Genomic DNA, 72,089 nt, shown 5'->3' with positions numbered 1-72,089 from the left:
GGGACTCAAAAAGATATGGATAATAGTTGGAATTTTTTTGGAATTATGAGTTCTTCACACTTTACCTTTGATGACATTTGTGTACGGTCAAGTTAAGATTCTTCTAGTTACTCCTTTTCAGAGCCAATCTGTTCTCCTTTTTTAGGTTGATGAAGCTGTAGCCGTACTGCAAGCCCACCAAGCTAAAGAGGCTGCCCAGAAAGCCGTTAACAGTGCCACCGGTGTTCCAACTGTTTAAAGTGAGCTTTCCCTCATGGTCGTTTAAGCTTGTTTCCACAATCTTCTATAATAGTTGGAGCATATTTTGAAACATAGCAAAAATTAATTTTACCATTAAATCCAAGTGTATTGATAGTTTTTCAGAGAAATGGAAATGTAAGAATTAAATTTTACCTGTTACCCTATTAACTTGAATTTTCAAAATCAAAGCATGTTAAACATTAGTGAGTTTTGTTAAATGGGTTTGGCCCTTTGTATGCATTACTCTCAGGGCTTTGCTAGCTTATGCTTTTTCTTGGGTGGCAGTAATTACAATTGCCCTGAGGCCTCTACTATTGCCCTTTATTACTCCCAAGAAATAATATTATAATGTAGCTGTTCAGCCAGGGCCAGAAGATGGAAAAGCTTTTCTGAAAAGGACCAGATAGTAGACATTTTGGGCTTTGTGGCCCTTGTGTTTGTTGGCAGTTACTATGTTGCAGTGTGACAGCAGTCATAGACAGTGTGTAAACACATGAGTGTGGTTGACTGAATTTGGCACACAGCTTTAATTTGCTGCTGACAAGGACTACTATTGGTCTCATCTTCCTTGTTTTGTTGGCTTTGGTTTTATTGAAGAATATTTGATACATAATGGTAAAATTTAAAGCACACCATGTTTACTTGACACATGTCTATATTGTGATATGATTGCCACTGTAGCCATGGTTAGTACCTCCATCATTTTATGTAATGAGACTTTTTTTTTGTGGTTGGAATAATTAAGATCTAGTCTCAGCAAGTTTTATGATTATAATCTTTTCCCTCCCACATTTACAGATTGATCAGGGACCACGAAAAGAAACTCGTGCTTCACCGAAGAAAAATACGTAAACATCGAAAAACAATATTACAGAAAAAAAAAACATTGCAAAATATAAAATAAATAAAAAAAGGAAAGGAAACTTTGGACCTTATGTACCGAGCAAATGCCAGGTCTAGCAAAAGTAATGCTAGTCCTAGATTACTTATTGATTTAAAAACAGAAACAAAAAAACCTACAAAAAAAATCGTAAAATATAAAAACAAATTAATGTTTTATAGACCCTGGGAAAAAGAATTTTCAGCAAAGTACAAAAATTTAAAGCATTCCTTTCTTTAATTTTGTAATTCTTTACTGTGGAATAGCTCAGAATGTCACTTCTGTTTTAAGTAACAGAATTGATAACTGAGCAAGGAAACGTAATTTGGATTATAAAATTCTTGCTTTAATAAAAATTCCTTAAACAGTAAACAATGATGTTATGCTGTTTTATTTCTCTTGGCTTGTATAAGTAGGTGATAAGTTGGAACTAGCATAAGAACCTCTTGTGATAAAGTTATAGTTGAAATGATCTTAATATATATATATATATATATATATATATATATATATATATTTTTTTTTTTTTTTTTTTTTTTTTTTTTTTGAGATGGTGCCAGTTTGACTAAAGGCTGAGAGATAATTAGCTTAAGCCTTCATTTATATGGTGGAAGACAAGTAAACAGTTACTGTATAGAGGAGTGTGTTTTGGATATGGTTTTTATATTAAATGTCAACAAGAATTAATTTTAAGCCTTATTTTTAAAAAATTATTTTTAAAATACTGACTTGAAAGAGGAAGAGAGACAGAAATAGAAACATCAATGATGAAAATCATTGATCAGTGGCCTCCTGCACACCCCCTGCTGGGGATCAAACCCACAACCTGGGCATGTGTCGTTGACCAGAATTGAACCATGACTCCTGATTCATAGATCATTGATGTTCAACCACTGAGCCACACCAGAAAGGCTAGACAATGGGTTTTATAAGATCGGGGCCAAGGCCCAAGGCAGCTGTGTGAAACATTTCCCCTGGCAATTTAAATGTGCTTTTTGAGAATGGTTTTAATACCAGCTCCTGCCTTTGGGAGCAAATCCGAATAAAGACCATTCCTATATCAGCTCTTTCTGCGTGATGAAGCCTTATAGTGCTCTGTGTCTGTAATGCTTTTCATTTGGCTTCCTGTTTTGAAACAATAAAAAAACTCCACCTCTATCCCATGGTTTAAATCAGTGTACCCCCTCCCCCATAGGCCTTCTAATAACTATTGTATTTTGCCTACCATACACTTACTCTCTAAGGGGCAGTTTAGGTAGAGAAGTATATATCCTATTTTTTGAAATTTGAGAAGAAAATGGTTCAAGATTTGATGTTTGGAGCAGACGAGTTTAAAACATCTTAGAAGTTATATCTATAAACTTCCCACAGTTGTAGTTTAAAACTTTTTTTAAATATAGAGTTGCAGATAATGAGTTTGCAGACAGTAGCTTTATATGGTTTTATGTGCTGCAGATAAATCATCTCCACTGTTATGCAAATACCTTCATTTTCTAGTGAAGCAAACTCCTGCTTGGATTGGAACCAACAAACTAAAGTTTGATCTGGCAGGAGTTGATTTAGGAAAAAACTTGCACGCCATTACTCCATTCTCATTGTTTGATTCTGTATTTGCAAGTTCATCTCACCAATAGATCCTGGGAAAGTATGGCTGCTTCTATTAGAAGTTTTAAGACTTAAGTTGATAGGTGACATTTTTTTTTTTTTTGTGGGTACTAGGTGTAGACTGGCTAATTGAAATTGCTTTTTTAGCATTTCAAGTTTTTCTCCCATTTCTGCATTTATACAGACATGCTTGGGTAAGGTCAGCTAAAGGAATGTGTCTTGTTTACAATGTTTTGTTATTGACTGCTTAACAATGGGGATACATTCTGAGAAAATACACAGTTAGGCAATGTCTTCCTTATGTGAACATCATAGAATGCCTTTAACACAAACCTACATGGCAGTTTTCTAGAACTGGCAGCCTGGTGGGTTTGTTTATACCAGCATCCCAAAGACACAAGTAACTTGAGCTTAGACGAGGAGGGCTATGACATCACTAGGCAGTAGGAAGTTTTCAGCTCCATTATAATCTTTAGTACTAGAGGCCCAGTGCACGGATCTGTGCACCAGTGGGGTCCTTCCACCTGGCCTTGTGGGGATCAGGCAGAAACTGGCTCTCTGACATCCCCCAAGGGTCTCACAGTGGGAAAGGGCAGTTGGTCGCTTAGGCTTTTATATGTATGGGATCTGTTAATGACTAAAATGTCATTCAGTACATGACTGTACTTTATGTCCCATCAAACTGTGTGGCTGAGAAATGTATCAATAGCAATTGGTGTGAACATCATATTGTGCACTATACAAACCTAGGTGGTATAGCTCTCTATACGTATGACTACATGGTATAACCTGTTGCTCCTTGGCTACAACAAACAGGATTATACTGTAGGCTATTGTAACACAGTGGTATTTGGGTATCTAAACAGAAAAGGTACAGTAAAAATGGGGCATAAAAGAAAATGGAATACCTGTACAGGGCACTTAATCATAAAGGAGCTGGCAGGGCTGGAAGTTGCTCTGAGGGAGTCAGTGAGTGCTTAGTGAATAGAAGGCCTAGGACATTACAGTAGACTGACAACACTTGGGCTACATGAAATTTATAAACTTTTTTTTCAATAATTAAACTTACTGTAACTTTTACCTTTGTCTTAATTTTTTGAATCTTTATTTTTTAAATATATTTTATTGATTTTTCACAGATAGGAAGAGAGAGGGATAGAGAGTTAGAAACATCGATGGGAGAGAATCATTGGTCAGCTGCCTCTTGCACACCCCCTACTGGGGATGTGCCCGCAACCAAGGTACATGCCCTCAACCGGAATCGAACCCGTGACCTTTTAGTTCACAGGCCGACGCTCTATTCACTGAGCCAAACCGGTCCCGGCTAGTTTTTTGAATCTTTAATAACACTAAACTTAAAACGAACACATTGTGTATCTGCACAAAAATGTTTTCTTTATATCCTTATTCAATACACGTTTTTCTTATTAAAATTTTAAATAATTTTAGATTTTATTAATAATTAAGACATAGCCGAAACCGGTTTGGCTCAATGGATAGAGCGTCGGCTTGGAGTCCCGGGTTCGATTCTAGTCAAGGGCATGTACCTTGGTTGCGGGCATATCCCCAGTAGGGGGTGTGCAAGAGACAGCTGATCGATGACTCTCTCATTGAAGTTTCTAACTCACTCCCTTCCTCTCTGTACAAAATCAATAAAATATATTTTTAAAAAAATAAGACATAAATACGATTAACCCAGGCCCGTAGGGTCATCAGTATCACTGCCTTCTTCCTCCATATCTTGTTCCACTGAAAGGTCTTTAGGGGCAATAACACACAGGGAGCTGTCATCTATAACAACAGTGCCTCCTGAGTGCTTCCTGGAGGACCTGCCTTACGGCTATTCCTGAGGCTGTCACTCTTCAGAAATGTGTCCGTGGTGTTTGGCTGGGCTTGTTTTTCTATTGTAAGCATGTAGTGCATCATGCACATTCCTCTCTATTCATGAAAACCTATTAGGTATTGCGGTCCATGTTTTCAAACTTTAAAGACCTGCAAAAGCTGCTAATCCCTTTACTGAGTTTTCTTGGGGGTCCTTGTTCTGCAGTTTCCTTTTTCCTCTTCAGCTATGTGTTCCTATTCCAGCCCTGACAACTCCTTAGTCAGTTCCTCAGGAACCACCTCGAGGAGCAGTGTCATCCTCATCCATACCCAGTAAGAGTTGCTTGCCATTTCAACCAGACTTTTTTTCTTTGCAGAGAGAGAAAGAGAAACATCAATGATCAAGAGAGAATCATTGATGAGCTGCCTCCTGCATGCCCCATACTGGGAATCAAGCTCACAACCCAGGCATGTGCCCTCAACTAGAATCAAACCCAGGACCCTTCAGCCCACAGGCCAACACTATCCACTGAACCACCGGCCAGGGCTCAACCACAACCTTGTGGATTTTTGCAACCTCATCCTCAGCAACTCCTTTGAAGTCCTAGACCAGTGGTTGGCAAACAGCGGCTTGCGAGCCACATGTGGCTCTTTGGCCCCTTGAGTAGCCTTCCACAAAACGCCACATGCGGGCGGGCGTGCATGTACAGTGCAATTGAAACTTGGTGGCCCATGCGCAGAAGTCTGTTTTCAGCTCTCAAATTTCAATCGTCGTACTGTTGATATTTGGCTCTGTTGACTAATGAGTTTGCCGACCACTGTCCTAGACTGACCTTTTAAGTGTCTTCCAGACAGCAGTTAAATATACTTCCTGGTGACATCGCCCCAAGCCTAAGCAAGGTTCTCAATGCAGTCAGATGTAATCCTTTCAGCATTGCATTACCAACAAAAACAATTCCCAGGAGCTTTATCAACAATAAGCAAAACCCTGAAAGGTACATTACTTCCAACAGTACTTGATTTTGCTCGGGATAGCTATTCAGAAGGGCATCTTGGAAGAGGAGCTGGGTCATCCATGACTATTGCTTCTGTAGGACACTGGCTGTGTGTGTGTGTGTGTGTGTGTGTGTGTGTGTGTTTTGCTATGCCTGAAGGCCCTGGAGTTGCCACTGTGCCAGGTCACAAAGGAGTTATGTTTGTAGCCTGCAACACTGCCCCCAACCAAGATTGTTATCCTGTCCTTTAAAAGCCTTGAAACAAAAGTAAAAGTGACTGGACCAGAAGGTGGAAAATCAGTGGTGGTTACTCCTCCCCTCGTGATGAAAGTCCTTTCAGGCATCCATTTCCAGAACGGAGTTTTCATCTAGATAGGATATTGGCTCTGCCAAGTAATTGTCCACAGTCAGCTTCTCTAGAGTTCACTTTTTTTCTTTTTCTGCCTGCACATCAGCACTGGCAGATTCACCACTTTTGCATTATGTAATAACAATTCTCAAATTATTTAAATTCCCTGGAGCTAGCAGTGAATTCAGCATCATTGTCTGGTCTAGCTTCTGTGTCTGGTCTTCAGGCAGGTCATGGCAAGTTTCTCCATGTCTTGTGTAGACCCTTCTTTAATTTTTGTTAGAACCCTTGCCTTCAAGAAGAAGGTTCTTTTAAGTTTCTATCACTTGGTTCTTTTCTTCAAGATTGTTACTAAGGTGGAATGGGACATACTGGGCAGGAGAGTAATACACATGACTGATTTTCGTAGTCCTTAATCACTAATTTTCTTTTCAGGTCCTTCACCAGACATGCCCTCGTACTGGCAATGTTATTAGTAAATTTTGTACATTAAGGGGCCATGATGAAGAAAACATGAGACTGAATCATTTTGTGCTAGATTTCATAAAGAGACATGGTAAACAAGATGTATGAGGCTGCTATTGACATATTAGCATACTGTTTTACAGCAAACTTTTTAATAAATATACTATACTCTAAAAATAATGATATAGCATTGTAAATACATGGACCAGTCACAATATCAAGTATTAATGCACTGTATAATTGTATGTGCTATACTTTTATATGACTGGCATCATAATTGTTTACACCAGCATTACCACAAACACATTAGTAATGCCTTATGTTGTGATGTTGCCATGTCTATGATGTTACGAGGCGGTAGGAATTTTTCAGCTTCATTATAATCTTAGGGAACCACTGTTGTATATGGGGTCTGTCGTTATGCAGCCCATGACAGCAGTCAATTACAGGTGACATTTTAGAGCAGTGGTCTCCGACCAGTGGTCCATGAGGTCCGAAAGGTTGGCAACTGCTGTTTTAGAGAATACTTTGAAACTGTTTTTGTTCTTTTGATGTAAAATCATGGCCCCAGATTATGCATTTGCAAAGAGTACATGACTTTGAAGAAGACCTGGATATTTGTGTTTAATGAGTACATTCTCTCCGTTCATGAGTCCCCTCTTATCCACAGGGGATATATTACAATACCGCCAGTGGATTCCTAAAACCATGGATAACACTGAATTTTCATATTTTCACTTAAAGGAAGCACTTTACAGCTTCTTTTTGGCAGCATTACTACTATTGTGCTTTGGGACCATTATTAAGTAAAATAAGGGTTACTTGACACAAACACAGTGATACTATGACAGGCAATTTGATAACAGAGATGGCTATTAACCAGCAAGCGGGAAGAACTAGATAAAGGGTTGACTCTGCCTAAGCAGGACAGCGTGAGATTTCATCACACTGCTCAGAATGGCACACAATTTTAAAGATGAATTGCTTACTTCTCTTTGGGATTCTTCATTTAATACTTTCAGACCGGTTGGCTGCAGGTCACTGAAACCATGGAAAGGGATACTGCAGGTAAGGGAGACTACAGTAAAACAGTTCTCATGGAAACAGTAAAATCAAGTTGGATTTAAGCTGGAAGCAAATGAGTGGAACTGGTCAGTCTACTAGTCAGTACCATCAAGCATGATAGTCTGATGCACTGCTGTGCTAGGAAACCAAGCCATCATGAAGACACCCTGGAGTCTTCCAATGAGGACAGGTACACCTTTGGACAAGGTCAAAGCTACATTAATGGATTACTATCTCAATCCAGACTTCATACTGACAATCTAATTGGTTAGATTTAAGGGTTGTTAGCCGGCTTAGGGGAGCTGGCAGAGTCTAGACACAGACTTCCCAGGTATCAGTCCCAGTGCCATCACTTACTAGCTTTGGGTTTTCAGTTCATGGTAACCACTTGAACTTTCCGTAAGTTCACATACTGATGAGAGGCCTCCCTCGACCTCAATGTCTTAACGTTCAAGTACAGGGCTGCCTCCTAGACTGCTGTGAAGATGTCATGGAAAAAACAGAAGTTCTTGGAGCACTGGCCCATCCAGAGTTCTCCATACACAGTGGCTCTTATCACCGAGTGCAGAGCAGCCATGAACGAAGGTACAGCCTCCCTGGAGAGGACTGCCACCCTGACCATGGACTTGGGCCCAGAGAAGCACGAGAAGCACAGAAAATGACCAACTGGGAAGCATCGTTGATTTACTTCATACTTTCTGCCCAGGAGTCCCACCGGTTTAGAGAAGATGGCAGCTAGCTTTGTTTACTGCTCAGCACCCTTGTGACAACTGCCCAGGATGTGTCTGTTGTTGTTTTGTGGCACCGTGTCTTCTCTTTCCCCCGAATGTGGTTTCCCGTCTTGACTACTTGAAATGCTTCCAACACATTTTTAAAAACAGCACTTAAAAAAAGAAAAGAAAAGCAAACCAAAAGAGCCAACGTGCTAGGGACAGCGTTTTGCCCGTGTCCTCTCTGCAATGAAGCCGGCAGCCACCGCGGTCGATGCACAAGGACTGAGCAGACCTTGGCAAGTCCGCATCTGTCACTGGATACGCGAAAGGCCACACTATCGTTCTCTTAGACAAACATCCTGGGCAATTTGGCTTCTTTTACTCTGTCATGAATACAACCGGTTTGCCGAGTACCTTAGGGGACCTTGAAAGACTAGTTCTTGTTATTTTAACCTCCTCAATTGGCTTATCGTCCTGGTTTATAATTCTAACGTATTTGCCAAAGGCTTCCAGGTACCACTGAAACAAATACCTAGGATAAACAAAGAGCATTTTTTTTTCTTCCTGAGATTCATATCCCCTTGACATGATGGGAAAGCTTCAAGGAATGCCAAGGAGCACGTGAGTGTGTGTCTTTGTGCGTGTTTATGCGAAACTAGGACTGAATGTTCTGTGCAGCAACGCTACCTTAGCTCCTGCTGCCACTTCCCAGTTTGGCCGAGGCTGTTGGAACGAAGCCTTCTGCCCTTTAAACCTCTGATTTAAGGTAAAATGACACCTGGCTGGCTACTGCAGGGACCAGGCAAGTGAGTGGGAAGAGTAACAGTGCCCCCTACAGGTGTGTGCCGATGGAAGTGAATTTGACCATCTCAGGGACCTTCTGAGCAGCGGGATGGTGTCCCCCAGGGTCTGGCCTGATGATATATGCAAACTGGTGATTCATGGTGAATATTAGCCTGATGCTTATTGCCAGCATCTCGCAAAGGTCAGAGACCAGGCCCTCCGTGTCATCTCTGCAGTGGCCTGTGGGAGCTACAGCTGGATCTGTTCAGCTGGTTTTCTCATTTCTCTTTTCCTGCTCCCGGGACCCCTTTTTCTTCAGGAAATTTCTCCTCCAGTGGGTTTGACAAGCCATAGTATTTGATCCTGTTGTTAGAGGTGAGATTATGATCCAACCGGGTTAGTCTTAGTGCTGCATCCTTGTTGAGTAAGCTAGAAAGCCGGAGGTCATCCTGGACACCAGCCTCTCCCTTACCTGCCATATTCAGGCTGTCAGGGGCTCCCAGGGAATTCCTGGATTTCCTTCCTGTCCATCTCTCCTATCACCCTAATCTCTGCTGCTATCACCTGTCTCCTGAACAACTGTATACTAGGTGTACCGGTTAATAAGGTGGATTTTTTCAATAGATGGAGTTACACATATGTTGTTATATATGCAATTGGATATATATGCTATTTTATTGTATTGACAGCTCATATTGAAGCTTCAAAACTTCATATGTCAAATTTTCTGAAGGTCTTAATATCATAGATATTTGTACACTTAAAAATTGTCGATTTTGTGCAAAAAAAAGCATTTGCAAGACGTTTTATTTTATTTTTTAAGAAGTTTTAATTCATTACTTTATTTGGGAAAAAAAGTGCTGCTAAAAGTTACTGATTACTTCAGGAAGCTTATGATGAACATGTTCCATCTCAAGACTTGTGAACGCTGGTTTAACTGCTTTTAAAGTGATGATTTCGACATGAAAGACAAAGAATGTCAACCAAAAAAAGTTTGAAGACCAACAATTACAAGCATTATTGGGTGAAGATATGTGTCAAATTCAAAAACAACCTGCAGAAAGATTAAACATTGCTCAGCAAACAATTTCTGATTGTTTACAAGCCATGGGAGAGATTTGAAAGGAAGGAAAATGGGTGCCACATCAATTGACAAATGGAAAACTAAAAAATCATCAGTAAAATGTTGCTTCAACGGCACAAAAGAAAGTCTTTTTTACATCAGATTGTGACGCGATGAAAAGTGGATTTATTTTGATAATCCCAAACACACAAAATCATGGGTTGATCCAGGTCAACCATCAACATTGACTGCAAGGCCAAATCGCTTCAGACAGAAGACAATGCTCTCCTTTGGTGGGACCAGGAAGGTGTGGTGTATTATGAGCTTCTAAGACCAGGTGAAACCATTAATACTGACCACTACCAACAACAAATAATCAATTTGAACCACACTTTGATTGTAAAACCACCAGAATGGGCCAGAACACAGCAAAGTAATTTTACTTTATGATGACGCACCATCACACACTTCAAAACCAGTTAAAGACACGTTAAAAGATCTTGCTTGGGAAGTATTAACCCATCCGCTGTATTCACCAGACCACATCCTCATCAACATTTGTTATCACCAACTGAAAATGGCCAATGAAGGGTGCCAGATGAGCGATGCAGCTAGATCTTTTCTTGGTGGCAACCCCCGCTCCCAGCCCTCCAAAAGAAGATGTGACCAGATTTCTTTCACCTCAAGGAATTTTGTCCTTGAACTTGCACCAGTTCTGTAAATCTGACCTTTGAAGGAGTGTTCTCTCTTCTTGAACTAAGGCCTAAGATGTGCTCTGTATCTAATATCTAAGACAGGTAACTTGACAATAACATGAAAGAATTGAGGTATCTGGTTAAAAGATCAGAAAGCAATGTAAACACTGTGATTTTTTGTTGCAATAGTCTACAGGGGAACATTACACGCCAAATCACAATTTGTGGACTTTTCCATTCCATCACCTGAAAATCACAAACAACTATCCACAGACAAATGACAACTCTGTTATTATCTCAATGGGGATCCTTTCTGGTCTTTAGTAATGTATACCCCTCTCCTGATTTTTTTGAAAACGTCAAAGGCAACAAAAGCAAAACAAACCAGTGGGACTGTATCCAACTAAAAAGCTTCTGCACAGCAAAGGAAACCATCGACACAATAAAAAAGCAGCCTACCAAAACAGAGAAAGTATTTGCAAATTATATGTCTGATAAAGGGTTACCCTGAAAAATATATAAAGGACTCATGCAACCCGGTAGCAAAAAAACAAAAACAAAATAAAACAAAACAAAAACATAAACACACAAACAATCCAATGAACAAAATGCACAGAAGAGCTGAATACAAATCTCTTTAAAGTCACACAAATGGCCCACAGGTGCATAAAAAGGTGCTCAACTGTCATTAACAGTCATGGAAATGAAAATCAAAGCCACGGTCTCAATCAGATTCCTAGTGAGCAATCACAACTTAGATGTTGTGGAATCTAAAGAAACCAAACTAGATCAAAGAAAACCCAACCTCATGGATACAAAGAGCAGGCTGGTGGTTGCCGGAGGTAAGGAGGGTTGGGTGGGAGAAATGAGTGAAAGGGGTTAAAAAGTACTAACTTCCAGCTACAAAACAAATGCCATGGGGATGCCAAGTTACAGCGTTGTAATTATAGTTAATAATACTATATTGTTTATTTGAATGTTGCTAAGAGGTCTCATCATAAACAAAATATTTTTGTAACTATGTATGATAGATATTAACTGAACTTATTGTGGTGATCATTGTGCAATATTTACAAATATTGAATCATTATGTTGTATACCTAAAACTAATATGACAATGATATCACGATATAAATATATATTAACTTTTAAAAATAAGGTGTGTCACGCCCTAACCGGTTTGGCTCAGTGGATAGAGCGTCAGTCCCAGGTTCGATTCAGGTCAAGGGCATATATCTTGGTTGCGGACATATCCCCAGTAGGAGGTGTGCAGGAGGCAGCTAATCGATGTTTCTCTCTCCTTGATGTTTCTAACTCTCTATCCCTCTGTCTTCCTCTCTGTAAAATAAATAAATAAATAAATAAATAAATAATAAAAAATAAAAATAAAAAGGTCTGTCACTCAGCCTGAGATTTGGGGAGAAAAATGGGGTTGGTGGAGATTCTCAAATACTAGAGAAGCTGCCAGTTGCATCAGGATCTCCTGGGGAGCTTTTGACACCTGCCCAATTCTAGGCCTGACCCTTGGAGAACCTGATGCAACAGGTCTGGGGTAAGAAGTGAGAGAGAGGAGGTGGCAGGGCCTTCCTGAACTAAGGCCTAAGATGTGCTCTGTATCTAATATCTAAGACAGGTAACCTGACAATAACATGAAATAATTGAGGTATTTGGTTAAAAGATCAGAAAGCAATAACTTTAACCATTATTTTAACATCAAATACCGACTATTATGAAGACAAACCAAACTGAGCTGGGAGAGAAAAAGAGGTGGGAGTGAGAGAATAAAAGACTGTTAAAAAGCAAGGATTATTATTTCAGCTGAGGTGGTCAGGCAGTCCAAGAAGGTGACCTTTGCCGGGACCAGTTTGGCTCAGTGGATAGAGCGTCGGCCTGGGGACTGAAAGGTCCCGGGTTTGATTCCGGGCAAGGACATGTACCTTGGTTGCGGGTGCATCCCCAGTAGGGGTTGTGCAAGAGGCAGCTGATCGATGATTCTCTCTCATCGATATTTCTAACTCTCTATCCCTCTCTCTTCCTCTCTGTGAAAAATCAATAAAATATATTAAAAAAAAAAAAAAAAAAAAAAGGTGACATTTGTACAGAGACCTGAATGAAAAGAGGGTTGGATCCATCAGATATCTGGGGATGAGAGAACAGCAAAACACAAGATTCTGAGGCAGAAGGACCGCGTGGTCCAGGAAGAAGAGGACTAGGACGCACAGGGTAGAGTGAAGTGGGGTGAGGAGGCGTAGCCCATGGTGCCACCCAGCACATATGCGTGTGGACTGTGATCTCCCACTAGAGTTTGAGGCTCAAGTCTTTGAGTCTCCAGGCACTGCATCAGGTCATGGAATATGTTCAGAAGCATTTCTTAAGTAAAGGAAAATGAATCATTTGCTAAGTATAGCTCCTCCATCAGCAAATTAGAATATCAGTATTCCAGGCTTAATCTTCCACTTCCTAGTTCCATGCAAAGCCCAACGAGGAGATGTGATATGTGTGTGGAGCTCTCCTGAGGCTTTGTTTTATGAAAATATAGTCTGCAGCCCATGAGAAGGGACGTCAGATGGGGCCACCAAGGGATCAGAACAATGCAAGTCTCTTTCTTGGTGCTTACAAGTAAGTGGCTCTCACTAGAGTGCCGTTATTATGTACAACTGCTTATATGCCGCCAAGGCTTTCCAAAATTAGTGCTTTGCTAGTGTTTCCTGGGGTCTGATTGAACATTCAGCCAAGGAGCAGGCTGTCAAACGCTGCTCCTGGTGTTGCCATCCCCTGCTGTGCGTGCTCGGGGCACAGTGGGGATTCCTGCCAATGGTAGGTGGAGGCTTTGTTATCAGCGCATCGCCACTGTGATTTAGAGTGGCTCGTGGCTTCCTTTTGCAGTTTTTCTTGCATCTCAAGGACAGCCTTTCCCCCCCCCCTTTTTTCCATAGCAGTCTGGTTTGTTGTGGGTTTGTTTTGTAAGCTCTGCAGGCCGTGGTAGGGAAGGTTCCGGAAGCCCTTTTCTATTACTTGGGTGTTAAGTTGGTGTGTATTGGTCTGAGCGGGTAACTGTCACATTAGCCAGTTAAACCTCCCTTCTGCTCCCATGTAGTAAGCGCTCTCCACTTTCACTGTGGGACCCCCCTCCCCAGTTCCAGGGGGGCCTCGTGGGGCTGGGGGACTTGGGGTCTTGCCTCCCCTGCCTCCTGCCCTCCTTGTCCCTGGTGCCCAGCTCGCCAGGTTAGCCAAGAAGAGCACTGCCTTCCCCAGGTCACAGTGAGCCTGGGTTCAGGGGTGGGTCCTGACCCATCCCAGACCATCAGGGTCCTCCCTATGAGCTGACAAATCAATGCTCACTACGCGGGAGCACACTGCCCTCTCCCTCTAAGACGGTGGTTCTCAGAATGAATACTTCCTTTTTATAAGCAACTACTTTGTTATTATCCCTTTGATATACTAAAAGGGAATCCAGAGATAATGTGTCATTAAAAAACAATAGGCTCTCCTAACGCTTAACACCGAAGAGAAATAAAAAATAGCTTATAAAAAGAGTGTAACAAAAGTAATAAATGAATGATGCATCAATGTATAATAAATGCATGGGCCCACCTACACTTGAGGACATAACAACATAACCAGATGCTTACCCCAAACATGTAGAATCACCATGAGGTGGCAGTGGCAGACGGAGATGTGTGTGTAGGTGAGCTGTATGGTTCCTCCAAATCCGTTCGTGACCATTGGTGATGTGATATCTGAAATGGTGAACAGCCCTTGTTAAAATATGAAGTGGAAGAATAAAGTTTCCCTGCACTTTACACGTGGTAGGATTCATGAATAACTCAATGTACATTAAAATTAAGCAACACATGTGGAGATGTACTGAGGTTTTCTCTGGGGACATGGGCAGGGGGCAGGGGGTTGCCACCCTTGCACTGTCCATCTGCTTTGCTCCAGGTCTCCGGTATCTCCTGGAGGGGAGTTCGTACATTTGCCTGGCCCCCCAATTTCTATGTTGACCTCTAGATCACCTGGCTCTGGCAGCCAGTGGGGCTACTATTCATGTGACCACGGGACTGCAATAAATAGAGAACGTGTTCTTTTTTTTTTTTTTTTTTTTTTTTTAATATATTTTATTGATTTTGTACAGAGAAGAAGGGAGAGAGATAGAGAGCTAGAAACATCGATGAGAGAGAGAGAGAATCATCGATCAGCTGCCTCTTGCACACCCCCTAATGGGGACATGCCCGCAACCAAGGTACATGCCCTTGACCGGAATCGAACCTGGGACCCTTCAGTCCCCAAGCCGACGCTCTATCCACTGAGCCAAACCGGTCTCGGCGAGAACCTGTTCTTTTCCGGCTGCCGCACCCGTCAAGAGCAGCAGAGATACGACATACTGAGGAGCCCAGGCGTTCTGTCAAAGAGGCCTATTAGCTTACCTTCTTAGCTGCGAACCTATGGGAAGGCTAGTGAGACAGACATCTAAGGCCGCTGTAATCTTTTCTAGAGACTCAGAGGGTGCCATGCTCTCTGATGTCATGTCAGAGGCCCCAGAGCACCGTTTATGGCCCTCCCATCCCCAGTGATTTCATGGGCAGGAGCTTATCCAGGCACTCCAACCACAAGCCAAGGCTGTCCCAGTGCGGCTTGGGCTCCAGGCTTATAGTAGCTTGGTGGTTTATTTCCCAGGACTGCCCTCAGCTTGCACCACGTTAGCTATAGCTCCAGTCCATGCACAACTTGTCCCCAGGACTTCCTGAAAACCACACTCACTTCAGCTCTAGCTCCAGTGGCTTACCCCTGGGACTGCCTGCAGCTTGCACCACTCCAGCTTCAGCTCTAGGCCCTTGTGTGGCTTGCCCCCAGGACTACCAGAGGCCTGAGCCACACTCTAGCTACAACTCCAGCTGGCTTCCCTAGAGTGGATTTTCCCTGGGACTTCCCTTAGCTTGTGCTCACTTCAGCTCCAGCTCCAGGTCACAGTGAGTCTTACCCCTGTGACTTCCCCCTGCCTCACATGCTCTAGCTCCAGCTGGCCTGTCAGCAACACCTGGCACATGCAGCTTGCATAGCGGAAGCTCCTACCCAAGGCCACTTCAAGCCTGGTTGCTGTTTCACCTGATTTATAGAAACAAACACAGAGAGACAGCCAAAATGAGGAGATGGAGAAGTGTGTTCCAAATGAAATGACAGGACAAAACTTGAAAAAAGGAACTAAATGAAACAGACAAGCAATCTATCAGATAAGAAGTTTAAAACATTGGTTATAAGGATGCTCAATAACATGGGAGAAGAATAGGTGAGCTTAGTGAGAACTTCAACAAAGAGAAAATATCAAAAAGAACCCATCACAACTGAAGACTACAATAACTGAAATTGGAGGGAACACATTGCAGATTTGTTGATGCAGAAGAATGAGTCAGTAAGCTAAAAGACAAGGCAGTGAAAATCTCCCAATCAAAATAGCAAAAAAATAGAAAAGTAGCCCAAACCGGTTTGGCTCAGTGGTAGAGCATCAGTCTGCGGACTGAAAGGTCCCGGGTTCGATTCAGGTCAAGGGCATGTACCTTGGTTGTGGGCACATCCCCGGTAGGGGGTGTGCAAGAGGCAGCTGGTCGATGTTTCTTTCTCATCGATGTTTCTAGCTCTCTATCTCTCTCTCTTCCTCTCTGTAAAAAATCAATAAAATATATTTTTTTTAAAAATAGAAAAGTACTTTAAAAAATTAGGATAGTTTAAAAAGGCCTCTGGATAACATCAAGAGTACCAACAGTTGAATAATTAGGGGTCCCATAAGGAGAAAGGAATAGAAAGCCGATTTACAGAAATTACAGCTGAAAACCTGCCCAATCTGGTAAAGGAAATAAGGCATCCAAGTCCAGGAAGTACAGAGTCCCAAAGAAGAAGAACCCAAAGAGGCCCACACCAAGACACATCATAATTAATACGTAAAAAGTTAAACCAACAAGAATTTTTTAACTTCAAAGTTGGAAACCAACAGAAACAAATGAAGTTAGCTATATATCAAATAGTTAACAACCATATTAACAAAAAATAGAAAGGAATCCAAATAATTTTTAGCTACAGTACTTTCGCCCTCAGCCTGAAAATAAAAGGACAAAAAAAGAACTGCAAAGAAAACTTGAATTTGACTTAATTTGTAAGTTTATTGTTAATAGGGGTTTGGGTATATAGTTATTCTGAAACAAATTTATGTGTGTTGTAGAATTGAACAGATGAGTAAATATATTGATCTTGTTTGGTGCTAGGCTTCTCAGAGTGAGAGAAAGAAGCTGCAACTATAACTAAACAGCTGATGAGGGTCAGAGCCCGTTTGAATACGAAAACCTGGAGTCCTTTCTTGCGTGAGCTCTGATTAAAGCCAAGCGCTACACATGATCTCTGCACTCCCAGTCGCAGACCCCTGAGGTGGTTCTGCAGGGGATGGCCCTCCCCCTCCCCCTCTCTTTCCTCTCCCCGTTGGGTGGCTTCCTGGTGATCTGATTTGACGTGAGGAGAGAACTAGAATACCTATAGGAATAAGCTGTTAGTTCAATGACCCTGACCCAGATAAGCCTTCCTTGTGCCCCGACTCAGAGTAGCTCCCCTGACTCACAACCCAACCCAGCACAGGCTTTGTGCTCTGCGCTCCATGCTTGTCCTCCACAGGATGGCTCACACGTGGAGTCTGTTCCAGTTGTACTCCTTCTCGCTGAATATCTGGCTTCCCCATGACACTGAGCACAGGGACCTCTGGCTCATCGGCCACAGTGCCCACTGCCCAGGCCCAGGGCCAGACACACAGCAGATATCCACTAACCACTCTCCCCCCTCTCGGCTGAATACCAGTCCACCTTACCTGACAAGCTCACTTCCAGGACTGCCAGCTCAACCTTGTTCCTACAGCTCCCTAACTAGAGATGCAGAGAAGCTGGTTGTCCTCGAGTTCATGTTGATTTACTGAAATCAAAGTCCGATAGCTGAATAGTAGGACAGGCTCAGCAGGTGGGACAAACCCAGGCGTGTCATTATTTACTAGAGGCCCAGTGCACGAAATTCATGTACTGACAGGGTCCTAGTGGTGGCTGGCTGCTGGCCAGGATCTCCCTCCCTTCCCCTGGCCAGCTCTGCCTCCTGGTCAATCTGCACATTACGCTTTTATTCTATAGGATGGTATGTGCTGGCATGGCTAGAAATGCCCTTCCTTTATCCCCAGCCATGGAGCTGTGGCTCTCATTTCTGTTAAAGGAACAAAGTCTTTCTATAAACCATTACACAATAGGGTTACAAGTGGCAGAGAAAGCTCTGCTGTTTCAGAACGGCGAGGCGTGGCTGCAATTCACACAGCATCCTCACAGCTGAGAAAGAGGAAGAGGAGACAAAAAAGAACCAAAATCAAACAGAACAATCTTTCTAAAAGGCATTCCTCAAAAGCCCTGGGCACGCAGAAAAGGGGCGGCTGAGTCATTCTCAGTTGTACTGTGCAGTGATTTATCTTTTAAAATAGTCAAATACAAAGATACTACTTAGTGACAAACATATGTCCCTTAACTTACACTGACTTACTTTTATTGATAAAAGTAAAAAAAAAAAAAAAAAAAAAAAAAGATTTTTTTTAAAGAAATAAGGCCAATTTTGTGGTTGGGATAGAAAGTTCTAGTGCTGAATAAATTCACATCTAGAAATGTTCTCTATTCTATGAACTTATCAAATTGTATGCTTTACAAATGGGCGAGTTGTTGTACGTTGATTATGTCTCAATAAAACTGCTGAGGATAAAAAGAAGTATTAGCCATTACTATTACCCCATCCTTGTTAACACGCTGCCCCAGAATCAACACAATTCTTGTCCTATTTGTTTTCCTGGCCAGATAAATCTTTTGATTCTCTCCCACTTATGAAAACTTAGGATTCTATAACTGACTAGTCTTCTGACCTTAGCTTAGGCTATCTGAACCCCATTGTTTTTCAGCAGTCACATAGAGAAATTATAATATTAACCTGGATTTTTAGAGTGTTGTGAAGGCTGAATGCCTGACTGTTCGTCAAAGTGCTTTAAAACACTGTCTGGTGTTGGGCAAACGTAGGGGGATGATACATGATGTAGGAGTTCAAATATTCAATGTGTGTTCCAGGACTTAGTCTGCCAGCTGAACTGGACACCAAGTACCCCTTAAAGCAGCGCCTTTATAAATCTGACTCAGATTTATGGTTTTCGTATGAACACCATGGTTAGCTCATTTTTGCAATGTATCATCCCGGTCTGTGGAGGGAAGGGAGTTAGGAGTATTGAGTCTGAGGGGGATGCAGACCAGGGCCCTTGGAGAGGCCAGCTGGGGGTTGGCAAGGGCTGCTGTTAGCAGAAAGCCTGCCGCCTGTGGATGCTGCTTCCTTCCCGTGAGGGAAAGCCCAGTGCTGGGTGGCTGGCTGGGCCCGGCTTACCCTCTTGTGTGAAAATGATTTAGTCTCATCGCAGAGAGCCTGCAAGGGCGGGAATAGAACTTACTGTGGAGGTTGGAGGGAGTTCATAAACCCAGAGTGGAAAAGACTAGAAAGACACAGACTAAAATTGTATTCACATGTACAAAGGTACAAACCAAATCACTAACCATGGTTATTTGTAGACCTGGAGTTGGGGAAGCTTTTGGCTTTCTTTTCTTGGCTTATCTATATTTTCTACTTTTTCTACTTTGAATGGCTATCTCTCCTCCTCCTCCTCCTCCTCCTCCTCCTCCTCCTCCTCCTCCTCCTCCTCCTCCTCCTCCTCCTCCCCCTCCTCCCCCTCCTCCCCCTCCCCCCTCCCCCCCCTCCCCCCCCTCCCCCCCCTCCCCCTCCTCCCCCTCCTCCCCCTCCTCCTCCTCCTCCTCCTCCTCCTCCTCCTCCTCCTTCTTCTTCTTCTTCTTCTTCTTCTTCTTCTTCTTTTATTTATTTATTTTTTTGCAATAAGAAAACAAAAGCAAAACAACAACTAAAAACCAAAACCAGAGTGTTTCTGGCTTGGAATTGCTACCTTTGTTCCAAAAAGTAAGAAACATTCGTGCTACCTCTAACCGATAATGATAATCATCAGCTGCAAACAAACAGAGAAATGACATGCCTCAAGCCCCCGTGTGACCTGCCAGCTCAGACATCTGTCTGGGAGAGCTGTGCCACGGGGTGGTTTTGGGAAGCCGGCTGTGCCCCTTGACTAGGGTGACCAGACGTCCCGATTTTTAACAATTTGTCCCGCGTCCCACGGCGTTTTAAAAAAGTCCCGATTTTTGGAAAGATTCGGGACTTTTTTAAAACGCCGAGGGTCTCTGGATAAATTGTTAAAAATCGGGACTGTCCCGCCAAAAGAGGGACGTCTGGTCACCTTCTCCAAGAGGGGAAAGTACCGATTATGGACCAGGCAAGGCGGTGATGGCACTGAATCCGCACAGCCTCCCTGCAGGCAGGCGGGGTGATGTGATCCCTGCTTGACAGCTGGACGCTCAGAGGTGACGTCACCCAACCACGATGTAGAGAGGTGACATTTGACCTCAGCCTCTCTCCATAAGCCCAGGCTAGGGAAAACTCATGCTATCCTAGGGGTTTCCAAAATCAGGCATGATGGAGATGTGTGCACGTATAGAAACATGAATGTTGAAACTCCAAGTATTTCATCAATAGCTGAGCTTGGAGGAGGAGGATGTGAGTTACGGGCTGGCATGGTCCGGAGGGGCTTCATGAAGACCGAGCTGCCCGAATTAGGAAGGGAAGGCTGGCCAGGAGCGTGTCAGAAGGGAAGGGTTCACAAAAGGCGAGGCTTGGTGATTGGGCATCATTGGTCCACTCCCGAGGCCAGCACACAAACACTGACTGCTCTCTGTGACTCGGCTGTATTTCTGGAGCAGCCAGCATGTCCACGGGGCAGTTTCTGATACCCAGCATCCAAGTGGCCCCTATGGTTTGCGGCCATTTTTGGGTCACTGCCTGAAATTTTATTCTCTAGGGATGGGGTTTCCTGACTCCTACACAAGGCTCAGTTTGACAGCTGGGTGCTTCCAGGCAAAAAGCTGAATTGTAAGTGACTGTCTGTCCCAGGATTTGTTATTTTTAAAAAAAATATATTTTATTGATTTTGTACAGAGAGGAAGGGAGAGAGAGAGAGAGTTAGAAACATCGATGAGAGAGAGTCATCGATCAGCTGCCTCTTGCACACCCCCTACTGGGGATATGCCCGCAACCAAGGTACATGCCCTTGACCGGAATCGAACCCGGGACCCTTTGGTCCCCAAGCCGACGCTCTATCCATTGAGCCAAACCGGTCTCGGCCCAGGATTTGTTATTTGAGCGCACTTCCTGAACACCTGTCCTGATGGTAGAAGCGTATGCTGAAAAGAGCCTGTCCTAAAAGTTCTAGTCTCTCTCCTCAAGGAGAGAGACCCTATATGCACAGCAAGAAATACTCCTAGAATGGGGTGGGGGTGGGAGGGAGATAGAAAGAGAGAGAGAGGGAGAAGGAGAAGGGGGAGGAGGAAAGGTACTTGCTGACAGAGTATTCATGTCTTTTTTTAAAAATATATTTTATTGATTTTTTACAGAGAGGAGGAGAAGGGATAGAGAGCTAGAAACGTAGATGAGAGAGAAACATCTACCAGCTGCCTCTTGCACGCCCCCTCCTGGGGATGTGCCCACAACCAATGTACATGCCCTTGACCGGAATTGAACCTGGGACCTTTCAGTCCGCAGGCCGACGCTCTACCACTGAGCCAAACCGGCTTCGGCTGAGTACTCATGTCATTTCACCGTATGTCAGACCTCAATTCATCCCTCGAATGGCACACCTCAACAGTAAAAGTATGCTACCTCGGAACCCTCACTCAGCAAATATTAGAACATCTCCTCAGTACGAACACTTATATTCAACAACAAGTATATGGCAATTATCATTTCAAGAAGACAGATTAATTTTAAAGTATCGTTTAATAGCCTTTAATATTGTGGAAAACTGGAAATAAAACCAGTGAATGACTTCGAAAGTCATCACTGTGAGAGAGACTAGAAGGGCCTGTGAACCACAGAGGGAGAGTGGGGCTAGAGTCTAGCCTAGACTGCTTTCTTTGGTCAATAACCGGTTGGGGATGGTGTCATTAAGAAAGGGACTTCCTGTAAAGGAACACCTTAATCCCAGGAAAAGGAAAGAGTATGCAGTGTTTCCCAAACTTTTGACATATGTGTACCCCTTCTATAATTTTCGTAACGCTGAGGACCCCTCATACTCATGAGAACGTAGAATTAGGTGCAGCTAAGCACGGTGCAGTGCATATCCCCACCAAACTCTTCCCATACCTCTGGGGGTACGCGTACCACACTTTGGGAAACACCGTATTAAGGGAATCAGGGATAATCTCTATCAATTACCCAGAGCCTTTCCTGTTGGGGTAGTCTCAAAGAGAACAGGAAAAGAGCTGGGTCACGATCCAGGTGCTTACCCTTTGTTTGATGATCCAGGAGCTCGGCAGTCCAGTTTGCGGCTAAGAGGAGACAGCTGAGAAGCTACAGGTGCTGTGTTAACCCCCCAGAACACGCAGATAATGGGAGAAGATGCCAACACTGGCTCAAAAGCACCCAACCATCATGAGGACATGGAGACTGGCTGGCATCCTTTTGAGGCTAAACGAGTCAAAATGCACACCCTCCATCGGCTGGACCATTTGGAAGGACCAAGCCTGCTTCTCTTGGCCCCAGGAGCCAAGGTGGCCACCTGGAGAGTCACTGCAGTCCTCATGCAGGGGGACAGAGGGGGCCGCTTAAGCAGCAGTGACCTTGGCGATGGTCCATCAGAATCGATGAAGGGCCTTTCAGTCTTGGATTAGGGTTAAAGAGCACATATTTCCGGAACCTTGTTCCAGGTCTGAGAGTTCGTGTGACTGAGGACCATGCAGCCTGAAGGGGTGACTGTCAGAAACACGGACTTTTTGAAAGAAGAAAAAGCGTTCTCTTGTTTGAGGAGATCCAGGAAAGTGTTTTCCAGCCACTGGTCACCCTGCAGCAGGGCCTTCCAGGTTCCTCTTGGGCGGCCTCTGGCCGGGCCGCTGCGCCCCGCGCTCCCCTCAGTCCGGCTGTCACGCCCAACAGGGGAGCTGCGCCCTCGCACGGCTTCCTGGGGGGACATGGGCACAGGCCTGCTGACAGGTGTGCGAGCGGGCACACGGGAGCTGGCACCCGGAAACAGCCCATCCGGGCCTCAAGGGGCGGGGTCACGTGAACAGCCGTAAGCAATCATGTAACCAGGCGGTGGGACCACGTGGACAGCCGTAAGTGAGCACGTGATCAAGGGGGCGGGGCCACGTGGACAGCCATAAGTGAGCATGTGAACAGCTGTAAATGAGCTGGGAACAGCCATAAATGAGCACGTGGACAGCCGTAAGTGACCACGTGAACAGCCGTAAGCGAGCACGTGATCAAGGGGGCGGGGCCACACGAACAAACAGAAGTGAGCCCTGAACAAGGGGTAGGGCCACGCGATCACGCAAGAGTGGGCACGTGAGGACGGAGGAGGGGTCATGCAAAGACTGAAATGATGCGGCCAGGAGCCCCCAGAAGCTGAAAAGGCAGGCGAGACCCTCTTCAGACCTTTTGCGAGAGCAAAGGAGGCAGAGGGGCCAGGCAGTGGGTTCTGGGACCCCCGCCTCACCCAGCAGGTTTCCCGGACTCGGGCTCCAGCGCCCTCCCACAGTTCCCAGACCGGGTGAACGTCCCCAAGCCTCTGTATGCCCTTTATTGCCAGATCTCGCTCTGTAATCCGTACATGAATATAAATTGTTAAATCGACTTGTTTTCGGCCTGTGCTGCTCAGCTGGAAAGCAATTGTGTTGTGCCCTGAGCCCCCAGACCTATCCGCCAGTGGGTCCAGAGCGGCCTCACTAAGGGTGATGAGGGGGCTGTCACTGGTTCATGCCCTCTCTGCTCAGCCAAGACCTGGACCCACTGCAAAGAACCTCTGAGAAGTGTGGGGACTCCTGGAAGCTCCCACAAAGTCCACCGGGCCGGGCCCCGCTGTCCTGCCGCTTGGCGTCTGCCGTGTCCTCTGCAGAACCCAAGGAGTCAAACTGCAAATCTCGGCCGTGGGGTTTAGTCTGTGTCACCTAGGGTGAGATACTTTGTGTCCTAAAAAATAAAGATCACATATAGAACCACCATAGGATATGGCAATTCCACCTCTGGATATTTATTCCAAGGAGATAATACTAACTGCAAAAGATATATGCACCCCCATGCTCACGGCAGCACTGTGTACAGCAGCCAATACATGGAAGCGACCTTCATGTTCATCAGAGAATGAATGGCTAAGAAAATGTGCTCTCTACATACCTGCAATGGAACATTAGCCACAAAAACAAGGGAATCTTGCTGTTTTCAACAATATGGATGGATTTTGAGGGCATTATGCTAAGTGAAATAAGTCAGACTGAGAAAAGATGAATAGTCTATGATCTCACCTATGTGAAATCTTTAAAAAAAAAAAAGTACACATACACACACACATACACACACACACAAAAACAACCTCAAACAGAGCAGGAGGTGGCTCTTTCTCCCTCTTCTTTCCTCTCTCTCTCTCTCTCTCTCTCTCTCTCTCTCTCTCTCTCTCTCTCTCTCTCTCAAAAAAAAAAAAAAAAAAAAAAAAGAGGAGAATCAATTTAAAAAAATGAGAGACTGTTGAGAGAACTTGGGATGCTTAGTGCAGAGAACAAAGGGTTTTTGTGACCCCAGCTAACTGGCTGCCGACATCTATTTAAAACCAGGGCTTCTTGGGGATCAGGAGAGGCCCAAGCCTCTACCATTTAATGAGGCTCCTGGTGTATTAATAAAAATAAAAAAAGGAACATGTACACAATCCAATACCACGTGCTATAGAAAAAGAAGGAACTCTTACTCTTTGTGACAGCATGGGGGGACCCGGAGAGTATTATGTGAAATAAGCTCATCGAAGCAAGACAAATGCCATATGATCTCACTAATATGTGGAATTCTAATGGACAAAATACACTGATGAAAAAAATGGAACCAGAAACATGGGCACACGGAACAGACTGGAGGGAAGTGGGGATGTCTAGATCAATGAAGGGATTAGCTAAAGAGCATATATGCATGCCCCATGGACATGGAAAATAGTGTGACAAAGGCCAAAGGAGGGGGAGGTGTGTGAGTGGGGTGGAGTGGATGAGGGAAGTCTACAATAATATCAACATTAAACTTTTTAAATAATAATAATCCAAACAATAAACACTGGTTATGTAACCAAGCAAGGCCTGGCCTGTGAGGAAAGAGATAAGTAAAATGGAGTCACTCTAGTCAAGCTGCTAAATTAGCAAAAACATTGCAGCGTAAGGCACAAGGAAACCATCCTTACTTTAACAAGCCTGGGAACTTCAGCTTTTTAACTTTCCGGTCCTGCAGCAATGCCTGGCTATACAGCAAACCCCCAGATAACCCCCTGGCTACCCCTAAAGACCTGAGGAAAGAACGTGCCTGTGGCCAGGCAACCTGGCAGTTGCGTACTGCCATCTCAGACCAACCTGGAGGCTAAGCTCCCAGGACCCATTTTTCTCAAAAACGTACTTTTTATTATAAGAACCCTCAGTGTTTCTCTTTTCTCAGGAACACCCTGGGGATTGCCTAGATGTGCTTTCACTTTGCAAACCCTAAGACCCTTAAAAATCTTTATCATTAATTTCTAAAAAAGAAGTTATTGTGGTTTAAAAAACATATATATTTTATTGATTTTTTACAGAGAGGAAGAAAGAGGGATAGAGTGTTAGAATCATTGATAAGAGAGAGAAAAATCAATCAGCTGCCTCCTGTACACCCCCCACCGGGGATGTGCCCACAACCAAGGTACATGCTCTTAACCGGAATCGCACCTGGGACCAACCCCTCAGTCCGCAGGCCAACGCTCTATCCACTGAGCCAAACCAGTCAGGGCTGTTGTGGATTTTTTTTTTTTTAAATAAAAATATTTAGCAGTTAACAAACACTAGAGCATGGTAATAACAAACACAGTTGACTTTTGACCAGCGAGCTTGGGGTGAGGTGAGGGGTGCTAACCTACCTCACCTCACAGCTGAAAACCCAGGGATAAAGGGTCAGCCCTTTGAATACTTGGATTCCCAACCTCACATCCAAAATACAGGCGGCCCTTGAACAAGTGGGTTTGAACTGCATTGGTTCACTCATACACGGATTTTTTCTTTTTTTTTAAATCCTTGAGTTACATTTAACAAGTGTTAGCCTGAACACCGGACCCTAATATAATTGCGGCAGTCACAGAGCAATGACTCGAATTATGCATTTTTTGAGAACATTGTAATTCATAGTGCCCTGCAAGCAGTGTTGGTGGGTGATGGGAGAAAACTGCTTTCAAGGCCCCAACATCTGTAGTCTGAGCGTGGGTCTGAAGGTGATCTCTGTCTCTGTCCTTCAGGGTGGACCCAACTTGGGGGGTGGCGGGGCTGGGCATTCTGCAAGCCCCAGAGGAGCGTGGGCCCTGGAGGGTACACTTGGAGATTCTCTCCGGCTGGGCACCCCAGAACCCCTAACCTCCAGCAAGTAGCCAACGCTGAGATTTGGGGCGGATGGGAAGTAGTTAGTGTTGAGGTCATCTGTGCAGCTGGAGCAACGACTTCCACCTTCCGCCCCTTTCTGAAAGTCGGATAAAACCCTGGACCTGCTCCCCAGAGGAATTCTATCTCCTCACCCACTCATCCATGCACAGTTACGGCCCACCACCCCCACCCCAAGGAGCCTCCAGACTCCAGGGGGGAACCCCTGGCGGCAGAGAGGCTCTGGCACCCCCTCCGACGTTGGTCTCTCCACTCTGAGCTCCGTGCCAGGCCCTGCCCGGCCCCTGGGCGCCCAGCCTCCGGCGCTGGCTGCCCGCGGCAGCGGGGAGGGGGGGGGCACGGGGCCGGGCGGTGTGGCGGGCTCGGCCCTTGCCCACAGGCATGCTCCACCATCCACCCCACCCTCCCTCGGTCCTGGGACCTGAGCAGCGCAGTCAGGGAGGGCGGGGACCGGGAGGAGGCGCCGCGGCCCCTGCCCCACCTGCGGGCGTCGGGGACCCGGGGGGAGCGGGAGCCAGGCTCCGCCCCGACGGCCTGGCCACCGGGCTGTGCCCATCTCATCGCTCACGGCTCAGAGCCTAAGACGGCCGGCCCGGCTGCCCCGCCGCGGACCTAACCCAGACCGGAGCCCGGAGCCATGAAGATGCACTTCTGCATCCCGGTGTCCCAGCAGCGACCGGACGCGCTGGGCGGCCGCTACACGGTGCGCTGGGGGCGCGGGGTCCCCCGGGCGGGGGATGCGGGGACGGGCGGGGTTCACCTGCTCGGGGCTGACCCGGACCCTCTCTGTTGGCAGCTGTACTCCGTGTACCTGGACGGGCTGCTGTTCTGCAGGGTGCGCTACAGCCAGCTGCATCGATGGGACGAGCAGGTGAGCCTAGCCCGGGCGCAGGGCACCAGCCACCGGGCTCCTGGCACCGGGCTCCTGGCACCGGACGCAGGTGAGGAGCGGGTGCCGCGTGGGCTCTGGGCCCTGAAAGCGGCTCAGGCTCCTGACCTGCCCAGCAGCGGGGTGGACAGGACCAGCGGTGGGTAAGGTTTGGCTCAGAACTCACAATAAGTGCCCCTCACACCTTGCACTTATTGTTCCCTTTTCTTTCTTTCTTTCTTTCTTTCTTTCTTTCTTTCTTTCTTTCTTTCTTTCTTTCTTTCTTTCTTTCTTTCTTTCTTTCTTTCTTTCTTCCTTCCTTCCTTCCTTCCTTCCTTCTTTCTTTTCTTTTCTTTTCTTTTCTTTTTTCTTTTTTAAGTTGTGCTTTTTTTCCTTCTTCATTGATTAAGGTATTACATATGTGTCTTTATCCTTCCATGACCTCACCAGCCCCCACTCATGCCTTCACCACCTGGTGTCTGTGTCCATTGGTTAGGCATATGCACACATACAAGTCCTTTGGTTGATCTCTCCTCCTTACCTCCACCCTCCCCTGCCTTCCCTCTGAGGTTTGATGGTCTGATCCATGCTTCCCTGTCTCCGGATCTGTTTTTGTTTATCACTTTATGTTGTTCATTATATTCCACAAATGAGTGAGATCATGTGATATTTATCTATCTCAGACTGGATTATTTTGTTTAGCATACTGCTCTCCAGTTCTATCCATGTTGTTGCAAATGGTAAGAATTCCTTCTTTTTTACAGCAACATAGTATTCCATTGTGTAGATGTACCACAGGTTTTTAATCCACTCATCTGTTCCCTTTTCTTTAGAAACAACTCCATTTTAAAGAAACTATTTAGATCTTAGGTGGCTATTAGTATTTATTAATTATTATTATTATTATTATTAAAATATGTTTTCATTGATTTCAGAGAGGAAGGGAGAGGGAGAGAGAGAGAGAGAAACATCGATGATGGGAGAGAATCATTGATTGGCTGCCTCCTGCATGCCCCCCTCTGGGGATGGAGCTTGGGACCCAGGACCCTTCAGTCCACAGGCCAACGCTCTATCCACTGAGCCCTATCAGCTAGGGATGCATTTATTATTAATTTTAAACAATAACAATTAGGCAGTTACTGATGCCTCGAGCTTTGCATGGAATCGTGCTTATAATTTTTACGACAGTTCTGTGAGCTAGGATCATAGCTAGCCCACGTAGCAGGTGAGAACACTGGGGGACAACCCACATGCCCAAAGTCATACCGCTGGTCAGCATCAGAGGCAGGATTTTATCTTTGTCATTGCTTGGACCCATTATATATATATATATATATATATATATATATACACAATATATATATGCATATATATGTATATATATGCATATATATGTATATATATATATATACACTTTTTTTTTAAACCAAAGTTTACAAATTGTATCAGTAAAAAGGTTGAGTCAAATGCTTGAGTTCTAAACTGCCATGCTTTTCTCTATTGTGGAATAACTCAATAAAATCTGGAATGTTCAGGATAATGTACACAGTGACCACCACCGTAATTAAGACAGAGAGCAGGCCCCACATTCTCAAAGTTCTTGGTCTCCTCTGCCCTTCATCCCTTCCCTCCACCTCTGGCTCCAGGCAACCAGGCTCTGCTTTCTGTCTGATTTCACTCCAGCTGCTCAGCAAGCCCTTGTAAGGCTGATATTTGCATCCTCAGCATCAGCCCGTTTTACAGATAGTAAAGCTGACAGACCTGGCACATAGAGACACAGGACGCCCAGTCCATGTCAGATAAACAGCACACACTTTTTTTTTTTTAGAATAAGTATGTCCCGAGCAATATTTGGGACATGCTTCACGGGGCATTTTATCTGGCAACCCCAAGTCTGGCACTGAAAAGGTGATCTCCCGTAGCCACACCTCATCTAGATTTTATTCTTCCTATTCTATAGAAGATGTGAAATAGCTCAGGGTTTTTAATCTGATTTAATACAAAGCACTATAAAGAAGGAAACAATATAAAAGCCCCATCCGTGTGTGTGTGTGTGTGTGTGTGTGGTGTGTGTGTGTGTGTGTGTTTTCAGTTCGTTTCCTGGGAAGTTCTACCCGTGTTTCCCCGAAAATAAGACATCCTCCGAAAATAAGACCTAGTGCATGGAAAGATAATACATCCCCTGAAAATAAGACCTAGCGCAACTTTGGGAGAAAAAATTAATATAAGATACTGTCTTATTTTCGGGGAAACAGGGTACATCCTCATAGGATAGAATCTTTGTCTTAAGAATTAACTGACTTATTCATGCAATGAAGAACTGTTTACTGAGTTCCATTAGATACCAGAACTGTGTTGGCTTAAGGGAAGACTCTGACTTGAGCACATGAGATTTTTGGCTTTAAGAACTGGGTCTTACTCATTTTTGCTCAGTGGTTAGGGCATCGACCCATGGATGGAAGGGTCCCAGGTTCTATTCCAGTCAAGAGCATGTACCTCGGTTGCAGGCTCAATTCCTGGCCCCGATTGGGACACATGCAAGAGGCAACCAATCACTGTGCCTCTCTCACATCGATGTTTCTCTCCCTCTGTCTCTCCCCAACCCTTCCACTCTCCCTAAAAATCAATGGAAAACATATCCTTGGGTGAGGATTAACAAACTGGGTAACTATTTTGCAAACTGGGTAACTCTGAGGCCGAGAAGCACCTGGCTCAGGTGAGCCGGCCCCTGCTCCCGCCCAGCTGAGCGACGTGGAGGCTGATGCAATGAGCTGCACCTGGGGAGATGGTGGTGTTTCCAAGAGGTCGGTTGTGACCTGAGCCCTTCTAAGACATCACAGCCCTGTCCCCAAGTGAGGCTCCCTCAGGCCTGGCAGCTTACCCCTCTGCTGATGAATGCTGCCCATCTCTCTGTCATGTGACCTGCCTGACTTCTTCTGTATGTTAACGTAAAAACATTCAATCCTGCAAAGAATTTTTGTGAGTTCATTTGAGCCAAACTGTCCACAATTGCTGAGAAGTAGAACCTCAACATATTAAGATAATGGTCCAGAGAAAGGCGGTTTCTCATCTATTTTTAAACATTGCAATCCAAGGAGGGATGTAGGTAGGTACATGAAATCCATTGGTGATAGACTAGGAGGAGGAGGAGGAGGAGGAGGAGGAGGAGGAGGAGGAGGAGGAGGAGGGGGAGGAGAGTGGGTGGGGAAGGGGAACTCTAAGAATGGATAAAAAGTAAAATGGTAGGCACGTACTTAGGTGGGTGCTGGACAGCCAACAGTCAACATGATAACATTGAAGGAATTTGTGGTATCTGACCTGGCGCCCAGGCACATTAGGTTGTGCCCCAAGGGGTCCGGAAAAAGGGAAGTTACAAGTTACCCAGACATTTCAAGGGTGTGGTATCGTAGATGCAAAAAGACTGATAGGCTCAGTTGAGGTAAAGGTTGACCTTGTCAGTGAAGATACCGGCCTGAGAGGTGACTACCCACCATAACTGCTTTTAAAGTTTAATTTCAGACCATCCTTTGTGGGACTTTAGGTCTTTGAGTTTGCAAGACCGCCATGCAGGCCTCCCCTGAGCTTGTCAGGTCAGCATGTGGCCCCTTTTGTCTACATGTATCTTTATCCCATGAATCTGGGATTTTTATAATAAAGGGTCTCGGAGAAGTGGGATGAATGAGTTAACATTAGAAACAAAGATGTAGAAAGGCCACTGTTTGTGTCTGTAATTTCACTGGTCCCAGGTCAGTGCTCTCTGGTGGATATGTGGCTGTGAGTATATAGGGTGGGGAGGGAGGTGATATTTCACAGATGGCCAGTTAAGTCTTCCTGTCAAAAGGCAGAACTGCAGAATGGAGAAACTGGGGCAAGAGATGGTGCTGGGATTAACGTACATATTACCTGGCCCTAGTTGGTTTGGCTCGGAAGATAGAGCTTTGGCCTGCTGACTGAAGGGTCCCAGATTGAATTCCTGTCAAAGGCACATGCTCTGGTTTCAGGCTCAATCCCCTAGTAGGGGGTGTGCAGGAGGCAGCCAATCAATGATTCTCTCTCATTATTGATGTTTCATTCTCCCTCTCTCTTCCTCTCTGAAATACATTATATATATATATATATATATATATATATATATATATATATATATATATTTTTTTTTTTTTTTAAAGTACATATTATCTGAACATTGTCTTTTAAAAAATGTCCAAACAAAAACATGTCACAATACAAGAACAGAAGAAGTAGGTTTTCCTTTTGTTCTCTTGAAATAATTTTTTGAAAGAGTGGGCTAAACGATCATACCAGGTATCCTTTCTCAGGTTGCTGCTGGATTTTTATACCTAAACTGCGTGCTGTCTGATTTCAGCAGGAAAGGCTCTATGTCCATAGAGTTGAAGAACTTGTGCGTCGAGAGTGACTTTTGGCAGACTTCCCCACGGCTTGTTGTATGTTTATCTTCCCCTTCCAGCCGTATTAGAGAAGGGAGGGGAAGGATTTTTTGAAGAGTCAGCTCAGGCTGTAAAACCTGCTGGGAGAGTTTTTGCTCTGGGGTGGGTATTGGAACCTGAATTCTTGCTGACTTTCTCCCCAGATCTTGGCCTGAGGGTGGAGGATTCTGCAAGATGCTCTCTTGGAGATGCTTAACCCAGGCAGCCCTGCTGCCATCCCAAGCAATTCGGGAGCAGCTGCGCCATTTATGAACATGTGCCAAGGAAGGCAATTGCCTTTTAAAGATCACTTAATCGATTAATAAAAAGTAATAATTGCATGCAAAGGAGACAGGGTTCTGCTTCTATTTAATGGAATTAGCAGAGATTTGGGGGGTGGGGGGCAATAGGCGTTGGATGTGTATAAATCCCAAGAAGTTTGAGTTGCCCTGTGGGGCAGGTGCCTTTGGACAGTCTCTGGCATGGCAGGAAAATGTCCTTGAGTGGAAAAGAAACAGAACTTGATACTGCCAGATTTAGAAGAAAGTTTGTAAACTTAAATGGAAGTCAGACTGGTAATTTAATGAGAGGCACAGCTCAGGTGAGAGGCAAGGGGGAGGTGGGTACTGCCTACCCTCTAAGACAATGGTCGGCAAGCTCATTAGTCAGCAGAGCCAAATATCAACAGTACAATGATTGAAATTTCTTTTGAGAGCCAAACTTTTTTTTTTTTTAATTTAATATATTTTATTGATTTTTTTAATAGAGAGGAAGGGAGAGGGACAGAAAGCTAGAAACATCGATGAGAGAGAAACATTGACCAGCTGCCTCCTGCACACCCCCCCCGGGAATGTGCCCGCAACCAATGTACATGCCCTTGACCGGAATCGAACCTGGGACTCTTTAGTCCGCAGACTGACACTCTATCCACTGAACCAAACCGGTTTCTGCGAGAACCAAACTTTTTAAACTTAAACTTCTTCTAATGCCACTTCTTCAAAATAGACTCACCCAGGCTGTGGTGTCTGGTGGAAGAGCCACACTCAAAGGGCCAAAGAGCCACATGTGGCTCTTGAGCCACTGTTTGCTGACCACTGGCTTAAGACAATGGGGACTCAGTGATTCCAGACCTTCTGATTTTTCAAGAGAAGCCAGAATTCAGTTTGTTCAAAATAAACGTTAATTTTGTAGACCAGTTGTGGGTTTACAGAAGAATTACAAAGGTAGTACAGAATTTCTAGATACCATGCACCCGGTTTTCCCGCTTGTTTTCTGTTAGTATGGTGCATTTGCTATAGTTGATGAACCAGTGTTGCTATAATATTATTAACTGGAGTCTATAATTTATTCAGACTTCCGTGTTTACCTGGTGTCCTATTTTTGTTCCACGACCCCATCCAGGATACCACGTTACATTTAGTTGTCCCGTCCCTTAGGCTTCTCTTCACTGTGACAGTTTCTTAGGTTTCATTGTTATGAATGACCTGGACTGTCTTGAGGAGTGCTGGTTAGGTATTTTGTGGACTGTTCCTCTATTGCAGGGGTTGGCAAACCATGGCTTGTGAGCCACATTCAGCTCCTGAGTCGTGGTTTGCTGCTCTGTTGACTAATGAGTTTGCCGACCACGGGACTAGACTAAATGTTACTATGTAGTTGGAAGATGTGAGAATTAGGCAATTGTGGCATATTGTGTGCAAAGAGGTAAAGGGAAGTATGGGACAGTGGTGGGCAAACTCATTAGTCAACAGAGTGGCAAACCGCGGCTTGTGAGCCACGTGTGGTTCGTGAGCCGCGGTTTGCCAACCACTGCTCTATTGGACTCTGATGTTTGCACATGCCTAGATTGTGGTGATGTGTTTTTGGGAGGCAGACCACAGAGGTCAGCAGCCCTTGTCATCAGATCCTATAAAGGGCAGCCACTACCGGCAGGACTCATCACTGTGGGTGTTAACTTTGGTCTCCTGGCTGAGGTAGTGACTCTTGTATCTCTTCTTCCACAGTGTATTTTTGGAAGGAAGTCACTGTGTGTAGCCCACACATAGGGTTAGGAGTTTATATTCTTTCTCCTGTGGGATGAGTGTCCACATAAATTATTTGAGATTCTTCTGCACAGGAGATTTGTCTATTTATTGGAGGGCTGGTGCATGAAATTCGTGCATGAGGGTGTGTGTCCCTCAGCCCAGCCTGCACCCTCTCCAATCTTGGTCCCCTCGAGGGATGTCCTGCCTGCCTTCCTGACTGCCCCTAACCGCTTCTGCTTGCCAGCCTGATCACTCCCTAACCGCTTCTGCTTGCCAGCCTGATCACTCCCTAACCACTCCCCTGCCAGCCTGATTGCCCCTAACTGACCTCCCTTGTAGGCCTGGTCCCTCCCAACTGCCCTCCCCTGCTGGCCTGATCCCTCCCAACTGCTCTCCCTTGCTGGCCATCTTGTGGTGGCCAACTTGTGTCCACATGGGGGCAGTCATTTTGACCACATGGGGGCAGCCATCTTATGTGTTGGAGTGACAATGAATTTGCATAGGATTTGTTTGTTTATTCATTTCTTCAATCATTTATACTTGTTTGGACTCCTGGATAGTGGCTTTATTCTTTGGGCTGTACTTCAATATGACTTTATTTTGTTGCTCAACTTGTTCCAGCTCTGGCCGTGGGAACTCTTTCAGTTTGCTCCTGTGTCTCTTTGATATATTCCTATTGCTGATTTTTTTCCCCCCCTAAGGACTTCCCTATTTTCTGGTGCAACAAGATGCTTCAGACTCATTTTGTATATTTCCTGCCTCAGTCCCAGATCAGCCATTTCTCCATGCCGCGCTGGTAGCTTTTATTGGAGAACAGTATTAGAAACTCCGATCCAGGCACTATGTGTGTTTTCTGCTACTGCCATGTTGTTTCTAGGCCCTCAGCTGACAAAGTAAGGAATACATGTTGTAAAGCACAGCTAGACTGAGTGGCCAGATTATTATAATAATCTGAACGCATAATAATCTGGACACTGGCCGAAGCTGGTTTGGCTCAGTGGTAGAGCGTTGGTCTGCCTACTGAAAGGTCCCGGGTTCGATTCTGGTCAAGGGCATGTACATTGGTTGCGGGCACATCCCTGGTAGGGGGTGTGCAGGAGGCAGCTGGTTGATGTTTCTCTCTCATCGGCGTTTCTAGCTCTCTATTTCTCTCCCTTCCTCTCTGTAAAAAATCAATAAAATATATTAAAAAAAAATAATCTGGACACTCAGTGGATATCCTATGTAATAAAAGGCTAATGTGCAAAAATTTTCCCCTCAACCAGGAGCTTGACCAGTAGGCAGGCCGGCCAACCGCCCATGTCCCCTCCCCCTGGCCAGGCTGGCTGGACCCCACCCATGCACGAATTCATGTACCAGGCCTCTCTCACCAACCTTGAATTGGAGGCTCTTTGCCATAAAGGTGTGTTTTCTGGATCTTTCAGTTGAGACGGGTCTTTGGAAATTGCCTGCCTCCCTTTCCACCAAAGTACTACCTCGCGATGACCACATCTATGGCTAATGAGAGGAGGGACCAGTTGGAACATTATTTGCAAAATGGTAGGTATTTGGATTTTTTTTTTTAATATAGATTTAATGAGATGTAGGTTTCACAAAATGAAATCCACTCATTTAAAGTGTACAATCCCATGGTTATATTTACAGGATTGTGCGACTGTCACCATGGTCTAATTTGAGAACATTTTTATCACCCAAAAAAGAAACTCATTCCTATTATAAGTCACCCCCTAGTCCTCTCCCCTACTAGCCCCTGTCACCCACTACATTCATTCTGTCTTTATAGCTTTTCTTCTTCTGGACACATGTCAGGTAAATGGAATCATGTAGTATGTATTTGTATATGATTAAAAAATACCTTTCTTTCTTTTTTAAAAAAAATATATTTTATTGATGTTTTTACAGAGAGGAAGAGAGAGGGATAGAGAGCTAGAAACATCGATGAGAGAGAAACATCGACCAGCTGCCTCCTGCACACCCCCTACTGAGGATGTGCCCGCAACCAATGCACATGCCCTTGACCGGAATCGAATCCGGGACCCTTCAGTCCCCAGACCGAGGCTCTATCCACTGAGCCAAACCAGTTTCGGCTAAAAAATACCTTTCTTTAAAAAATAACAAAAAAAACCCTTGCAAGTTTTGATGTATTTGAAAGGTCACAGGCTCTACTGCCTTCCAGGAGGCAGCAAGGTCTGGAGGCTTCCCGAGGTCAGAGCAGGGGAATAGGGAAGGTAGCCCAGCCCCATGCTGACCCGGCTCCGTGTCCATGTTTTTCAGTAACCGTGGACCCAAACATGTTGAGAAGTGAAGTCTTCGTTGATTTCTTAAAGCGGGTGCAGCTGGTAAGCTTGCTCTTCTTTGCTAAGGTCATTGTTTCGCTGTGGAACTGGTCTGTACGTGAACCACGCGTGTGTTTCCGGCCCCACAGAGCCTGGACTCGGGTAATACACATTCACTGGGAGCACTTTGGAGGATGGTTCCTATTTTGTTCTTTTGGACGGTTAGATTCTTGGATGGAAAATTAATGTGTCACTTGACCTTTTGCTCATTTAATAAAGCAGCTACCTTTTTAAGTACTGTACACCTCAAAACTGGCCCGAAAACCTCGTATCATGAAGGACCCCATGACAATGCAGGAATGCCACTTCTTTGTTTTGAATTTATTAAATTTTTGTTGATTTCAGAGAGGAAGGGAGAGGGAGAGAGAGAGAAAACCATCAATGATGAGAGAGAATCATTGGTCAGCTGCCTCCCACATGCACCCTCCTGGGGATCGAGTTGGCAATCGAACATGTGCTCTGATGGGAATCAAAATGTGACCTCCTGGTTCATAGGTCAATGCTCAGCCACTGAGCCTTGCCAGCAGAGTGGGATGCCACTTCTGTAGCTGAAATTCCCAAATGTGTTATGGTGGAGCCAGCAGGGCAGCAGTAACGACCATACCACCATGACTTGTACATTCTCTGCTCCTAATCTATATATATAAAAGGCTAAGTTGACTCGCACATGCACGATACATATAAAGCTCTTGCTGGTGCCAATCGCACAGTGTGTTTTGATATGTCATTTTTGATCGTGAATTTGGTTGACACTTCCATTCTAGAGAAAGGGTGAATAGCGATAATAAAATTTCTTCTAATTCATTTCCTCTCAATGTGCACGAATCCATGCACGGGGACACTAGTTGTATTATAAGTGGGTCACAGAGAAAATCCATCTGAACAGAGTGACATACAGCAGCTCACTTTACTTAGTTGGGCTAAGCCGCTGCCACGTGACCACATTCCATGTCAGTACACAGAGAGAGGCTGAAACTTTCCCAGGTACGTTGTTGAATACACCACTCCTTCTAGTTGTACATATGGGAACACCTTTTTGCCTGAAGGTATGTTCTTTTTATTTTTTATTTTTATTGAATTTTTAAAGAGAGGAAGAGAGAGGGATAGAGAGTTAGAAACACAGATGAGAGAGAATCATTGACCAGCTGCCTCTTGCACACCCCCTACTGGGGATGTGCCCGCAACCAAGGTACATGCCCCTGACGGGAATCGAACCTGGGACCTTTCAGTTCGCAGGCTGACGCTCTATCCACTGGGCCAAACTGGTTTTGGCTGAAGGTATGTTCTTGACTGAACAGAAAAACTTCAAAAGACTTAGTTGTACAATGATGTGGTGGCATTGAACTGGGTCCTTAGTCGGGGAAGAATGATACCTTTTGTAAAACAAGAAGCAAATTTTATTTATTCAGTTGTTTAACTGTGTTGATATACACTGAGTGGCCAGATTATGATGACCTCTGAATGCATAACAATCTGGCCACTCAGTGTATATACTGGTCCACTCAATGTAAGAAATGATTGTAGAGCTTCTATTGTGTAGTCTTTTGTATTTACATATATACTTGACTGTTTAAAAAATACACACACAGCCCTGGCCAGGTGACTCAGTTGTTTGAATCATTGTTCCATACATAAAAGGTTGTGGGTTTGATCCCCAGTTCAGGCATGTGGGGGAAACAACTGATTTTTTTTAAAAAATATATTTTATTGATTTTTGTACAGAGTGGAAGGGAGAGAGATAGAGAGTTCGAAACATCAATGAGAGAGAGTCATCGATCAGCTGCCTCTTGCACACCCCCTACTGGGGATATGCCCACAACCAAGGTACATGCCCTTGACCGGAATCGAACCCGGGGCCCTTTGGTCCCCAAGCCGACGCTCTATCCATTGAGCCAAACTGGTCCCGGCAGGAAACAACTGATTGATGTTTCTCTTTCTTATACCTCCCCCCCCCCCTCTCTCTCTCGTCAATAAAAGATTTTTTTATTCTTGGGTGAGGATAAAAAATACACATGCACACACACACACTCTCGCAAACACTTTCCCTTTCTTTGAAAAGTTAGTTGTTGAGGTGATGATAGTGGTGACATTCAAACAGCACACAAGGGTCCAGGATAAAAGAAACCACCCCACACCTCAGAGTCCCTATGGTTTCCAGCTCAGTGTGTGTTCTTCACATGTCTGTACACATACAAATATTCACATGTACGGATATCGTTTTTGTGTTACAAATAGTCACATATATCTACCTACACACAGTTTGAATCTTATATTTTAGAACTTCCGTCTTGCAAATCATTCTCTGTCAGTACACAGAGGGATGTTTGGTCTTGATTCTATCATCTTTTTGTGTGTGCAATATGGTTTTTAAAAATTAGTCCAGAGTATCGAAGCTTTGTTTCGAGTGCCTGTTTTCCCAGGTAACATGAAAGGTTTTTACCCGCTGAGGCTCTCAGTATTTTCCTTTTAGACCTTCCTGCCGAAGCCCTGTGCTCCAGCTGCGTGCAGCAGCGTCTCTGTTGCTTCTTCCGACAAGATCTTCACGACGGTTTTATTTTCCCCTTTCATTTCTCCTGCGAACTTTGCCAGCTTGCTTTGATAGCCTCTCACTCTCTTGCCTCTTTTCTGAGGCTTTTATCTGTTCTTAGAGATCTGAGTTCAGAGAAGCTGTATTCTTATTAATACATCCATCATGTTCATCTCCTCGGTGGCATCATTTTTTGGTTACGTATGTTTTACCCTGAGCTAGCCATGTTTCTTTCCTCCTTTATTTCAGGGTTTTGCCAGGTCCCTGGCCAGGTCCTCCGGGGCAGTCCCTCAATTGTGAAGGCTCTGTGCTTGGTGAGCCCGCTGTTCCCTGATACAGAGTGCTGGGGAGGAGCGGAAGCTCAGTCATTCCACTCTGTCTCGTTTCTGCCCTCGGGGCCTAACAGTGTGTAGCTGTGAAACCATTAACTGCAGTTCCTCACATCATGATCTAGCATTTTATTTATTTTTAAAATGTTTTCACTGCTTTTAAAAATATACATATTTTTAGGGAGCATTATCTCAATTCATTGAGGTTCTGCTTCCCGGCATATGTTGACAGTTTGGCTCAAATAAGCTCATTAAATTCTTTAAAAATAAATACGCATATTTTTATTGATTTCAGAGAGGAAGGGAGAGGGAGAGAGAGGTAGAAACATCAACGATGAGAGAGATTCATTGATCGGCTGCCTCCTGCATGCCCCCTACTGGGGATGGAACCCGCAACCCAGGCATGTGCCCTTGGCCGGAATAGAAACCTGGACCTTTTAGTCGGAGAGCGTATGCTCTATCCACTGAGCGGCACTAGAAACAGCGCCCCGCTGGGTACAGCCACCCTGTGGGGCCAGGGCAGCCCTGGCCATGCCTCCTCGCAGGGCCTCTCTCTATATAGAAACTGAGCACCAGTCCCTCTCAGCTTCGAACTTCCCTAAACCCCGAGGGCCTCGGTGTCCCTGGTGTGTCCTTGACACGTTAGAGTGCTCCATCCAGGGGCTGCACAGGCCCCGGGTCTGCACTCCGCCCGGGCATCCCGCATGCCCTTGAGAATCGTGAACATGGGGCGCTGCTCTCAGCCGGTGCCCTGCCCTCAGTGGGTGCCCATGATCAGACGGCAGCTCGTTTCCACATTCAGGCCTCAGCTCACACACGCAGGTTTTTGCTGTAGCGGAATCTTACATTATTGCCTTCTATGGACTTTCACAGATGCTTGGAAATATTAAAAGCGAGAGTTAAAACCTGAAACCACCAAGGTCATGTGGGTGATTTCCCCCTAAAATGGATGCCTTGTTGTTTATTTGGAAATTATTCCAGCTCCATGGCATTGCATTGCCTCGGCACCTCTCCAGACCCCTCCTAACCCCTCCTCTGCCCCCCCAAACTCCATGCCCCAAATTTCTGCCCTGGGATCTAGTGTGCCTCTGGGTGTGAGTGGCCCTCAGGGCCGGGAGAGAACGCTGCTGACTGTCCCCCTGTGAAGGTCCCAGCACTGACTGTGCCTTCCTGTGGGCAGGACACGTTCAGCATCGCCGCCAAGAAAGCCGCGCTGGACATATTTCTGCCCGACGGGAGGAGCATTGAAGTCGAGATCCTCACCTCGGACACCGCCGAAAGAGTCCTGGAGGTAAACGTCACCTGCACTGCAGCCCCGGAAGGAACGGGAGGCAGGGAGCCTGTTTGAAGGCAGGGACCAGGATACGGTCACCTTCTGGAAGCTTCCCGCCTATGCTTCCATGCTGGGTGATCGACCTGTAGAGATGCTGGGCTTTTCTGGGAGACTGGCCGGGCACCCCAGGCCTCTGCATTCACCCTCCCCGTGGGCACCGACTTCCCAGCGTCTCCCAGGGCCTTCCCACGCCAGCTGCCAGTTCCCTGGCGCTCGGCCAGGGCATGTGCCCTGGGAACACGCCAAGCGCGTCCTTACGGGGTGCTCCGTGGCTGGGGACAGAGAGGACAGTGGGGCCCAGAACAGGCCCCTCCAGGCGGGCTGCGACAGGTCCTGGGAGAGAGTGACTCGGGTTTTCTTAAAGGCAAAACCAGTTGTCCCTCCTCCCTCACCGCGGAAACCCTGAAGCCAACAGCCCAGCAGGTCTAGTTCTGAGCCAGCCCCGAGTCCTGGTTCGCTGAGGACTCCGGGCTGAGACCCAGAAAGCGCTGGCCCCTCCGCCAGAGTGGCCATGCTCAGCTCTGCCCTGGGCCTGTCCTCCCTCTGTTTTTTAGGAAATTATTCCAGCTCTCTCCTAACACGCCTCCCCCTCCTCCCACCCCTGCAAACTCTATGCCCCAAATTTCTGCCCTGGGATCTCAGGGCCAGGAGAGGACGCGCTGACTGTCCCCCTGGGAAGGTCCGCATCCCAGGCCTGTGCCCTTGGCCGGAATGGAACCTGGGACTCTTCGGTTTGCAGGCTGACGCTCTACCCACTGAGCCAAGTGGGCTAGGGCAAGTATATACCATTCTAGGTTCAGGAAATATTTCTTTTAAGGTCTGCTAGCCCATTCATTGGTCGGCAAACTCATTAGTCAACAGCGACTTGTGAGCCTCAGTTTGCCAACCACTACTGTAGCCTTTACAGAGCTCTTTATTGTGTGTACAGGCAATTTCAGATTCTGCACATCACAGGAAACATGGTGGACACTCCTAACTCCTACCCCCTTTTTTTGTCTTTGGTTAAAGGTGGTGTCGCACAAAATTGGACTGTGTCGGGAGCTCTTGGGCTACTTCGGCCTCTTTCTCATTCGGTTTTGCAAAGAGGGCAAGCTCTCTGGTAAGGGCAGAGGGGATGCCACATGGGCAGATGCTCGGCCCAGAGATGTAGGAGGGCTATCAGCTGTCAGTTCCAAAAGTTTGGGGGCAAGAGGTTGTGTCTGTGTTCAGGGTGAGCTGGAGTCACGTAGCCCTAGAGAGGTGGCATGGACATGAGCAGGAAGTCAGGCTTTTCCAGTGACTGCACTTCCTCTTGTGCCTGCCCCAGTCCCAATCCGATGTCTGTCTCAGCTTCATCCATGCGCCCTGTGCTGACCTCAAGACACCCCAGATCCCCCTTCTGACTGGAGCGCAGGACTCCAGACATCAGGACATCTCATCACACCATCACTTCTCCTTGTTAAGGAATATTTGCTGAAAAGTTCAGCTGACATAACTAAGTTCTTAGGTCTTTAAAAAAAGATATAACAAGAGAGTAAAAAACGACAATCCCATTCATATAGCTTTTGCTTTCTCTACAGTGCACTTCTAGATACTGCAAGTTTTTTAGTTGTGAAATGCTGTAGATTATCTCAGAGTTTTTTGCTTTTGTCCTCAAGAGGCTGTGGGGGAGTGCCTTGCAGGTGAAGTTAAGGGCTTTGTGAACTGGCGTGGCCGCTGGGATTGTGGTGTGCCGGCCAAGGCACCAGGCCGCTCTGGACCGCAGTTTCTCCATCTGCATCCCAGTGTAACATACAGCTCACTCAAGATGCTGGTATTTTATGAAGATAAAATGTTATTTTTTAAATTAACTTTAGAAAGCTAAGAATTACATACCAATGCAAGAGAATATGTTTATTATTATTATTATACTTTACTCTTTGCAATAGTAATGCTTTATGTTCTCATTTTAAAGCTCTGGATGTAAAACAAACTACCTGTGCTCTCTTAACCAATGAGATGCCTCTTCCTCTCTCTCTAGTCATGAAAAAGTTAGCGGACTTTGAACTCCCTCATGTGAGTCTCCGAAGTTCCGAACTGGAAGACTGCAAGGTCGGGCTCCGGAAGTGGTGAGTAAGCATCATGACGTTCGGCATCCGAGGCTGTCTACCGCGGCTGATCAGAACTGGCCATCCTCACCTGTCGCCTCACAGTCCAACAGCTAGTCAGAGACCAGGAGGGAGCTTGGGGAAGGCGAAGAGGAAAACAGTGAAGAAGACAGAGAGGGGAATGACTAGACGATCTGTCCTCCAGGAAGGGTGTGGAGGATGATTTTCACTGGTTTCAAGTAAATACTCGAGAGGTATTATCATGAAGATGGTGGCCTTGAAGGTCAAGCTTGAACAAGGCCATTGGGTTGGGGTTGAAACAGGTAATGGAGAGAAATTACTGACTGTATTGATGGAAGGAATTTGTTGAGGATGGCAAGCAGATCACTTCATCTATTGACCTGTGGTATTCCCTCCAGGCAAAGGGTGGACTCGGCCAACGTGCAGTGCATCTGAACTCTAAGTGGTCAGCTTACATTCCTAAAGGATTTCAATAATAAGCGCATCTATACCAGGAGCAGCCATGTTCCTAAGATCAATAGGGCACCTGGCAGAAAATACTACCATTTCTCCCAGAAACAGAGGGCCCTACAGAGAGTGAACAAACAGAAAAAAATAAAAAAAGAAAAAGAAGCAGGGCTCTCCCCTCACCCACCCCCTCACATAACCTATAACCTGTAGTCATTACCACGGCTGTATAGGATTGCATCTTTGGCTCACTCGCTCCCAGCCCAGTTATTCTGTAATATGAGCACAGAAGCTTGAAAGAAAGGCATTTTGAAATCTAGGAATAGCCGTTATCTTGACCTTGTGATGCCCTGTGAGAACTCTGGTCTGCGGTTTTGAATTCTGGAAACATATTCCCAGCAAGGCTTTAAGTTCACTTACGGTTATTCAGAAGTATTCTGAGAAACGGTCAAGATCTGGAACGCTGAGAAGGGAAAAGGAAAAACTCTTAGCAGATCCATCTAAGGGTCTATAGAGTAGCTGCTTAGTATAACGAGGGGCTGAGCACGGTTGTTCCTGGGGTCACAGTATGGGAATCTAAGTCTCAACTCTCTCAGGATTTAGCCAGATTATTTAAGCTCTCTAAGACTTGGTTTCTCTACCTGTAAAATGGGGATAAAAACAATAGAGCCTACCTCACAGGATTATTGTGAGGGTTAAGTAAAATGATCCCATATGCTCAATGCATTTTGGCCTTGTTTATTATTGTTATCTTGAGGATAATAATGATGATAACAACAACCACCACCACCACCGCAGTCCTTGGGGCTTAGACTTGTGGCTCATGAGCTCTTCAGAGAGCATAAGATCAGAGGAGAGATGAGGATTCTGATTCTCACCTTGAAGCTTGAATAGAACACTGGGCTTTGCCTGTGTCTCCATGACACTGGTAAATGCTCAATCCTAAGTGCAAGATAAAATGTCTACCTACAAGCCAGCATCTCACATCCGGGCAGATTGCCTTTGGAACTGGGAGGAGAGAAGGTCTCACTTCAGCTGTCAGAGGTCAGGGTCAGGTGACCAGCCGGGGGGGAGGGGGGGGCCTGGCACAGGACCCTGCAGGTGCCTGTCCACTTGGGGGTGAAGTCTTGTAGGATGGGGGCAGGGAGGCAAGCTCCATGGCCACGAGCTGTGGGATTCTCAGCAATCACCGAGTCTTAGGGATTTTCCTCTGCCCATGAATTCCTGGTGCACCTCTCCAAGGGGGATAGGGTCCCTTTCAGACCAGAGGATGCTCACCCTGGCCTCTCTGAGCACCAATTTGGGAAGGGTCTGGGGGCTCTCTAACTCTGATGTAACAGTTGCCCTTGGGAGGCATGAGTGAAATAGTAGCTTATAAGTAGGAATGCTTCAGCTGTTTGTCCCACGGCCCAGAAGGAAGTTGATTTTCAACGAGGATTGCCGTCCTTTTCCTAGTCTCAGCCAATCCCATCGTCTGTTCACCCTACACATCTGAGTGGTTCTGCTCACCTCTGCCTTCACCCTTTCCTGACTTTCTGTCGATTCTTAGCATGCGACTGTGCTTATACAGTGACCGTCATTTCCATTCATCCTCCTGACGCTGGATCCATTAGTCAGACATGGAGCCCTACTATTTGCAAGTCACTTTGCCAAGGCCCAGAGGGGCAACCCTGAAGAGGGCCCAGGCCCTGGGCTCAAGGGTCCTTACACTTGGCATTAAGATCAGTTTGATCAGAGCAGTGCTCAGGATGAACTTGGGGTGCTGAGAAAGCACAGAGGAGGGGACGTGAGGGTGAGGCTCGCCAGGAGGAGCAGGCAGGTCAGGGATGGAGGTTAGTGAGACAGGTCAGGGATGGAGGTCCAGGCAGAGGGAGAGGAGAGAAAAGGTGGTTGGGCTGGAGAGGGTCGGGGAGGGGAGTGGGGTAAGAGCTGGAGCTGGAAGTGAAAGCAGGGGTGCTATGGAGAGCCTTGGAGGGGAGCAAGACAGATGGCCTGACTTCTGGCAGGAGGGTCTGAAAGGTTACCCAGGAGAGACCCCTCTTGTTAGAAAGTGGAGCATGAGATGAGGGAATACCACTGAGGCAGAAGGTCTGGGGAGGAGGTTACCAGAGCAGCTCAGGCAAGAGAGGAGGTGGCGTGGGCACCGGGAGTCATACGGGTGTGGGTACTGGCAAGTGAGCGCACTGGGGTGGAGAACATCCACGCAGGACTTCGCGACCCACAGTGGGGCTGCGTGTGAACAGGGACGCGCACCATTCCCTGAAGTTTTATATTTTTGCACCTTCGCTCTCAATGCCCACCAGGCAAGAGCTTACAGAATAGAGAAAACAGGGGACCAAAGAGGCAGAGGGAGAAACTAAAGGCCAGGCAAGTAGGTAGAGTGTGGGGCTTTGCCAGCAAAAGGGCCTTGGTTCAGAAGGAAGAGGGCCATCGCTGCGGTGAGAACGCAGGCATCCTTCTGGCCGCAGGCCCGTGAGCCGTGTCCTGTGAATTAACTTAATGCTCCTGAACCGTGCAGGTACATGGACCCATCCCTCGACTCCATGCTGATGGACTGCAGAGCAGCGGTGAATCTGATCTACCTGCAGGTGAGGGCAACCAGGAGTCATCAGAACGCCACGTAGGAGAGGCCCTTTGGGTTTAAACCATTGGGGGGAAAATTGTGGAGAAGAATTCTATCTCTCTACCTAGAATAGGCAAATTCACAACGACAGGAAGTAGAACAGGGCTGGGGACGGGAGGGGAGGAGTTACTGCTTGAGGGTACAGGATTTTTGCTAGGGTTTGATGGAGACATTTTAGGTGTAGAGAGTCGTGATGGTGACACAGCACTGTGGATGTCTTAGTGTCTCTGGATCGTACATTTGCAAGTGGTTCACGTGAAAAGTGTTATGTGTATTTTACCACGGAGGAGGGTGGTGGTGGTGAGAGACTTTATAGGGGAAACAGAATCCATTTCTACCATCATGGTCCGAATTTGCAACTGACACTCATTATTCTAGCCCAGTGGTCGGCAAACTCATTAGTCAGCAGAGCCAAATATCAACAGTACAACAAAAGATTGAAATTTCTTTTGAGAGCCAAATTTTTTAAACTTAAACTGTATAGGTAGGTACATTGTTATTAACTTAATTAGGGTCCTCCTATGCTGGCCTTTGCTAAAAACTCAAGGTATAGAAAGGGAATTTAACAATACTTACTGCACCTACTAAGGAGGTTTGTTTGCATTGTTCTATAACTCTCTCTAAATCATATTAATTCTTTGCCTCATATGGTACATTCATTTTCCCTGGTTTGACATTTTCTTGTTGGTTTTGTTTTATGTGGTTTTTATAGGCAGAAGTTTTATATTTTCACGTATGATATATTTCTTCATTATGACATTTTGTCTTTGTATCTTAAAAAGCTATCTCCTACCTCAAGATCAGATAGAAAATAGTCACCTTTATTCCCCCCCTCCCCCCCTTCCCGTTTACACTTAGATCTTTAACGTACCTGGGTTCTTTATGGGTGGTGTGGAGAAAGAGCTAACTTGACTTTCTTTTCCAAGTATGGCCAGTTGTCCCCAAACCACTGAACCACCTCTTTCTACTAATTTAAAAAGTAACTTTTAAAACATACAGGGTATAGTTTGGGTCTGTTTTTCTAACCTTTCATCCGTGAGTATGTTCTTGTCGGATGAATTCATTTCTTCTAAGTTTGCTAATTTTGTGACTTATGTTGTGTTAAGGCCATCCAGGACATCCAGAGAGGATGGGCCAAACCCACTCCGGCCCAGAGGCAGAAACTAGAGGCTCTCCAGGCAGAAGACAAGCAAGCAGAGGTGGGTCAAATGTGGCACCAAAGGAGACCCCTGGGAGGGACGTAAAGAAACCGAGTGGAGTGGGGCTGTTTCTATAATTTATAGATCCACCAAGCACTGAACACAGTCTTACACAACAAGACCACGTTCATTTCATTTTTATTTTTGAAATATATTTTATTGATTTTTTTACAGAGAGGAAGGGAGAGGGATAGAGAGTTAGAAACATCCATGAGAGAAACATCGATCAGCTGCCTCCTGCAAGCCCCCTACTGGGGATGTGCCCGCAACCAAAGTACATGCCCTTGACCAGAATCAAACCTGGGACCCTTCAGTCCGCAGGCTGATGCTCTATCTATTGAGCCAAACTGGTTAGGTCATGAGAACACTTTTATTGTTTTTTATGGTTATAAAATTAATAAATGCTTTTAGTTTAAAGATTTTGAAAAATACAAATAACATACGATGAGTCCTTTATCAAGTTAATTAATACAGACCCTCAACATTTAAAAAAAATATATACATTTTTATCGATTTTAGAGAGAGGGAGGGAAAGGGCCAGAGAGATAGAAACATTGTTGAGAGAGTAACAGGGATCGGCTGCCTCCTGCACACCCCCTATTGGGGATGGAGCCCGAAACCCAGGCATGTGGCCTGTCTGGGAATCAAACCAGTGACCTCTTGCTGCCTGGATTGGTGCTCAACTGCTGAGCCACACCAGTGGGGCTAAGTCTTTATTGTTGAAAGTATTACATATATCCTCCCCTGACCCTCGACCCCTTCTAGCCCACCCTTAAAAAGATGACTTTTTTTTTTAAACCATTTATTTATTTATTTATTTATTTATTTATTTATTTATTTATTTTTACATAAAAAGATGACATTTTAAATGTACACTTTTTGCTTATTTTGCTGAGATGGAATTGTATCTTCTCAGTCGAGTCGCTCTTCCTCAGTCACCATTCAGCCATGGGACATTTTCACTCTGACTGTTCCTGAGCACTGTGACGGGAGCAGGGGCGCATGGTGGATGAGGCAGGAGCGGTCCCTGCCCTGGCCGGACGCACCCATGACCTTCCCCGGCCTCGCTGTCGGCCAGCACACGGGGCCTTGCCTTCCGCCCCCTGGTGCAGAAGGAAAAGGCACCTTCCCGCCCCTCTGTGGCACGTGGCCTACCAGGGCGGCAGCTGCTTCTCGCATGAGGTTTGCCTCTGTTTCACGTGGCCTGTGCTTCCTCCTCCCTCCCCACACCTCCCTCTGGAGCAGTTTCTGGAGCTGGCCCGGGAGGTGCGGCACTATGGCTACGTGCAGCTGGACCCGTGCACCTGTGACCACCCGGAGCCGGGCTGCGGGGCTGTGCTCTCCGTCGGCAGCAACGAGATCAGCTGCTGCGTCACCCTGCCCGACAGCCAGACCCAGCAGGTCGTCTTCCAGATGAGCAGAGTGAAGTGCTGGCAGGTCACCTTCCTGGTGAGTATCTGGCACTGCCTCACCCGTGACTTAACGTGTCTACTCATGACTGAAGACCCTATTGATACATATACACATACATATACATATACATATACATATACACATACATATATATGTATATGTATATGTATGTGTATGTGTATGTGTATATGTATATGTATATGTATATGTATATGTATATGTATATGTATATGTATATGTATATGTATTGTTAATCCTCACCCAAGGACATTTTCCATTGATTTTTAGAGAGAGAATGGAAGGGAGGGAGGAAGACAGAGACAGAGAAGCATTGATGTGAGAGAGACACATTGATGGGTTGTCTCCTGCATGCGTCCTGGGCTAGAGGTGTGCGCCCTTAACGGGAATTGAACCCAGGACCCCTCAGTCCCCAGGCCAGCATGCTACCCACTGAGCCAAACCAGCTAGGGCCAAATCCTGTTGTTTCTGGATGACACCGTTGACATGGAGACAGGTCTGCCATTTGAATCAGTACCTCGAGTGGTCTTTTATAGTTATATCTTCCTTAACCCCTGGCAACCACTAATCTGTTTGCCATTTCCGTAGCGTGTCATTTCAAGAACATGGCTTGAAACTTTTGGAGGTGATGGATGTATTTATTACCTTGATGGTGGCGGTGGTTTCATGGATGTACTCATGTGTCCAAACTCATCCAAGTGTATACATTAAATATGTGCAGCGGCCGAAACCGGTTTGGCTCAGTGGATAGAGTGTCGGTCTGTGGACTGAAAGGCCCCAGGTTCGATTCCGGTCAAGGGCATGTACCTTGGTTGCAGGCACATCCCCAGTAGGGGGTGTGCAAAAGGCAGCTGATCGATGATTCTCTCTCATCCATGTTTCTAACTCTCTATTCCTCTCTCTTCCTTTCTGTAAAAGATCAATAATATATATATATATATATATATATATATATATGTGCAGCATTTGCATATTATGCATCAATAAACTGTTTTTTAAAAAATTGCACATAAAAAGAGGCTATGTAGCTGAAACCAGCTTGGCTCAGTGGATAGAGCGTCAGCCTGCGGACTGAAGGGTCCCGGGTTCGATTCCGTCAAGGGCATGTACCTTGGTTGTGGGCACATCCCTGGTGGGGGGGGAGGGGTCCAGGAGGCAGCTGATCGATGATTCTCTCTCATCGATGTTTCTGACTATATCCCTCTCTCTTCCTCTCTGTAAAAAAAAAAATCAATAAAATATATTTTTTTAAAAAGAGGCTATGTATTTGATCAGTTGATGAAAATGGGATCCGAGGTTCTCAGGAACCTAAACCTGTCTTTCCTCTGGGGCTATGTACGATTCAGCGACTTTATAGAACACAGCTCCCGTGAATAATAGACATTGACTATTCTTAGAAGGTAAAAAATGTACATAAAGCTAAGAATGTTAGATGAATGGAATCCTGCAGTGTGTAGCCTTTTGGGATTGGATTTTCTTTACTCGGCATAATTCTTTGGAAATTCACCCAGGTTGTTGGGTTATATCGGTAGTTTGTTTCTTTTTATTGCTGAGTAGTAGTCCATGGTATGAAATGGCTAAAATTTGGTTAGCCATTCACCCAATGAAAGGTTTTAGCTGCTATGATAAAGCTCCTATAAATATTCCTGTGACAGGTTATTGCCTGATCACAAGTCTTTATTTCTCTCATATAAATGCCCAGGAGTGCAATTGATGCGTCATATGGAAGTTGCAAGTTTAGTTTCTTTAAGAAAGTGCCAAATTGTTTTCAAGAGTGGCTGGTTGTACCAATTTACATTCCCACCAGCAATGTGTAAGTAATGTAGTTTATCTGCATCCTCATCCACATTTGGCACTGTCACTGTTGCTTATTTTAATTATTCTGATAAGTGTGTAATGGTATTCCATTGTGGTTTCAATTTGCATTTCCCTCAAGGCTAGTGATGTTGCAAATCTCTTCATGAGGTTATTTGCCATCTGTGTTATCTTCTTTTCATATATTTTCCACATTTTTCTAATTGGACTAGAGGTCTGGTGCATGAATCTGTGTACCAGTGGGGTCCCTCCGCCTGGCCTGCAGGATCGGGCCAAAACCTGCTCTCTGACATCTCCCCGAGGGGTCCTGTATTGCAAGAGGGTGCAGGCCAGGCCGAAGGACCCCACCGGAACATGATCAGGGCCAGGGAGGGATGCAGGATGTTGGCCAGCTGGGGAGGGACCTTGGGAAGGCTCCAGGGTGTGTCCAGCCCACCTTGCTCAGTCCTGATCAGCAGGATCCCAGCAGCAAGCTAACCTACCAGTCGAAGAGTCAGAGTGTCTGCCCCCTGGTGGTCAGTGCACAGGATAGCAATTGGTTGAGTGGTCTTAGCATATCATTAGCATATTACGCTTTGATTGGTTGAACAACCAACCAGATGACCTGACACTTAGCATGTTAGGCCTTTATTATATAGGATTGTTTTACTGTTGAATTTTGAGAGCACTTAATAAATTCTAGCTATTATTCCTTTGTTGGATATATGTGGTTTACAAATACTTTCTCTGTAGTTCTTTTTTGTACTCTTTTATATATATATATATATATATATATATATATATATATATATATATTATATATGTATATATTATTGATTTTTTACAGAGAGGGATAGAGAGTCAGAAACATTGATGAGAGAGAAACATGTATCAGTTGCCTCCTGCACACACACACCCCCGCTGACCCCCCACTGGGGATGTGCCAGCAACCAACGTACATGCCCTTGACTGGAATCGAACCTGGAACCTTTCAGTATGCAGGCCGACGCTCTATCCACTGAGCCAAACCGGTTTTGGCTATTGTCTGGTTTTTGAAATCATCATCAGCCTAATGTATGTGTACAGTGGTATCTCACTATGGTTTTGGTTCAGTCTTTGTTCTTTCTGTGCTTCATTTTCAGTACCTTCTGTGGCTATGGTTTTAAGGTTATTGATCTTTTATTTCTATTATTATATTTTTCATCGCTAAAAGTTCCATATAGGTCCCTTTTCACATCTCCATTTTTTTCTTGTCATTCTATGTTTTTCTCTAAATGCTTGAGTGTGTGGAATATATTCAAAGTAACTGTTTTAATATTGTTGTCTACTAATCCCATTATTTCTGTAATTTCTGAGTCTGTTTCTACTGATTGATTTTTCTCCTGTTTGCAGGGCACACTTTCTCCTATTTTGCAAGCCAGGTAATTTTTTTTTTTTTTTTTTTTTGGTGTGTTGAACACTGTGAATTTGCATTGTTGAATGCTGGATTTTGTGGTATTCCTTTAAAGAGTAATTAGACTTTGTGCTGGCATGCAATTAAGTTCCTTGGGATTGGCTTTTAAATTAATTCATGATAGGCTTGCTTTTAAGCTCTCTTTAGGCAGGTCAAGAACAGCCTTGAGAGCTAATTTAATCCTTTACTCATTAGCTGTCACTCATTATCCAGCATTCTTTGGACTCTCCCAATGTTTTGTTCATGATGGTCTCTCTGCTGTGGTTGACAGAAACGCAAACCCACGTCCAGCCCCAAATTTGTGAGTTCCTGGATTTGTTCAACCTACAGCTTCTCTCCCCAGCCTCACATGCACAGATGTGCATGAACATCTGTACACCCCACACATGCACATTCTCATTATTCAGCCAAGGATTTGACATGAGCTCTCTGGAGCTTTTTCTCTGTATAAAAGCCCTCGTGTTTGGTCGTCTGCGCCACAAATGCTAACCTGGACTTCTTCACGTGTTTCTCTCTCCTCCTCAACACAGCGCCACCTCTGGGCTCTGTTTGGGTTCCCCTCCTTGTGCCGCGTCCTGGAAAGTCCCCAGGGAGTGAGCGGGGTCATTGTAGAGCTCACCTCACTTGTTATTATTCTCCCTCACTCAACATGAACAGTTCTATATTACCTGCCATTCAGTGTCAGAAAACAGCTGTTTCCAAGTTCAGTTTTTACATGGATGCCGTCAGACCAATATTTCTAAAATAGAAATATAATTGTATTATTATGTAGCTTTTAAAATCTTAAAAGTAAGTGCCTATTGCCCTGAAGATCAAGTCCAGACTCCTTAGTTTGGCTTATAAAACCTGTAACAGTTAGGGTTGTTGGGTGGCAAGCAACAGAAAACAACACTGTGGCTCTAGGGGAAAAGGGGTTTGTTGGAGGGATATGGGGAACCCGCTGACTTAAAGGAAAGGTGGAAACAGAGACTTAGGAGAGTCAGGAGCCACAGGAGGTCAGGGTTTCTAGGGATTCCTCGTCAGGACCTCCTCCTTGGGTCTCTCTGTTGTGGAACTAAATGAGGGGCACAAGGAGTGTTTGTTCAAGTGGACTGAGTTTGGGTCATGTGACACCCTTCAGGGAGGCAGCATTCCTTGAGGATCCTACCCACATAGCCATAGTGGAGGAGAGATGGCTTTCCCAAGGGAATATGAGACTCCATCACTAGGAGAAAGAAGGATGGATGCTGTAGAGCAAAAACCAGGGAGAATAATAATAAATGAGGCTGTACCGGGCTTTCAGGACCTGCCCTCACCTTCCTCTCTAAGCCTATTCTCTCACCCCCGCATGCCTTGCAGCCTGTGCCACTTCAACTTCTATCAAATCCTATATAATTAAAGGGTAATATGCAAAATCGACCAAATAGCAGAACAACCCATCGCTATGACACGCACTGACCATCAGGGGGCAGATGCTCAATGCAGGAGCTGCCCCCTGGTGGTTAGTGTGCTCCCACAGGGGGAGCACCACTCAACCTTCTGGGGCTCATGGCTGGCTAGCACAGCAGCAGTGGTGGGAGCCTCCCCTGCCTCTGCAGCAGCGCTAAGGGAGCAGGCCTAAGCCATCAGTCAGACATCCCCTGAGGGCTCCCAGACTGTGAGAGGGTGCAGTCTAGGCTGAGAGGAACCCCCACTCCGAGTGCACGAATTTCACGCACCGGGCCTCTAGTGTCAAATAATGTCTTTTCCTCCGAAGGGGACTCTGCTGGATATGGATGGGCCCCAGCGAACCCTCAACCAGAACCTGGAGCTCCGATTCCAGTACAGCGAGGACAGTCGCTGGCAGTGGTTTGTCCTTTACACCAAACAGGTGAGTTCTTGGGGAGGAGCGTGAAACGTGTGCTGAGATGCCCTCTTGCATGCTGGGGTGGACGCAACACATCACCCTAAGCCCTGCTAATTATCAGAGTATGCTGTGCCCTCTCTCTTAGGGCTGTGGCACTCTTTTATTTTTTATTTTTATTTTTAATTTTGTTTTATTTTGCTAGTCACCACAGCCTTTGTATCCATTCGAAATGAATTGAGTTGCCATGCAGGGGTGGGGAACCTTTTTCCTGCCAAGGGCCGTTGGGCTATTTATAACGTTATTCACGGGCCATACAAAAGGATCCACTTAAAAACTAGCCTGCTATATTTGGTTACACGTCTAATTAACTCACCTCCAACGCCTCGGCAGGGCCAGTCGGTCTGCAGCCTGGATGTGCCTCGCCCCTGACTCACAGTGGCTTAAAGCAGGGGTCAGTGAGCTTTTTCTCAAGGGACCGATATTTTAGGTTTTGAGGTTCCTTTGGCCTCTGTTGGAACTACTCAAAAATACGAAACACTCTGAGGGGAAAGACAGGGTGTTTTGCCGGGGCAAGGTCTGCAGTCACTTGGAGGGACAGAGAGATTTGGGTAGGGAAACCACCCTTCTCGCCTAGAATGCTAAGTGCAATCGTTAAATATCCTTATGGCCTTTTAATCTAGGCTGTGGCAAGTGAGCTTAAGCCAGCACAGAGAGGGGCAATAACCATGTAAAGGACTCCTAGCGAGGTTTTGTTTCCTTTGGAGTGTGGGTGTATGGATGGGCGCTGAGGGACTGCTTCTGCAGAAGGCAGAAATGTGGCTCGTGGGCCTCACCTGTAACCAACTACAAGCAAGGGTTTCGGTTCAAACCTCCTTTAGGTCCTTCAACAGAAGCTCAGCCCCTTGACAGGTAATAAACCTTACCTGGCGGATAGCGGAGTCCTAACATGCCTATCGATGCCCATTGTATAGTAACATGGGATCAGTCCGGGCCTGTGGGACTCCGTTAAGCATCCTTCCCGGCTGCATCAGCTGGAGGGGGGGAGCGGGTATTGTTGAGCTATTCCATACCCTGATTTTGTGTAGGTCACCTATCTGCACATATACACAGGGTTAGTCCTCGCCAAACCAGGAGTGGTTTTCTTATGAGTGTCAGTGCCCTTCTTCCCTCTTCCCACAGTTCTCTCCCTTTAAAATCAAATGAGTTCCCGCCGAAACCTGTTTGGCTCAGTGGTGGAGCATCGGTCTGCGGACTGAGGGGTCCCGGGTTCGATTCCGGTCGGGGGCATGTGCGTTGGTTGCGGGCACATCCCCGGTAGGGGGTGTGCAGGAGGCAGCTGGTCGGTGTTTCTTTCTCATCAACGTTTCTGGCTCTCTATCTCTCTCTCTTCCTCTCTGTAAAAAATCAATAAAAATATATTAAAAAATAAATAAAAATAAAATAAAATGAGTTCCCATCATGCCCCACAGTCCTGCAAGACTTTGGGTTGTTCCCTCTAAGTAGCCCACTCTCCTTCTAAGTATTTCTGTGAACTATCCTCCCAGAGGTTTCTACAGGGGCTGCTACCCTAACCAGAGTTTTCTTCCTCTTTCCTCCTTTCTATCATCCTCCCCGCCCCCCTCCACCCCCACACACACACCCCAAGTAAAGTGACCATCCTTGAGCACAAGCTTATACTAAGGTCCTAGAACCCGTCTCAGACCTGGGTGGGGCCAAAAGAAAAGAGAGCAAGCAGAGAACGGAGAGCAGGACAAGAGAGAAAGAAGATCAGTGGGAATGGAGCAAGTGGGAAAATCACTGGGAATCTTGCATTCAGCAAATGGGGGTGAGGATCGATCCTGTAACCAGGAAACCCTGGCTTTTGCGCGACACGCTATGCAACGTGCGTCTTAGACTAATCACCATAAGCCATCAGCAAAGCCCCAGGTGATATTGGGGACAGCTGTCCCTGTTGAAAGTGAATAATGAAGGATACCAGAAAAATTAGAAAGTGAAGAAAAACAACTAATTTTTTTTTTTTTCAGTTCAGTAAAAGCCATAAGGTGTTAAGGTATTCTTTCAAAGAGACAGGCTACTATTTATACCTCCTACTATGCATACAGTTAACTATCACCCCACTTCAGCTCATTCGGTTACAATAAAAAGTAGTTTTTACTATTTGTTGATTGTAAAAACAGGAGATGCTTACAAAGTAATGGGGGGGGGGGGGGGGCGGGGGCGGGAATGGGATGTGAGAGGTAAGTTTTAAGAGGGAAAATGATTAGTAATGAGATCCTGGACATTTTTCACCTGTCTTTTAAAATATGTACTCTAAATATATCCACATATTGAGAAAAGGTTTTGTTACATGTTCATTACATCTTATGCAAATTCATGGAAGTTAAGGAAGAAATATAAATTCGCACTATTGAAGGGCAGAGCTCAAAACCTGCCCAGTGGTGTGAGGAGGGAGGAAGAGGAGAAAGATCTCGTTCACTGAGAGACTCCTTTCCCTCTGGATTTCTTAGGCTTTTCTGCTGAGTAGCTGCTTGAAAAAAATGATCTCAGAAAAGATGGTAAAGCTAGCTGTGGAGAATCCCGAAATGGTAAGTGGGTACATTTTTCACTTTAAGTTCCAACCATCTGCTGACTCCAAACGAGGCTGCTCAACTCCCTGGGCCTGGAGAGAGGACTTCAGCAGTGAGCGCCTCTGCCTTCTGGTTGGCGCATTCTTCAGCATTCAAGCCATTTTCCCAACAAGAATCATTCTTCGGTTGCTGAGAACCCTCTACACCAGGGGTGGGAACCTTTTTTTTTCAGCCAAGGGCCATTTGGATATTTATCACATCATTCACAGGCCATACAAAATTATCCGCTTAAAAATGAGCCTGCTATATTTGGTCAAACATTTGATGAACTCACCACTAATGCCTTGGCAGGGCCAGACCAAATGATTTGATGGCTCTTAAACAGGCTGGACAGTCCCCAGCCCTGTTCTACGCTGAACCCTTGCATTTCTGCCTTCCCCATAAAAGCTCCATGATAACGTCAGGGCCTTGAGAGGTCTATAACACGGCAGCAGTGATCCTAAATGAGCTCTACAGTTGTGTCCCTAGAAAGAACCCCAGCCTCCCGACACGTTCACTGCACCAAGTTCAAATGCTTGCAGCCAAGTTCACATGCCTGCAGCCGTTGGGGGAAGACATCGAGTAAACAAGCTCTCTAGCCCATCGTATTTCTCAATGTGACATTGAACTTGGTTTTGCAAGTATATTATAAAGGTCGGACATCTCATTGCAAGGGCTGGTGTGGCCGGCTGTCAAAAGGCTTACTGAGATAGAGTTTCTTTTCTCCTTGCTTTGTCACATTATGAGATAAAGATGCCCCTAATAAGACAGCATAGTTTGATTTTTTTTTTTTTAAGGGTTCACAAATACCAATGCCTGGTTGACATTTTAAACAAAACAAAAAATATTTTGCAGGATATTACCCAGGCCTTTAAAAATACAACCGAGGGCATTTGGAAATGTTTTCTCATGTTTTCATTTCAGTGTAGTCCTTTATAAGAGGGTGAGTGACACCTTCCATTTAATCTTGCTCTTTCTTGATTGGAGATTTTTTCCCCCTAAGAAAATAGTTTCATTTTACCTTTATTTCTCTTTTGGAATTGAAAATGCTTTCCTAGGGAAAATAAAATGGACTTGCCTATTGGTGTTTAAACAATTCAAAATGTACTAGAGCGAAGGAATAAAAGCGAAGGAGTAAAAGAATCAAGGATGCTCTTTTTTTAAAAGAGTAATAAAATCGAGCCCTTTAGGCTCCAATTATTATGTATGTAAAAAAGGAGAAGAAGAAAGAGAAAAGTAATTAGCTGAAGTGGTCCCATTAAAAGGGACAAGTGCCCTCAAGTGTAGCTGAATAAAATGTAAGCTACTTGATGCCAAGGAAATACTTGTACAATGACTAGCTGAAGAGTTTGCTCAATAATAGGAGAAGGTAGTCATCTATTTAAAGTTTTTAAGAAAAGCAACCACACTAACTACATTCCTTAGAGCTGCACACAAGTGGAAAGGTACAGTTCATCCCTATGACTGATGGCAAAATCAGCATATTAGCTAGTATTTATATTGCTTTATCCAAATACTCAAGTTTTATTTCCACAGACTTTAAAAAAAAAATTTATTTCTTATTTTTGTTCTTAAAAAGACAGGTTAAGACTCTTCCTCGTGAAAATTGGGTTTTCAAGAGGATGTTGTAGGGGTAGTCCACGTTTCAATCTGGAATTTCAGCTGCAAATCCCTGGGAAGAACGGGACCCCGGTGGGGAAAATTCAGACTAGCTGTTTGAACTTCAACTGACTCTGGGCCTGCTCTCAAAGTACAATTGATGAGAACAAGTCATGTTGTGGCTTAAAGGAGCCATATAAATGTGTGACTGCTGGGGTGGAGCGGGGACATGCTGGAGGGGGGCAAGCTGAGGTGGTGGTGGGGAAGTGAGGGGCATATTGTCAGCAATATTGTCAGCAATAAAAAATAAATAAAAAACAGGGACCCTTCCCCCTCCCCCCACGGGAGTCCATTCTGTGGGACTCTTCCCCCTCCCCCCGTGGGAGTCTGTACCTGTTCTCCGATAAATCTCCACCTTTGCTATACCAAATAAATGAATGAATGGATGAATGAATACATAAATAAATAATAACTAAATAAAAAGCAATAAATGTATAACTGTGAAATTCGCTTCCACACGAAGTTTAAATTGATGCATATCACCTAAAGAAGGTTCATATGGACGAGGATACAGATGTCTCTATTTTGCAAGGCAGAACAGATTCCAAGATTTTTAAAAAATCCTCACCCCAGGATATGTTTTTATTGATTGGAGAGAGAGAGAGAGAGAGAGAGAGAGAGAGAGAGAGAGAGAGAGAGAGAGAGAGAGAGGGGAAAGGAAGAGAGATAGACATTGATGTGAGAAAGAAACATCAATCGGTTGCCACCCATACTCACCCCAACGAGGAATCAAACAGGAAACCTAAGTATGTGTCCTCAAGGGGAATGGAACCAAAACCTTTTTGGTGGCAAGTAAACCAGGCATACAGCCTACCTGCGGGCCAGCCAGGCAAGTTTGACATGCTTGGGACGCTCTAACCAACTGAGCCACCTGGGCAGGGTGATTCCAAGAGTTTGATAATCATGATGGATCTGGAAAAGGACAGATAAAATGAGGAAACTATAACCAAACCGTAAATAAGGCAGATGGTCCCTGGATGCATATTAAATGGCACTGTTTTATCCCAGTAAGAAGAATGGAGAAAAGAAGAAATTTAGTGCCAACTTAAAGTTAATTGGCTTAGCTAGCTTTAGGCGGTGCTTTCCAAGGTAGTTTTGAAACATTTATGAAGAGATCATTAAAATTTGAAGTCCAACAAATGCGCTAAAGAAAAAATGGAAATAGTCAATACTATAAAAGTCATGTTAAACTCTTAAAGGCAATATTAACTGCAAACCAGAAGGGATAAAAAATGCAATTACACTAATGCCTAAAGAAATTTTGTTAATATTTGCTACTTTTAGCTAGAACAGAATTACAAGGATTATTTTATTTGAGAATAGAGTATATTAGGAATAGATTTGGCTACATATCACACACACACAAACACAAAAAAAACCCCCACACCAAACAAGTGTCATTAGCAAAAGAAAAGTTTGTTTCTCTCTCATCCAAAAGAGGCTCAGAGGTAGGCAGTCCAGGCTGATATGGTGGCGCCATGATTTCACCAGATACCTTTCTGCTCTGCCGTCTTCAGTGGCTTTCACCTCATGCCCAAGACGGCTGCTTGAGCGCCAGTCATTACCTCCACATTCTAGGCAACAAGTCTGAGGAAAATGAGAAGCAGGACCCATCTTTCTCTTTAAGACTTCACCTTAGAAGCCCCCCACAAAATTCTGCTTATAGCTCATTGGCCCAGAGTTAACACACCACCAGCCCACACCTAGGTGCAAGGGAGCTGGGTTATTTGGGCATTTTGTAGGGTATATTGTTGTTTCTCAGAATAAATTCAGACGAGATCAGGCGCGTTCAGGGTGGTATGGCCGTAGACTCAGAATAAATTCAGGTGTTATTGCTATCAACGAAAGGTCACTGTCGCCAATGGAATGCCAATAGGAATTCCCAACCTGGGGTGCAGAAAGAGGAGAAACTTTATGTAGATGAACAGTTTGTAAGCTAAGGAAATGCAGGTTCTGGTGGAAACTGAAAGTGCTTTCCACCAAAGCAAAGGGAAAGCCAGTCCTGGTCCCAGTTGGTTCGCTTTTATGCAAATGAGGGATCTAAATTTGCACAGTGTGATTGGCCCAAATAACACTGTTCTCATTGGCCAGGACTGTACATACAGATTGGTTATTATGGAGCCTCTCTGGTCGGTTGTTAAAGATCCAAATGAGGATATAGCTGCACAGCTCCAATTGGACAGGGCAGGCCTCAGCTCATTGGTCAAAATATGATTCCAGGAACTCCTTTGTAAGCATAGGCTCAGACTGCAGCTCAGTCTGTGGCTTTTCCCTAATGTGCAGTATGTGTGCTAGCTTCTATAATCCATGACTCCTAGACTCTGCTTATGAATGTGAGCCCAATTAATTGCAAGGAGTCCTTCTCAGCAGATATATTCCTTCTGAATCCCACATTACTAAGAAAGAAGGACAGAATGGATAATGGAGTAAGCTACCAGCAAATATAAAATGTATGGTGCCCTAACCGGTTTTGCTCAGGGGATAGAGCGTAGGCCTGTGGACTGAAAAGTCCAGGATCGATTTCAGTCAAGGGCATGTACCTTGGTTGCTGGTATATCCCCAATAGGAGGTAGGTATGCAAGAGGAAGCTGATTGATGTTTCTCTCTCATCGCTGTTTCTCTCTATCCCTCTCCCTTCCTCTTTGTAAAAAAAAATAAAAAAAAATCAATGAAATATATTTTTAAAAAACTTTATAAAATGTATGAAAGACACCGAGAAAAGGAAACATGCATTTTTTGCAGTAGATGTGTTCCTAAGGAGCTTCCTCAATTTTGTATATTGAACCATAATCTGAATACATGAGCGGTATCAGGAATACACTGATGAATAATTTTCTGAATTAAAAAATGGGCCCGGCTGGCATTGCTCTGTGGTTGGTTGAGCATCAGTCTATAAACCAGGAGGTCCCAGTTCAATTCCCGACTAGGACACATGCCTGGGTGCGAGCTTGATCCCCAGTGTGGGGTGTGCAAGAGGCAGCCAACCAATGATTCTCTCTCATCATTGATGTTTCTATCTCCCTCTCCCTCTCTGAAATCAATAAAAAATATATTTTAAAAAATAGGAAATAAAAAACATTGCCCTGGCTAATGTGGCTCCATTGTTTGGAGCCTCATCCTGTACACCCACGAAAGATAGCTGGTTCGATTCCTGGTCAGACACATACCTGGGCTACGGGTTAAATCCCCAGTCGTGGTCAAGTGGCAGGCAGCCGATGGATGTTTCTCTCACATGGATGTTCCTCTCTATCTCCCTTTCTCTCTCTAAAATCAACTTTTAAAAATATACCAAAAAACATTTTATATTTGTAAATAATCCATACTTTTGTAAATAATCCATTATTTGTAAATAATCTTAATTGGTTTGTTCACTTTTTTGTAACTAATCCATACTTAGGTTGCGTTATTAGTTTGTTCACTTTAAAGTGCTTCTGACTCTCTAAAATGGTTTTCTGAGAAATGGCAGAGAAGAAGATGGCCTTCTGCTTCCTGCTTGCCTCATACTTCTCAGCCCCTCCCAAACTACCCTCACATCTATCCTGTTTTTCTCTCCACTTCTCTTTCATCTTGGGTAAGATCAGACCATGTAAAAGGCTGCCGGCTTGGAGCTGGGTGCTTTGAAGTGTGTTCCCGGCAGGTGGTGAGGAGGGAGCGGACCAGGGGCAGTGCTGTCTGATGTCGCAGCAATGCAGGCCTTTGCGTTGCTCGTCCAGTTCAGAAAACAGAAGTTCAGACATGTTGCGGTGGTCATGAGAAGGGGCTGAACATACAGAGGACAAAGTGTTAGAGAACCAGGGGGAAGAATGATGCGGGAGGAAGTGGCCAGATGGTTAATAGAAACTACTCTGTGGATGAAGGAGAAAGGGCAGGAATACCGTCTTATGAAAAAGAATTCGCTTTCCTCCCAACTGTATTCCTTCTGGGATGTAAGATAGTTAAAGCCTATTGAAACAAGGAAATAGATCATGTCAGAAATCGCTTAACATCTGTAGTGGGTTCTATTTTATTTATTTTACCTAGGGAGGGGGAGGGGGAATGAGACTAGGAGAGAAAAAAATTCTGAGTTTCACCCCAACTCTGTAGTTCTCTGCACAAGATTATTTACAAGCGATGATGTAATGTTGTATAAGAACAATAATCATAATAGTGAAACACATACAACGTCAGAGCATTAATTTCTCATTACTGAAACTTAATAACTGTCTTTTTTAAAACTGCTGAAATAGGCCTCAACTATATGAGCTTTCTATTAGCAATACTAATCTAAGTCCTGTGCATATTTCAAAGCAATATATTGTATAACAAAATTAAGTTAACCATAGTTAACAAATTACGTTCTTTGGTGGTGTCAATGTTATTTATCCCACTTAATTGGAAATGTCCCGCTCTATACGCTCACGAATAATAAGCAATCACAGACAACTTAATTAAATCACCCCTCATTCCATCCTTCCTGAATGCCTGAGCTTGCCGTGCGGTGGTTAGAAACTGGGGCTTTAGCACCAGGGAGTTTGTTGGAGGAGAAAGGCAATTAGCAAAGAGACACTTACAGTTACAGAGGGACGAGCTGAGACATGCACATCATGGTTTCTTAGTAATTCTCCTCTTTTCCTAGGAGCCTAACAACTCTTCCTCCCAAACCCTGGCGAGGCCAAGTACACTGGCTATGCCAGACGGTCTCTTTACCCTCCCGGGTTCATTCTTCACTCTCTTCCAACCTCTCCATGCCCTGGAGACTGACCTTTGTGTACTGTGACCTTGCCCTCTGATCTCCGACCTTGGATCATGCTCACCACTGGGGAAACCCAGGGAGCGTGGAGGGTGGGAGAAAAGTGAGATTGGGGGATTGTGGGTCTCTGCCACTCGGCACAGCCATGGACAAGGTTCACGCTCTTGTGGGGGCCTCTCCTCCCTGCTACTCTCTTTCCCGTACCCGCTGCTCTCGTTGTCCCTTCAGGCCTAGAGGGGGGAGGAATCACCCCCACACCCTAGTTCCCCGGGACTCCAACATCCCTTCATGGATGCACTTTAATCCTTCCCACGCCTCCACTAAATATAGCTCCTTTGGAAAACTCCTCAGTCACCCCAAGAGGGCGCCACCTGTATTCTGCTCAGACCCTGGCTGTTCCGTTGCGTTTACCTTATGAGCATGAGGTAGATGCCAGTGTCTTGAACTTCAGTTTGATTCCTCCCTTGACTGATGGCGCCTTTGGATTGATCAGAGCCCCTTCTGGCCTTGATTCAGCTTACGGATGGGAGCTCTGTGAATTATTTCAGGATTAGAAGTTCATTTTATTTTGGGTGAAGACCATTTGGAATCTGTGTTAAACCACAATGTCCGTAGGCAACTACCCATGTGAAACATGAAGCTTCCCTTTACTTTTGGCAACTCAATTGCTGTAACCCTTAGACACTCGCAAACAAAGGGGGGAATTTGCAGATAAGTAGGGTGAGCCGGGCAGCCTTTGGGGCCTTTAAGAGGATTATTGTGGGAGGGGGAATGTGCCAGTTAAATAGGTTATTTGTGTGCTTGCTTCTCCGGGCTGCACTGACCGACATTTCCTAATCTCTTTAGCAGATTGAAGTTCCGGAACAAGGCAGAAGTAAAAAATACCGCAGTCAACAAAGCCGGGTCTGTGAGTAAAATTATGTAACCGATACATTATCATTTTGATACATCTGCCATTCTCCGCCCCCCTCCCCCCCGCCCCTTTCAATAACCAAAGTCATTCTACTTTTAATAATAAGCCAGAATTCTTCCTTTGCAGAAGCTCTTCCATGTAGGTTAGGCCAGTGGTCGGCAAACTGCGGCTCTCGAGCTACTTGCACCTCTTTGGCCCCTTGAGTTTTTAGCAAAGGCCAGCTTAGGAGTACCCAAATTAAGTTAATAACAATGTACCTATCTATATAGTTTAAGTTTAAAAAATTTCACTCTCCAAAGAAATTTCAATCGTTGTACTGTTGATATTTGGCTCTGTTGACTAATGAGTTTGCCGACCACTGGGCTAGGCCAAGAGGTGTAGGCTGTTTATTGCTGGCGACCACTGCTCCAAAGGTTTCCTTAAACCAGCAGTCACCAACCTTTCAGACCTCACGGACCACCGGTGGTCCACGGACCACCAGCTGGCGACCACTGGGTTAACGCGTTCATCCTCCCCACCATCTTGTAAATCAGAGAGGTTACATGGCTGGCCCCAGGTTGCACAGTAATCAGTGGTGGAAGGAAGCAGGCACCTGACTCCAGTGCTGTGCCCGTAACTACTTTTGCTAACTCTTTCTAAGTTCAAGTCCTGAAGTAGATGAATGATATACAGGTGACCTCTTAGTAGCATTTGAATGGAATTTATTATTGGCCCAGCTCCTGTCACAAGATCTGCTGTGTATATAAAAAATACTTAGTATAGCTTGGCCAGCATGGCTCAGTGGTTGAGTGTCGACCTCTGAACCAGAAGGTCACAGTTGGATTTTCATGCCCAATTGCAGGCTCAATCCCCAGTGGGGAAGAGGGGGGTGTTCAGGAGACAGCTAATCAATTATTCAATTATTCTCTCTCATCATTGATGTTTCTTTCTTTCTTTCTTCTTTTTTTTTTTTTAATAGATTTTATTGATTTTTTTACAGAGAGGAAGGGAGAGGGACAGAGAGTTAGAAACATCAATGAGAAAGAAACATGGATCAGCCGCCTCCTGCACACCCCCTACTGGGGATGTACCTGCAACCAAGGTACATGCCCTTGACTCGAATCGAACCTGGGACCCTTCAGTTTGCAGGCCGACGCTCTGTCCACTGAGCCAAACCGGTTTCGGCTAAATATGAGAATCCTTGACTTTGTTATTGTTGTTATGGAAGTTATTTCCTCCCATTTATGTATTTCTGACCTCTCTGTTTACTTCACAGCAGAAAGACTATTCTAGTTTTCTACCAAGGACAAGCAAGATGAAGGCAGCTGAAGGTGACTGTGATTGGGGGACCACAGAGGAAGAAGGTCTTTGAAGAGAAAGTCTCACTCACTTTTTAAAATGTCCTCTAAGGCTGTGTCGACAGTGCTTAAGCATTGAAAGTGAGCTTCCCACCACCAGTAAAAGAAATTTGACCCCTTCCTATTTTTGTCACATTAAGATGGACCCTCTTCATCAAGACGACTTCAGAACTTTGTTAAACTCAAGATGAAAAGGAAGTGTGAGCCAAAGCTGTCCTGTTTGTTTTAATGACTCATAAATGACCAGTGGCAAATCCAAATCAATTAGTAAGAAGCTTGTTCTTCCCTCCCTTCCCCTAAAGGAGATGTTTTCCTGGCTCCGTGACGTCATTTTTGTGTTCTGACATGACACGAATGAAAGGCTAATCTAAAGCACTATGAACGCATTTGGAATTAAGTTCTGAAGATGACTCATCAGCTGAGGAAACGGTGGCTCTAAGGAATGGAATCATGGAAAAAGAAATTTTGACTTTCCAGATGTGTCCACAGCAAGCAGAGCAAGGAGTGGGGGAGGGGGGAGGAAATATTGATTTTTTTCCTTACGCAATTCTGAGCCAACCACTGTGGATGTATTCAAAGTAATACAGAGTTCTCCATTTCTCCACTCTTGTCAATGTATTCTGCCCTTAGAATACTAAATTCAGTTGTGATCATGCTATTTTGATTATTTTTATTTTGGAAAGCAATGGGTATCAGTACCAGATACCTTGTAAGTCTCATAGCGTTACAAATATGTATACTTATTCACTTGATTTTTTTCCTTATCCAGCTTCAGTTTATGATGATAATTAATGTAATATATATAGAATTATGACCACATTAAGGGAGAAGGACAGAAGAATCTATGAAATGTAATTAGATGAAGTGTCATATTCTGATGTTCTTTTCTAACTGGGTTGTGTAACTTAATTATGCAATAAATATGAAATATATCCCAGTGAGTATAGAATTTACTGATGGAAATTCTCCAAATAATAATTTTGAAATATAGGATCTATTAAAGCCGATAATATTTACAAAGCAATGCCTCTAGCCATAACTTATAGTACCATAAAGTATCATATTTCTGTCTTGGAACGTAGAAGGAAATTTTGGCAGGGGGCATCATAAACTCCCCACATCGTCCGTGGTGAGTGTATTACGGAGTTAGAATGCATTTTTAGATGAAAACGGAAACTTATCTACCATTTGGCTAACTTAAGAATACTTGAAGCCTGTTTCTTCTTTTTCTTTTTTAAAAAAAATATATATTTCTTTATTGATTTCAGAGAGGAAGGAAGAAGGAGAGAAACATCAATGATGAGAGAGAATCATTGATTGGCTGCCTCCTGCCACACCCCTTACTGGGGATGGAACCCACAACCCAGGCATGTGCCCTTGGCCGGAATCAAACCTGGGTCCCTTCAGTCCACAAGCTGACGCTCTATTCACTGAGCCAAGCAAACACCTACTCTGTGTAAGGGTCTGTTGTAGACACTGGGAATGTAAAGAAAAATTACATGGGAGGGGGGTGAGAAAACATATATATTAGGTTGAACTACATGCACTTGCTATTGTGGAGGTAAAAAATAATTGAATGTTGTCAATTTGTTATGTTTCAACTTGACAATAAGAGTGAGGAACCCTGCTGAAACCGGTTTGGCTCAGTGGTAGAGCATTGGTCTGCGGACTGAAAGGTCCCAGGTTCGATTCCGGTCAGGGGCATGTACTACATTGGTTGCGGGCACATCCCCGGTGTGGGGTGTGCAAGAAGCAGGTGGGTGATGTTTCTCTTTCATCGACGTTTCTAGCTCTCTATCCCTCTCTCCTCCTCTCTGTAAAAAATCAATAAAATATATTAAAAAAAAAAAAAAAAAAAGAGTGAGGAGCCCCAGGCAGCGTGAAGTAGGGCTCCAACATGGAGCGGGCCTGTGTGTGAATGGAGTTTGGGGATGGTCAAGAGAGCCCAAGGGGAACAAGGACTTTGAGGAAAGTGTGGAGCCAAGTGGAGGCAGAGTTGGGGCCCACACAGAAAGGGAAGCGAGAGACACCAGTGGGAGAATGAGCTGCTCCGTGCTAGCCAAGTTTTAGGTTGAGGGAGCAGTTCAGAGACGATGCTAAGAGGAAGAGGGATCCGTTTGCATGCACGAATGCAGCAGCCTCATCACGTAAGTCAAACAATTTATTCCTGTTTGAGGGTGGCAAACACAGAAGCATCGTACTTGTTAATTTTTTTTTTTAACACGTACAGATTATCATCAATGCATATCAGAATCTGAGAGGAAAATACAAGTCATGAAGGGCATTCACGGTATATTCCGTGAAGAATAAAGGAACTGGGATAGTAGAAAAACAATTCGAAATTTGCTTTGCAAAGTGGCACGTTCCTTACCAGTTCTGTGAGCGAAGAAGGGCGGGTAGCCTCTTTCGGGATGACTGGGCCCGTTTCCGCCTAGGAGGAGTTGGCGGGTGGGAATCCCTTCTGGGCCAGCACCTACCATTCCTGGGGGAAAGGTCTGAACTCTAACTGCCAGAGTGGCTTTCCCCGCTGCAGGCCCTGGGAGAAGACCCCATCCCCTCTTCCGGCGAGGACCTCGGTCTTCAGGTGGTATCGCCGGGGCGTGACCTTCCCAACTGCACAGACGACAACAGGCAGCACATGACCTTTATAAAGGTAGGCGATCTGGCCCCGGCCATTCTGGCTCAGTGGGTAGAGCATCCCCCTGCAGACCAAAGAGTCCCAGGTTCCATTCTGGTCAAGGGCATGTACCTTGGTTGCAGGCTCCTCCCCCGGCCTGGGCCCTGATCTGGTGCATGCAGGAGGCAACCCACCGATGTGTTATGCTCACATTGATGTTTCTCTCTGTCTTTCCCTCTCTCTCCCACTCTCCCTAAATATCAATGGGAAACTATCCTCAGTGGAAAAATAATTTAACAACAAAATAATAATAATAATAATAATAATAATAATAATAATAATAAAAAGGTAGACCACTCTTGAAATCCTTCAAGTCACTTCTAAGGGGGGGGGGGGGGTGGCACGGCTTGGGAAATGACCAGTCTATCCTTACGTCTATAGATTCACTCCTCATTATCCCAGCGAAATGGTCCCCAGCCAGCCAGACTTTCTCCGGCTGCATTTCCATGCACCAGTATCCCTTCTCTCCCATCTTCCAGACACGCATCTTCGTTTCTCCTGCTGCTCATGCTCCTGAAATAAACTGGCACGAGCTCTCGGCCCATGGACAAACACCCTTGAGTTTGAAAATGTCACAAGAATCGCAATGAGAATAAAGGGCAGAGCTGAGTGAACTGTGGTGAGGCCCACCCATGGGGTCCTGTGGCAGGCGGCACACGCAGGCTTTGTCTGAGGATCGGACATGCTCGCCAGCACTGGCTCAGTAGGCAGTAAGCGTATGGCTTGCACACATCCCCAGACGAATGATGGGGGAGGAAGTTTTATGTGGAATATCTAAGTTAGAAATCACCTTAATTTCACCCTCAAAGTAAATTTGAGGAGAGCTAAGTGATCTTAATGTGTGGAAAATCAAATAGGAGGATGTCAGACTGTCACAATCCAGGACTACTGGCTCCTAACTGCTCACCTGCCTGCCTGCCTGATCACCCCTAACTTCTGCCTCCACCAGCCTGGTCACCCCCCTCTGCTGGCCTGGTTGCCCCTAACTTCCCTCACCTGCTGACCTGGTCGTCCCATGCAGCAGTTAAGTAGTTTGGTTGTCCCTCACTAACCCCCCTGCTGGCCTGGTAACAGGCAGCCATCTTGTGAGGGTGTGAGGGTTAATTTGCATATTACCTCTTTATTATATAGGATTATTTTTAAAATCTTTATTGTTAAAGTATATCACACACTTTATTGAAGTTTAATTGCACTTGGCATATAAGTTACTTTATAATAGTTATTTGTTGTATTCTTTGTTATTGTTGTTAAGAAGTCGTTTGTATAATGATTTTCCAGGCAAGAAAAATTAGAGCCTTAGGAAAAGTACATGGTGAACGTGGGTCTTTGGTCCAGCCCTCCCTAGCCCGGGTCCTTCTCTGTAGGGCAAGGTCTTCAGCTCACCCTATGGGCTTTGCTTGTGTAATATCTTGGAAGAGGTGAGACATTCAGTTGATTTAGAGGCACCGACACTAAGGCTTTTGCACTGTTCCTGCGCCGAATGTGGTTTCTCTCCTGAAAAATGTGGGAACACAGAGCTGGCTGTGCTTCCTGATGGGATTTCCATCTGTCCCCATAAGCACACGCTGTGATGCAGCCCTTGTCTGGGGTGGAGACGCCGGAGCAGCAGGCTGAAAATGGTACGTGTGCGTTGGCTTTGCTGTGCACATGCGTGCTCTGATTCCCACCGGGAGCTGGGCCTGCCGAATTCCTGGGGCGCCCCAATCTTTTGGAGCTGGGTCTGGTGGGCAAAGGAAGAGATGATGCAAATCGGCTGTTTCTGGGTCCCGGTCAAGGGAAGGGCAGACATTGATTTCAGCAGAACAAAAATGACAAGTAAAACGAGCGAAATGGCAGTTATTCAACATAAACGTTGCGAAAGGCAACCGCTTGGGGACAAGTTCTAGTCAAAACTCAGTCAACTAGAGAACTGATTTCCAGGCTTTGCTCCACAATAGCCGGTGAACGGAGGGGTGTGGGGGTCCCCTCAGCCCAGCCTGCACCATGGCGGAGCATCATGCTTCCAGGAGGCACTAAGCCAGGGGTTTGCAAACTCCTTAGTCAACAGAGCCAAATAACAACAGCACAATGATTGAAATATCTTTGGAGAGCCAAATGTTTCCAACTTAAACTTCTTTTAGCGCCACTTCTTCAAAATAGACTCGCCCAGGCCGTGGTATTTTGTGGAAGAGCCACACTCGAGGGGCCAAAGAGCCGCATGTGGCTCGCGAGCCCCAGTTTGCCGACCGCGGCACTAGGCTATCCAGTCCACCTCCTGGTGCAGAAGGGAAACAGATCCGGCCCAGCCCCTGGACAGCACCAGGTTAGGGAAGAACATAAGAAGATCCTATTTCCGAGTTCATTAGCAAAGGGAGAGCAGTGTTTGCTTGAATACTTAATTCCTAGTTGTGCTGGTTGCTGGAGGAAAATAAGATTCCCTAAGTCTAAGCCTTCAAAGTTTCCCTTTAGTTTTGCAAATACAGTGCTGGCACACACACACACACACACACACACACACACATACTTCATCCTCCCCCGCAACCCCCACCCCCTGTCCTCAGTGGTTTAATTGTTTAAACTGTTGGAGAACTGAAATGAATCTAACTCTGGTGCAGATAAATAGATGCCACTTGCCTCATACTCCGAGACGTACTCACTGAATGGTTCTGCCTTGAGATCCCACCGCCTTAAGAAACCCCAGATTCACACTCGTTCTGCGGGAGATGGGGCACCCGTGGGAGACACTTTCCGGAGCATGGCTCCCTCTGATGGTCACTCGTTAGCACTACCAAAAACCCACGATGCCTTCTGGGCTGTAACTAGAGCTTAACAACAGGAAGTGCCTCTTCCTTTGCACATACCGTATCTTTTTTGGAAACACCTCCCCATTCCAACACAGGTCTTTTATGCAGTGACAGCTGGTTACACTGAGATGACTGCTAGATCATTCTGAGTCCCTTCCGATGAGCATTTCATTATGTTTTTGAAAGTCTTTTCTGCATTTTCGGAAAATATACGTAATCCAATATAGCCAAACTCCTTCTTCTCCTTACGCACAAGAAGACCTCCTCAAAGAACATCCTACCCCAAGCAAATTCTGTCTGTCATCCCTCCATCCACTCATTTATCTGTATCTAATAGAGTGATCCTGAACCCTAGCTATGCACCAGAATTCTCCGAGAAGCTTTGAAAAAAACAAATACGGGCTGTATGGTACTTTCAGACAATTCTGACTCGGTCTTGACCAGAGCTTGGGTGTTGGTGTTTTTAGGCTCCTGTGTTGTTTGGAATGTGCTGCCAGAGGTGAGAACTACTGACCACTTACTGTGTGCCGTTCACTGTGGTAAGTGCTAAGCATTTAATGGCCGGGATACAGCTTCGCTGCACTGACCCTCTGACCTCACCTTTTCTCAGGCCACACAGCTTGCCCCTCTGTCTGGACCATTTCCCTTGTCCATTGCATAATTAGCTCCTCATCCTTTGCATCTCAGGTGTGTTCCTTCCTCAGAGGCATTGTTGCTCTTCCGTTTAAATTAGGTCCCATATTTTGGAATACTCTTTTTAGAAAAATGTTTATTTCTTTATTGATTTCAAAGAGGAAGGGAGAGGGAGAGAGAGATAGAAACATCAATGATGAGAGAGAATTACCCATCGGCCGCCTCCTGCATGACCCTATTGGGGATCAGGCCCACAACCCGGCCATGTGCCCTTGGCTGGAATCGAACCTGGGACCCTTCTGTCCTCAGGCCGATGCTCTAGCCACTGAGCCAAATCTGCCAGAGTTGGAATATTCTTTACTTTCCTAGCATAGCACTCCTTCTCTTTTCCTCCATAGGAAAATGTTTTTACTGCAGTTGATGAAGGTGGCTGTCTCTTCACTCAGACTTCTCAGAGACTCTCCTCTTCTTTGGTTGAGAAGCGTGGAGTAGCTGCAGACATTCTGGGGCTCTGACTGAGCAGAAATGCAGTTGGGGATACTTTGGTTTGCAATTCGTGGGATAAGATTCTGTGGTTCGTGGTCGCTCCCACCAGGTGCTAACTTATTGTGGGGTGTGGGAGCGGCTTCCGTAAATAGTCCTCACTCCCATCCCATCGCGCCAACGTCCTCAGGTGTGGTGACATGAAGGCGGCACAAACTCTGTGCAGCATGCAATTCATTCCCTCAATCCATCAATGGAAAAAAAGCTGTCTGCATAGTCCCAAACAAAAACAGTACTTCATGAAGAAGGAGAGGAGAGATACGTTTAAACAGAAGCAGTGAATTAGACTCTCCGATTGTTTAATAGACCAGTTAGTGAAGAAGAGTGAATTGTTTGAACGCTTTGGGAAAAGTCTGAAATTCTTGGCGGGTTTGACGTAATTAACAGGCATCAATGGAAATATAATAGACGTAACATGCCATTGCGAGGACACCCATGACAAATTGATTTATAAGTGTCATCAGTTAGAAGAAGAATATTTGTGATTAGTCTCTCATTGCACAAGAAAATGTGGAGTGCCCTGAAATCCTATCTTTCTTACACGAAAGAAATTTGATAGAGGTTTTTCTCAAATGTGACAATAATCCTAAAGAGTTACATGACATTTTCAAGAACAAACTGTTGGACTGAATAACAGTCCTTGAATGGGTGGGCATGAGGGTGGCATGGGTGGGCAAGTCACTGTGCAGAGGGAAGTCTTCTTGGCAGTAGGACTTGTTTTCAGTAAATGAGCCCCCCCCCCCCCCCCCCCCAGTCTCCCATTTTTAGCTTTGGCTATACATATGTATGTTGCATTTACTCTGGAAGTTCTAAAAAATGGGATGTAAATATTTTAAACCGTTTTTGAACCCACACAAAAACAACTCAAGGTCCTATTTTAGAGTCAGAGCACTCCGTTCTTAGTTGCTAACACTAATATATATCTATTTGGGTTATAGAGCTGACTTACCTAGCGGCCAGCAATTGTTCATTGATGCCTATACAACAGTCCTTGCCTTCCCTTGGAGGCCTTCATGTAGCTGAGAGGGTGGGATGTATATTTAGGGAAGCACGTGAAAGTTGCAAAATGCTCCCAGGCTCAGATGGGAGAAAACGTTTTTAGGTCGCCTTCCCCTTCTTCTCCCATGCTTAGGTACTTGGCTTAATTCAGAGGAGACCGAGTTTCTGATGGAGAGCCGCCCGAGCCGCCGTGCACGCCCTCCGCCGCCAGGGGGCGCGCGGCCGCCGCAGCGTGAGGCCGCTCTGGCCCCGACGGGC

At 45.2% G+C, this 72,089-nt stretch overlaps 3 protein-coding genes across 4 annotated transcripts in view; all 3 read left to right on the top strand.

Annotated features, from left to right (window-relative positions):
• Nucleotides 1-1,134, top strand: part of PABPC1 (poly(A) binding protein cytoplasmic 1) — a 16,858-nt gene extending 15,724 nt beyond the window's left edge. For both annotated transcript variants that reach the window (XM_084864431.1, XM_084864432.1), the window contains exons 14-15: nt 146-239; nt 1,039-1,134. In XM_084864431.1, coding sequence (XP_084720557.1) covers nt 146-238 — 93 coding nt within the window. In that variant the 3' untranslated portion in view covers nt 239; nt 1,039-1,134. The remainder of the gene's footprint in view (nt 1-145; nt 240-1,038) is intronic.
• A 25,755-nt stretch (nt 1,135-26,889) lies between these two features.
• SNX31 (sorting nexin 31) lies at nt 26,890-65,218 on the top strand (the record flags this gene model as incomplete). The annotated part of the gene is made up of 14 exons (XM_084864628.1): nt 26,890-26,955; nt 27,049-27,123; nt 34,993-35,107; nt 35,843-35,907; nt 39,941-40,051; nt 41,102-41,192; nt 42,093-42,180; nt 45,146-45,215; nt 46,357-46,449; nt 47,695-47,898; nt 52,863-52,976; nt 55,460-55,537; nt 62,793-62,849; nt 64,115-65,218. The coding sequence occupies 14 exons, from the start codon at nt 26,890-26,892 to the stop codon at nt 64,208-64,210; spliced, it is 1,323 nt and encodes a 440-aa protein (XP_084720754.1). The 3' UTR covers nt 64,211-65,218.
• Nucleotides 65,219-72,074: 6,856 nt separating this feature from the next.
• The window catches only part of ANKRD46 (ankyrin repeat domain 46), a 16,528-nt gene continuing 16,513 nt past the window's right edge, over nt 72,075-72,089 (top strand). The window contains exon 1 of the mRNA XM_084864600.1: nt 72,075-72,089. This exon is cut by the window's right edge and continues 93 nt beyond it. The gene's annotated coding sequence lies outside the window, so the exon portion shown is untranslated.

Source organism: Pipistrellus hanaki (genome assembly GCF_964339955.1).
Source record: "Pipistrellus hanaki genome assembly, chromosome: 17".
Taxonomy (NCBI): domain Eukaryota; kingdom Metazoa; phylum Chordata; class Mammalia; order Chiroptera; family Vespertilionidae; genus Pipistrellus; species Pipistrellus hanaki.
This window is presented reverse-complemented; position numbering and strand designations above follow the sequence as displayed.